Source organism: Pelodiscus sinensis, chromosome 18 (genome assembly GCF_052426305.1).
Source record: "Pelodiscus sinensis isolate ZL-2025 chromosome 18, ASM5242630v1, whole genome shotgun sequence".
Taxonomy (NCBI): domain Eukaryota; kingdom Metazoa; phylum Chordata; order Testudines; family Trionychidae; genus Pelodiscus; species Pelodiscus sinensis.
Genome location: NC_143069.1, coordinates 6366870 through 6435181, shown reverse-complemented (window position 1 = coordinate 6435181; position 68312 = coordinate 6366870). Strand labels below are relative to the sequence as shown.

At 54.9% G+C, this 68312-nt stretch overlaps 3 protein-coding genes and 2 long non-coding RNA genes across 6 annotated transcripts; 1 reads left to right on the top strand and 4 right to left on the bottom strand.

Annotated features, from left to right (window-relative positions):
- Window positions 1-21405: 21405 nt before the first annotated feature.
- Window positions 21406-22381, bottom strand: LOC149523171 (uncharacterized). Its single transcript, XR_016347111.1, has 3 exons — window positions 22286-22381; window positions 21885-22037; window positions 21406-21528 (listed from the first exon to the last, which is right to left on the bottom strand). It is a non-coding gene; the product is annotated as an uncharacterized LOC149523171 (long non-coding RNA).
- Window positions 22382-22384: 3 nt separating this feature from the next.
- On the bottom strand, window positions 22385-24099 carry LOC149523170 (maestro heat-like repeat-containing protein family member 7). Its single transcript, XM_089769949.1, has 5 exons — window positions 23988-24099; window positions 23772-23877; window positions 23409-23504; window positions 23135-23239; window positions 22385-22745 (listed from the first exon to the last, which is right to left on the bottom strand). Exons 3-5 carry the CDS (start codon window positions 23412-23414, stop codon window positions 22401-22403), a joined length of 456 nt encoding a protein of 151 aa, XP_089626075.1. The 5' UTR covers window positions 23415-23504; window positions 23772-23877; window positions 23988-24099; the 3' UTR covers window positions 22385-22400.
- A 491-nt stretch (window positions 24100-24590) lies between these two features.
- On the bottom strand, window positions 24591-25429 carry LOC149523169 (uncharacterized). Its single transcript, XR_016347110.1, has 3 exons — window positions 25415-25429; window positions 25029-25132; window positions 24591-24714 (listed from the first exon to the last, which is right to left on the bottom strand). It is a non-coding gene; the product is annotated as an uncharacterized LOC149523169 (long non-coding RNA).
- Window positions 25430-37252: 11823 nt separating this feature from the next.
- On the bottom strand, window positions 37253-49684 carry PAF1 (PAF1 component of Paf1/RNA polymerase II complex). Its single transcript, XM_075915308.2, has 14 exons — window positions 49378-49684; window positions 45668-45697; window positions 44605-44697; window positions 44358-44479; window positions 43982-44048; window positions 43651-43752; window positions 43163-43268; window positions 42924-42992; window positions 42345-42448; window positions 41763-41879; window positions 41291-41419; window positions 39650-39755; window positions 38435-38516; window positions 37253-37915 (listed from the first exon to the last, which is right to left on the bottom strand). The coding sequence occupies exons 1-14, from the start codon at window positions 49425-49427 to the stop codon at window positions 37515-37517; spliced, it is 1578 nt and encodes a 525-aa protein (XP_075771423.1). The 5' UTR covers window positions 49428-49684; the 3' UTR covers window positions 37253-37514.
- Window positions 49685-49853: 169 nt separating this feature from the next.
- On the top strand, window positions 49854-62598 carry MED29 (mediator complex subunit 29). Of its 2 annotated transcripts, none has more exons than XM_089769946.1 (4): window positions 49854-50536; window positions 57998-58056; window positions 60299-60383; window positions 62247-62598. In XM_089769946.1, the coding sequence occupies exons 1-4, from the start codon at window positions 50051-50053 to the stop codon at window positions 62472-62474; spliced, it is 858 nt and encodes a 285-aa protein (XP_089626072.1). In that variant the 5' UTR covers window positions 49854-50050; the 3' UTR covers window positions 62475-62598. The 2 variants fall into 2 exon arrangements, with proteins under 2 accessions (XP_089626072.1, XP_075771452.1); XM_075915337.2 differs by lacking the exon at window positions 49854-50536 and adding an exon at window positions 50587-50926.
- Window positions 62599-68312: the final 5714 nt, after the last annotated feature.

Below are 68312 nucleotides of genomic sequence, written 5' to 3'. Positions count from 1 at the left end.
CTTGGTACCTGTGCCTGGACCTTTATGCTTGATCTGGCTTATACTATTTCTCTTTCCTGCCTGCGGTTCCACTGAGCCAAAGTCTTGCTTCCTAGATTTCAGGCCTGTTGCTGTTTTTATGTTACCGGCCTTTATTCGGGCCTGCTGATTTTATGTTACCAACCCGCAACTTACTACAGAGGCAACTGAGTCCCAAAAAGGAGGAGCAGCTTGTTCAAAAACACAGCAAGCCAGTGGCAGCGCTAGGAATAGGACCCGTATGTCCCAACTCCCTGTCCCCTGCTGTACTAACCAGACCAAAATACTTTGACCACCAGGGTCTGAAGCCCCACAGACAGGGGCCACGGATGGGGAGGGGGAGAGGCAAAGGGGGCAGTTGTCTCGGGAGCTGATGATTTAAAAGGGTCCAGGCCTCTGGGTCACTGTATCGACTATTATGGCAGCCGCCACTGCCAGAGACCCGGGCAAATGAAATCAATCCTAGAGCTCTGTCTGGTGCAAGGTGGGTGGCGCTAAGGCCTGAATGGCCCTCGCCTTGCCCCTCCTACCTTTAGCTTTGCCCCTTTGAGGGGGTCTAGAGCCTTGCCCCTTTGAGGGGGTCTTGAGCCGACCCCCTCCCATACATTACCCAGGGCCCGACAACGTCTGTCACCAGCCCCGTTGACATGAATGTGCCCCAAATCCCTCAGACCCAGTACAGTCCCCCCCTCCTCCCCCCCACCCCCGGATCCTTAATTCTTCTCTTGTCATCTGATTGCTTCAAGCATTGTTACAGGCTGGGGACCGACTGGCTAAGCAGCAGTTCAGCAGAAAAGGACCTGGGGATTACAGTGGATGAGAAGCCGGAGATGAGTCAACAGGGTGGCCTTGTAGCCAAGAAGGCTAATGGCATATTAGGGGGCATTAGGAGGAGCATTGCCTGCAGATCCAGAGAAGTGATTATTCCCCTTTATTCGGCTCTGGTGAGGCCACATCTGGAGTATTGTGTCCAGTTCTGGGCCCCCAACTACAGGAAGGATGGGGACGCATTGGAGGGGGTCCAGCGGAGCTTGACCAAAATGATTCGGGGTATGGAGCACATGACCTATGAGGAGAAACTGGAGGATTTGGGTTTGTTTAGCCTGCAGAAGCAAAGAGTGAGGGGGGATTTGATAGCAGCCTTCAACTTCCTGAAGGGAGGTTCCAAAGAGGATGGAGAGAGGCTGTTCTCAGTAGTGAGGGATGGCAGAACACGGAACAGTGATCTCAGGTTACAGCGGGGGAGGTCTAGGTTGGATATTAAGAAAAACTATTTCCCTAGGAGGGTGGGGAAGCACTGGGCTGGGTTCCCTAGGGAGGGGGTGGAGTCTCCATCCCTAGAGGTTTTTAAGTCTCCGTTTGACAAAGCCCTGGCTGGGATGATTGAGTTGGGGTTGGTCCTGCCTTGGGCAGGGGGCTGGACTTGATGACTCCTGAGGTCTTTTCCAACTCTAGGATTCTATGATTCATCCGTGCGATGTCACTGGAGACGCAGGGAGGTACATTGTGGGCGAAAGCCCCGATCTTGCTTCTGGTTTTGTACAGGCGGCCGTGAAAGTAACTTTACAGTTTCTCACAGGTACTGTCCTGTTGCTGCCCAGGTCTTTGCAGTTCTTGCTGGAGCTGCGCACCAGGGCACTTTCACCTCTGTGTTCAGGATTCAGAGTTATCTCTTTTCCCAAAGATCTTCCCTGGAGCTGTTCAGAGAGAGCTTGCTCCCTCTCGCCACAGTCTCTCTTAAGGCAACCATGTTCTTCAGAGCCTCTGGCCTGACGTGGAACGGGACGGGGGACACCACAGAAGAGGCCAAATTCACCGGGGGAAACACTCCAAGGAAATGGATGCTAAAGAGGGTCCATTCGCCAAGACTCATGTGCAGGGCCTCTTTGATTTCAGTGTTGTCGCTGTAGACCAGCGCGCGCCCGTTGAGATTATGGTCCCTGAGCCTCTGTTTGTACAGCGGGACGTTTTCCTCCTTCAAGCCGATTGTGTCCATCTGGAAGAGAAGTGGGAGCACCCGTTAGTGCCGTGCATCTACTGAACAGGTCGCCAAACACGTTTTTAGGAAGGGTCCGCTATAGCTCCCGAGAGGAACCTGTCTGGGCTTGCTCAGATTCTAGCAAACAAGGCGGGCCGGCCGGCTGTGGGGCCAGGTATGGTACCCTGCACACCCCACTGCCGTGTGCTTGGATTCTGCTAGGGGCACCGCTGAGCAAGTTGGCACGGCAGGGGAAATAGCATGCTCTCTGCAGGCAAAAGCTAGCAATGCAGGGACCACTGGAGGGGTGTGTTGAAATGAAGAGGGAAGGTTTCCTGACCCTGCTTGTAGGCTGGAGGGAAGCATGCAGTCAGCCTGACGGGGGTGGAGTTGGGCCTCTCGACCTAAGGCTATATCTACACTGCGGGCCTTTGCAGGCAGAGAGTATGCTAATGAAGCACTCATTAGAAACTTCTTGGCACTCATTAGCATGCTCTCTGCAGGCAAAAGCTAGCAGTGTAGACATAGCCTCAGGGTTCTTGTGTGTTATTCTGGATAAGGGGTATTACGCTGCAGGCCTCCAGCAAGAGTATTTATGTTTTTGCCTCTCTTCTCTCTGGAGTGCATAACAGACAGCTACGGGTCTCCCAGTCTTAAAACCGACCCAAGTCACTTCAGAGCGTAAAGGATGAACCCGGGGAGAGCCAGCCAATGGCTTCGGGGTTGGAGGAAAGAGCTCCAAGGAACCGAGTTGTTCCAAGAAGAAATGTTTTGTGCAAACCAAGAGTCAGGAGCAGCAGAAAGTGGGGGAACTAGCAGAACCCGGACTGTGGCCTTGCCCCCTCCATCACCCTTTCCCCCTCATCCTCACTCTGCCCATTCCCCCTCATGTGCCCCCCCTACTCCTGAGGCCTCAAACCCACACTGTGCCTTCCCCGAAAGCCCCCATCCCACACCGCCTGTTCCCCACAACATCCTACCCCCACTAGTTCTCGCTCCTCTCCCTCCAGTTATGCACCAGTTATGTGGGACAGTTTTCTCCCAGCTCTGGGGCCCGTAGTCAGGGCTGTCCCTAGGCCCATGGGAAATATGTAGCTGCATAGGGCACCGGAAAATTTGGGCACCAAATTTTTGAGTTCCCCAATGCAGCAGCCATGTGTTCTTGTATGTCTGAGGATATGCCTCTGCCGGTTCGTCTCTGGGGACGCTCTGTCCTGTCTGCTGCAGGGCTTTTCCCTTCGCCCTCCCCCACGTGCTCCTCTCAGCTGGCAGTGTAATCCACACGCCTAGTGTGTGTGGTTCACTGTCCCTTCGTGTGGCAATTGGACCTCTTACAGCCAGAGATAAGAACAAGGGAGCTCTACATCCTAAGCTGGGAGCCAGCTGCCTTCATGGCTCCAGCTGTCGAGGCCTCTAGGGGTGTGTCTAAACTACATGGCTCCATCGATGGAGCCATGTAGATGAGGCTGATCGGCAGAGGGAAATGAAGCCGCGATTTAAATAATCGCGGCTTCATTTAAATTTAAATGGCTGCCGCGCTCTGCCGACCAGCTGATGATCAGCTGTTTGTCGGCAGATCGGGGCAGTGTGGACGCTCCCGTCGACATGAAAGCCCTTTGTCGACCTCCCCTGATGCCTCGTGGGATGAGGTTTACCGGGGAGGTCGACAAAGGGCTTTCACGTCGACGGGGAAGCGTCCAGACTGCCCCGATCTGCCGACAAACAGCTGATCATCAGCTGGTCGGCAGAGCGCGGCAGCCATTTAAATTTAAATGAAGCCACAATTATTTAAATCGCAGCTTCATTTCCCTCTGCCAATCAGCCTCATCTACATGGCTCCGTCGACGGAGCCATGTAGTTTAGACACACTCCTAGAGGGCCTAGGTTCAAATCTGCTACGGGGTTCAAATCAGCAGCAGCAGCAAGCTAGCAAGCAGAGAGGATCTGCAACTCTGCTCTAGTTCCTGAGCCCTGCTTGGGGTAGGGAGGTAGTAGGAACGACCAGACCTCCAGCAGAAGCTGCATGAGGGGAAAAGGCCCAGGCAATCCTGCAGAAGGGCCCTCAATTATTCAGGGCCCCACGATTTGCAAAGATGGCTCTGCCTGTAGCCATCATCTGTGGGCAGCTGCTGTCACATGAATGACATGCTTCTTGCGATGAAGAGGCATGGACATTCTATCGACAGCTGGCCCTGCTCGAAGGAAGGAAACCCAAGGGTGACCCACCTCTCGGCAGACATCCTCCACCGTCATACCCAGCAGAGTGCAGGTGCTGAGCTTGTCGAATTTCTTTGTCCGTTTCAGTCTGTGGCTGCCACGTTGCAGCTCCATCTGTCTTTTCAGGGATGGGTCCAAATTGACCGTGAAGGGGAGGTAGAAGAGGGCCTCCTCCACCCGAAACCTGCCGCACAGGAAAGTGTGGAACAGCTCGGGATCCTGGTCCAGTTCCAGCAGCTTTTCCATCTGGCCTTTCAGCATGTCCAGCTCTTCCATGTACTTCTCGTAGACCTCCCACAGAGACATGTCGGGGCGGAGCGGGCTTCCATGGCAGCTGCCCATTCGACTCCTGTGCTCCTCATCCTCGATGCACTGCAAGAGCCAGCTCAGACGGTACGGCCACTGGTTGGCAAGGAGCACCCATTCCACCACCTTCTTCGGACACACTTCATCCTTGGGGATGTTACTTGCCAGCAGCCTGATGGTGATGGTGACGGTGTTCACGATGCGCCGCATCTGCACCACGTTGTCTGTCATGAATTCCTTCAAGGCGTCATCCAGGAGGTAGTCGAAAGCATCTTGAATGAGGTCTTTGGCTCGGATACCTTTCCCGCAGCTGCCGGTTCCCAGCGCTGGGGTTCCAACCATGAGAGGTATCTGGCTGTCCTCTGCAACTGGATTCTGGGCATCGTGGTTGGCCGAACGGTAGCGAGAGATGTTGAGGAAGTCAGAGCTGGCTTCCATCTTGCCATCCTGCCGGAAGCCGACTTCTGCCTCTAGCTGCTCCTTGCGCGCGATGATATTCCTGATCAGCCTCCGCTTGGTGTCGCAGTCCATCCGAGGGACAGAGAAGGGCAGGGTGACGATGCGGTTTAAGAACTCGTAGCCGTTGTTGGCCATACCTCTCATATACTTGGAGCTTTCCACGCAGTCGACAATGATGCTGGAGTCAACAGCCAGGATGGAGATGAAAGGGGCGTCATCGTCTGAGAGGAGGATGTTCATGGCATCAAGGACGCCCACCACCTTGTCAGGGCTGCATGTATCCAAGTGGGTGATCTCCAGCACCACCCGCAGCTTCCGCCGCTGGAAGATCTCCATGTACTGCAGGAACCCAGTGATTGTCCTGACTGCGCTTTTCACGCAGCTCATGAAGCCCAGCTGTGCGCTGAGAGCCGTCTGGTTCATCTGTCTCTCCAGCTGGCTCTTCTGGGTGACGATAATGTTTCGTACCACTGTGATAGTGAGCCGTATGGCAGCTGCTGCAGAGACGCTGACAGCCGTCACCGCAATGCCTTCCACGACAGCTATGGCGTCTCCTGAGGCATCCCCGATGGGGATCCCAAACACTAGGAGGAGACCACCCACCCCAATAGCTGGGATGTATAAACAGGAAACGCTTGAGCAGGAGTAAAGAGGTTGTCTCGCTTCTGTGATGGATGGGAGGCCCACTGTTCTTTTCTGAACATCCCAGTATTCAGTGACTAAAGGGTTAAACCTAGCTAGCTAGAAAGTGTTGGCAGGGAGCCAGGAGCACCAGTGAGAAGAAAGAGTTCAGATCTGCATTAAAAGGGAATCTGTCTGCTGTTTTTCTTTGTGAGTTTAATCCTGGAGCTGTGGAAGGGGATGAGGGGGGGGATGAATTGAACTGGGCAGGGACATCATGCCTAAAAAAAAGAATACCTGGGCCTAGAATTGGACTGGACCTTGGAAGTGTGGATACTTGAGTAGATAGAGAATGTTTATTTAGATGCGATCAGGTTATTTTTTTGTTTTGTTGTTTGGTTAAACTCCTCTGTGCTAAATCCATATCCCCTCCTCTCCCCACTATAACTTTAAACTGAATCCCAGGGATGCAATTGTCTGTGTTTTAATCTGTTCTTTTCTCAGTTGCGCTATAACTCCTAGCAGCCAAGTCAGCTTTACAAATGAATACCTTTTTGTTTTCTTAATATAATCACCTATTTTAAGGCTATGATCTGATTTTGTATCCTGGAAAGTAATAGGAGGTCTGTGTATACCTGCCTAAGACTAAGAGGACAGCTATCAGAAATTACAGTTTGTTGACTCATATCCAGCTTCTCATCCACTGTAACCCCCAGGTCCTTTTCTGCAGAACTACTACTTAGCTGGTTGGTCCCAGGCCTGTAACAATGCTTGGGATTCTTCTGTCCCAAGTGCAGGACTCCGCACTTGTCCTTGTTGAACCTCATCAGATTTCTTTTGGCTCTTGTGTAAAAGAGTTTGGGGTACCCTTCTGGAATACGTTCCCAAGTGACTTCTTCCTGCGTTCAAGAAGAAAAAGTTTTTTTCCACTTGGGTAGAGGCAGCAACCCTCCTAAGCTCAGGGAATCTGTGACCTTGGGGAGTTTTGAAGCAGAAGCCCATAGAGACACGGTATTTTAAGGTCTCTTTTGGGCCCACACCTTCTGCACTCCAAGTGCCAGAGTGGGGAACCGACTTAGCCTCTTTATTCGGCACTTGAACTTCTGCTGCTGGAGTTCTGTGCCCAGCTCTGGTGACCAGAATTCCAGATGGATGTTGATAAATTGGAGAGGGGTCATGTCAAGGCTGTTTCCCACTCTGGCACTCCAAGTGCAGAAGGTGGGGGCCCACAAGAGACTTTAAAATACCCTGCCACTGGAGGCTTGCGTTGGTGTTGCTGCCATCATCCAAATGCACAAACCCCTTTGAGAACCAGACAGGCGCATTTCAGAATTCCCTCCTGTGGGGTACCTTCCTTGTCCTTGACACTCCCTCCAGAGAGAGCTTGAAAACCTGTAATTTCTCCTAGAAGTATGGCTTGCTGTCTTAGGCACGTGCATACAGAACCTTCCGCCCTCTAGGATGCAGGAATCAGATCATGGTTTTAAAAATGTGACGTCTATTAACAAAACAAATACACTTGGTGAAACATTACTTAGAATCATAGAACCATAGAGCTGGAAGAGACCTCAGGAGTCATCAAGTCCAGCCCCTGCCCAAGGCAGGACCTATCCCAACTAAATCAACCCATCCAGGGCTTTGTCAAGCCAAGACTTAAAAACCTCTAGGGATGCAGATTCCACCACCTCCTTAGGGAACCCATCTCAGTGTTTCCCTACCCTCCTAGTGAAATAGTTTTTCCTAATATCCAACCTAGACCTTCCCCATTGCAACTTGAGACCATTTCTCCTTGTTCTGCCATCCGTCACTACTGTGAACAGCCTCTCTCCATCCTCTTTGGAACCTCCCTTCAGGAAGTTGAAGGCTGCTATCAAATCCCCCCTCGCTCTTCTCTTCTGCAGACTAAACAAACCCAAATCCTCCAGTTTCTCCTCATAGGTCATGCGCTCCAGCCCCCTAATCATTTTGGTCGCCCTCCGCTGGACCCTCTCCAATGCGTCCACATCCTTTCTATAGTGGGGGCCCCAGAACTGGACACAATACGCCAGATGTGGCCTCACCAGAGCCGAATGAAGGGGAATAATCACTTCTCTGGATCTGCTGGCAATGCTCCTCCTAATGCACCCTAATATGCCATTAGGTTTCTTGGCTACAAGGTCACACTGTTGACTCATATCCAGCTTCTCATCCACTGTAACCCCCAGGTCCTTTTCTGCTGAACTGCTACTTAGCCAGTCGGTCCCCAGCCTGTAACTATGCTCGGGATTCTTCCATCCCAAGTGCAGGACTCTGCACTTGTCCTTGTTGAACCTCATCAGATTTCTTTTGGCCCAATCCTCTAATCTGTCTAGGTCACTCTGGACCCTATCCCTGCCCTCCAGCATATCTACTGCCCTCCAGCGTATCTACTTGGTTGCTAGGTGTTACAAAGAAACTGAAAAAAGAAAGATTAAAACACAGAAAATCGCTTCCCTGGGATTCAGTTTGAAGAGTTCTAGGGTAAAGGGGGATAGTTACATGTGCTTAGCAAAAAGAAGTCCAACAAACTAAAAAAATAAAGAAAATAACCTAGTAGCGTCTGACTAAAAATTCCCTGTTCTACTCACATCTCTCTTGTTCCAAGATTTAGTCTTTCCCTAGCCAAGAAAGTCGCTGGATTCTGCTTGCCCAGGTTCCTGGCTTAATTCACATCTTCCAGGCATGATCACACAACAGGCACATCACTGCTTCCAATTCAAAACCCCAAATTCTGTTTCCATTTTCTTTCCTGGCCTCCTGTCAACTCGCTTCCTGCTTCTCTAGCATTCCTGGAGACTTTCTAGGACCTTTTGTCTATGGTTTCAACCTTTCCAGGCAAGACAGTTAGGGTTAAGTCCCAAGACTTTCAGGCAACCGTCTGCTTTTGACACGACCTGCCTGTTTCTCTTCAGCTAACTCTTGCTTACTTTGGTTCAGGCCTCAGGCCTTACACCAGGCCCATGCTTCAGGTCCATCCTTTTTTATTAACTACTCAAATATCGGTGAGCCTGGCTCGCTAGATGAACCATCCGGTTCCTCTTGGAATCATGTTAAATGCTTGATCCCCATGACCAAAGTCTCAGATACTGGGAGAAGTGACACGGGGGAATAAAAGCTGCTGTCTGAGGTAAACTACCTGGCAGGAATCCCCTGGAATGGGAGCCATCGCTACCAGGAGCCCAGGAATAACAAGACTCCAAAAGTCCAGCTGCCAGGCAGTTTGACCATCTCCTTCAGGCCAGTGGCCCAGAATTCCAGGACATCTTTGGGCCTGGGTTTAAAAAGAGGCAGTACCGTGTGCTCAGCCCCTTTTTATCCATCCCCTTTCCCTCCATTGGCACGCAACCCTCAAATGGCCAAAGGTTTCCCTTTCCCTCCCTCCTCGGTTAAACAAGCTGGTTAAACAGCTCGAGGTGATGGAGTGATAAGCACCCACTGACAGAGTCGCTCGGGTTGCAGGGCCAGCGTAAGTCCGCTTTTAAAACTGCCGGCCATAGCTGCAGCTACGGGAGGGGACTCTAGCAAGGGCCTGGAACAAGGAACAGGGCTCCACTCCTGCATGGGATTCGGGCTTCCCCCAGGCAGATGCTCTGTTGCTGCTTTCCTGTCTCTCCCTTCTCCAGGTGGAAGGGGACGGTTAGCCAGTGTTCCCTGCAAGCTGAGCTCTTGGGCGGCCAGCCAGGAGACATTCAAATGCTGCCCAGTTTGCTAGCCGGTAGCATGTGTTTCTAGTGGTGGTGCATGTGGTGTACTGGGTGTAGACATAGATCTTGTTGTTATAGTAACTGCGTTAGGTCACTGGGGGTCAGCCCAGCTGGTTTGGGTTTTTTCTAGCTAGCTCCGTGCTATGCAATAAAATGGACACTTGCAACTACTCAAGCTCTCTGTATTTCCACTGATTTCTTCCCATGCTGTGAAACTCCACGTGACGTAACAGTGCACATCCGTGCATGCCTTGGTGCACATAACAAAATGTATTCCGCACAGGAGTGGGGGAAAAAGTAGAGGCATTATTGCCGCTAGCTCCTTACTGAAACTCAGTGAAAGGCAGGGGAAATGAGAGATCAAAATCCTGAGACTGACAGTCCCCAGGAACAACGGGGAGAGGCTAAAGTCCCAGTTCAGCCTGACTGGCAGAGCAGGGAGCCAGGAGCGAGCCAGGGTCGGCAGAGTGCGACTGAGCTAAGGAGAGAGCAGGGGCCCGCACTGAGCTGGGGAGCAGGGCTGGCCTCGGGGAGGGAGAAGGGGAGGCCGGGGTCAGGATCGGGGGCAGTGCAACTGGCCTCAGGGAGGAAGGGGGTCAGAGGCAGCATGACTGGCCTCGGAGAGGGAGAAGGAGAGGCCGGGGTCAGGATCGGGGGCAGTGCGACTGGCCTCAGGGAGGAAGGGGGGGTCAGGGGCAGCATGACTGGCCTCGGGGAGGGAGAAGGGGGGGCCAGGGTCAGGATCTGGCCCTTCCCCCCCAGAGCTGCTTCCCATCCCCTCTTCCTTCCAGCCAGTTCCTGCCCCCCCCAGCCAGTCCCTCTTCCTCCCTCCCCCCTGCCCAGGATCAAGTGTGTCCGTTTTTTGGGGGGAGGGTCTACCTGGCAACCCTACGAGTCAGACCCAGCGCAGGCACCAAGTGATGGGGACTGCCGGAACTTTGGGAACCTGAGACTGCGGGGTGGGGGTTTGTGGCCCAAAAGGGGGCTGAGAAACCTAAGACAGACAGAGTAGGGGGAGCACCAGAAGGGTGACACAGTCAGGGCGACCCTAGAACTCTGTTACAGACCAGCTGGCGGCTGCTGGAAGAGGAGGGAAAAATAGGGGGTAAGGGTCAGAGAGGAAAGGGCTTGTGCTGAGGGGAGGGGGGCAGGTCAGGAGATGAAAGGGGAAGGCACCAAGGGTCAGGGTGTAGGAGAGAGACAAATGCCCGGGGGCCAAGTGGAGACAATGAGGAAAAGGGCAGGAGGGGAGGTGTCAGTGAGGGGGGGGGGGACAGGATGATGCTAGGAGAGGAGAGGGGAAGGGCTTTGGGGGCTAGAGGGGAGAAGGGGAGGTGCTGGGAAAAGGCTTGAAAGAAGGGGTGGGCATGAGGAAGGCGGAGATGGAGCAAGGCACGTGTAAAGGCACAGGGGCATGAGGGGAACGGGGGCAGAGGGTGGTGAGGGAGTGGGCAAAGTGGGCAGGGGCAGTGAGGGAAGGGGAAGGCACCAAGAGGGTGCAAGGGTAAGGGAAGGTGCAGGTGCCAGGGGAGTCCGGGGGTGAAGCAGAAGGGCAGACACCTGCAGGGGAGGGACCAGCACCAGAGGAGAGAGGCAGGACAGGTGTGTAGAGGGGGGTGTTAGGAAAAGGGATGAGGAGGGGTAGCTCACATGGTCAGAGTGGGGCTACTGGAGGAGTGGGCACAGGGGGGGAGAGAAAGGCTGCTGGAGGGGGCAGGTCTCGGGAAGGCCGAGGGCCGTGAGAAGGGCAGGAGTCAGGACAGCAGAGGTGGGTGAGGGATTGGGGGGGCAGCAGGCACCAGGGGAGCTGATGGAGGAAGGGAAGGAGACAGGGCAGCAGAGGGGAAAGGTAAGTGGTTCATAAGATATTTATGAATAACTTGGGTGCCACCATGGCACATCCAAACAAGCCACACTCAGTACTGGTGCACAACACAAAATGTATTGTGCTCATGGGAGGAAACTCTTAGAGGGAACACTTCCCCCAGCCTCCCCACCCCCCGAGTTAATGTCTCACACGTTGGGTTAATGCAATTGCAGGATCGTTGCACGGGGGGGGTTTGGTGAGGGCCAAACTAATCCCTATTGGTAAGAGGATGGTGGGAAAAGTCCTTGGGGGGGGGGGGAGGTCACATGACACCTTTTATTTCTGGTCATGTGTCCATATTGCCCTGAAAGTGTTACCTCCAGAGGCGTGGCTAATGGGGGTCAGAGGGCGTGGCTAATGGGGGTCAGGGGGCGTGGCTAATGGGAGTCAGGGGGCGTGGCTAATGGGGGTCAAAGAGTACATTTAAAAACATTCTTTGGGTGCACACCCTAATGAAATGTGCTGCGCACGCCTATGGGCAGAGAGCAGATCCAGTCCTGGGAGCAGGGCTGCAGCCACAGAGTTATAGACGCCGCCCAGAGAGCAGATCCGCATGCTGGGAGCAGGGCTGCAGCCACAGAGTTATAGACGCCGCCCAGAGAGCAGATCCGCATGCTGGGAGCAGGGCTGCAGCCACAGAGTTATAGACGCCGCCCAGAGAGCAGATCCGCATGCTGGGAGCAGGCCTGCAGCTGTAACCCACCCACCTGATGTGGGTCACTATCCTATGGAGTGGCACTGAGACCACTTCCAACAAGCAATTATTACAAGGGAGCTCTTCAGCCTATGCTGAGAGGCAACTGACTTATAACTCAAGCTGTAGCAGCTCCTGCCCTAAGCTCCAAAAGTCCCAGGTTCTAATCCACCTGGTGGTAGTTGCACAGCCATGGAAGCAGAGGGGCCAGGGAACCCTCTGTACAGGACTCCCCCCCCCCCCCCCCATACACACACACCCTTGCTTCCTGGAATCAGCCACCTAGGTGAATAAAGCTGGAAACCCCCATGCCTATAGCTGTGCACCTTTGCTTTCAATTGCTACAGCCATTCTAAAGTGCCCAGATCTCACAACAGAAAGGAGACGTCCCAATGAGCTGCTAAGCTGTGCTGCCTGCCACGGACAAGTTGCTCCAAGAGGAGCAAGTGCTGTTGACTCTGGAGCCTAATGATGGTGGTGTCCTCCAGCCATTTTCAGCTTAGTACAGCTGCCTCCCTGTGAACCAGGTGCCAGCTGGCCATGGGGTCCCATAGACCTGGCTTGTGCAGCCTAACCTGATAACCAAGCAGCCCATCCATTACTAGCCAGCCGATTACCTTGGGCATGGGAGACCATGGCACTCGTAATTCCTGGGGCCTTCACGCACTGACAGGGCTTGACTTGATCGGCCAGCTAGGGAGAAAGAAATAAACAGAAGGCAGAGGAGTCACCAAGAGATCAGAAGACCAGCACGATGCCTTATAGGCCGTTCAGCTGTGAAGAGTCACCAAGACAGGGCAGGTGATGCTAACCTGAGTTAGTCCATTAGCTGCGGCTAGGCTGGGCCACGAGAGGAGAGACAGGCAGTAAATCTGCAGCTGTCAGACCATAAGGAGGACACGGAGGTTTCGAAACCAGCTCAGAGAACAGGGCTGGGTAAGATGCAACCTACCAAACACTGTGATCTGGCCGCTTTCTGTTTAGATCCTGCTGCCCATGCCGCTGAATTCTAAGTGGGGACTCAGGCAGCAGGATCCAATTTTAAATGATTCACGGCTCATGGTTACAGCAGGGGCAGGAGCCACGAGCCCTTTAAAAAGCTGTAGCCACGCTGGACAGCTGCCAGTAGTGGCAAAGCTGTGAGCTCTTTTCTGTGCTTTTAATTGAAAGCCTCAGCCACGGAGAACTCTGAGGGTGGGCTAGTCCACAACACCGCCCCTTCTGCCTCAGGCTCCGCCCCTTCTGTGGGTGGAGCCGGCCTATGACCCCATACCAAAATCCATTAAGTGGCCCCCTTCTGAAAATTATCGCCCAGCCCTGTCACAGAATCATAGAAAAGTCTGAGTGGAAGGGACCATGATAGGTCCAGTGTTTCGCAAACTTTTTTTATAATGTACCCCCTTTAAAAAAAAATGTGTAAGTACCCCCAGTACCTACAGTTTTCAGACACACACAATTTTTTTCTACCGTTGCAACACATTTGTTTAAACAACTGCATCGTAGCCGGGCGAGCGATGGCATTTTTGGGTGTAAAAGGTACAAAAAGAATAAAGCGCTGTCAAACTGAAAACTAAAATTCAGTTTTCTCCAAATTTCAGTTGTGTTGACGTGTCCCCCAGACATCTCTTGAGTACCTTTAAGGGGACTCGTACCACTGGTCGAGAAGCACTGATCTAGTCCACCCCTGCACCGAGACAGGACCAAGCATGTTTGTCTCACCTCTTGGCTCCTAGGACACGGCTTGAACTAACGCACTTGGAAAGACATTATCGTATATACGCCCAAAGTGCTTCGTCTCAGTGTATTACCATAAAATCTAACTGACCAAACTCTGACCTTTCATTTCCCTGTCACTTGGCCAGCCACAGCCTCACAAGCCTTCGGCATCGATCTCAAAGCCTTCGTCACGCTTTTACACACCTGTGCTGACACGCTTGTGAGCCAGGCACACTTGTGCGACACGTCCCAAAGCACTTGCTCCAGGGCATTACATCGCACTTGCCTGCCTTTGATGGACAGGGAAAGGGAGACCTGAAAGGCCTCTCCAAGGTCACCAGCGCGAGAGTGAGCGCAGAATTGAGGAGCAAGGGTCTAACACACAACTCTGTGCCTTAGTCACTAGGTGGCATTAGATTAGAACCCGGGAGTTCTTACACCCAACCCCCTGCCCCCTCCACTAGGCCATGCTGCTGGCCTCCCGCCTCTCCCCCAGGGCTTGGAGACAGACGGGAGGCTGGAGCCAGCCTGCGCAGAAGGGGCTGTAACGCTTACAGCTCGTTCATGACACTGCCCCTGCGCAGCCCCTCTCAGATCCACACTCGGAACCCACAAGAAACACCCCAAGAGCAGAGATGAAACCACCACTCACCTGCAGCCCAGCTTCCAGGAAGGGCAAAGCAAAAGCGGCGCTCGCGGATTCCAGCCCAGCCTGGCACCTGCTTCCTGAACTTTGGCCCCTTTCCTCCAAGATAGCAGGAGGCTGCTCTGGGCCTTTTGTGCCCACGACGGGGCAGAAAAGCAAACTCAGCTGTTGGTTCCATCTTGCGGGCAGAGCCCCGGCAGACAGTGGCAGGCGGGGGTATCGACTGACCCTCCAACCCAGGATATTCCCCCCACACCTGGATTCGCTTCCTAGTCATCCTGTGGGAGAAAAATCAAATAACTCCAATTGTGTCTAAAGGGGGGAACTGTGCAGAAATCATAACTTTCTAAAAGAAAACTGCTGTAAGGGTTAAAAGTTTTCCAGACCTCTCTCCCTGTAACAGAGAGAAATCAAATTAGCTCTAATCAAGACCCTTACAATGCCTCCCATCTCAAGTTCATGGAGACTCCTAGTCTGTCACAATTTGTCATGTAAACCCTTATCTTTGTCACAGTTTGCCTTGTAGACTCCTCCACTCAAGTTCTCATGTGGCTTTGTGTACTGTAAAAACTTACTTCTAGCACTCCTGGGGTGAACAGAAGTCTCAAAGTACTTCTGCTGAGACTTTGATATGTTAAAGAAGAACAATCCTCAACTGAGCTGTCTAAGCATTCTGTATAAAGGATACCTGAATCTGTCTGTCAGGGCTGCTGCTTCACTCTTGGAAGTGACAGCCTGCATGCATGCATCATAAAGTTTTCTCTTTTAGGTTTCTTTCCTGCCTCACTGATTTGACCTCCGGCCTCGAACCCTTCTGGGGGCTCTGTACCCCAGGGGAGCGAGATTTCCCCCTTCAATTTGGTGTCAGAAGTGGGATGGCTTGGAACTCCAGTTGGAAAGGCTGATGACGGGGAATGGGAACGGACTACAGCGCGCATCTGGAGGGTAAGGGATCCATTTAAAATCCCCCAGTCCGCCTCCCTGTTCTCGTCACCAGCTGGACCGGCTGGCGGTAAGAGTCATCTTTTACTTAAAATTTTTTTTGTTAAGAGGCTTGAGGGAAATTTAAAATGAAAACACTGGGTATAGCCAAATAGGGGTTGGATTTTGTTGTTGTTGTTGTTGTTGACTGATTGGTGGCGAGTCCAAGCGCATGGTTTTGAGTGAGTGAAGTCCGGAGTGGGACTGCAGCCGCACCAGCGCTGTCAGTGTCACTGCACAGCTGCTGAAAGCAAGGGCGGTTTCCCCCGGCACATAAGGAGTGTGAGTGAAGCTGACAGTTTGTGTGGACTCCCACACTATCCTTGGAGAGGGTAGTGCTGCTGGACGCCTGTACTATCCTTGGAGAGGGTAGTACTGTTGGGCTCCTGCGCTGTCCTTGGACAAGACAGTGCTAACATGGATAAGATTGCTCCCTCAAGTCTGTCTCCTACTGAGGGGAAAGGTTTCTCACAGCCTGGGACTCCCTTGTCTCAGATGATCAGTCAGCTAGGTATTGCCTGCAGGTTTGAAACTAAGGAGACTTAAGGAATTATTGAGCATTTGGAATGGCTATACTCAGGGGAATTCCCAGAATACATGGCAACTAGAGCTTTGACTTACAAAAGCTTGCTTATCTTAGAGTTTTCCTCGAGGAAAAACATCCTAACCAGATGGAATATTGGTGCCTCTGGGAGGATGTGGCAGTAAAATATAATCAGAGCATTATGGCTAGCAAAAAAGATTCTATTGAAAAGCTGCAGCAAGAATTGGCTTCTCTAAACAGCTTGATTCCCCAGATGTGCCATCTGCACCCCCACCCCGCTTTGGACCCTTGTCAGCTGAACATTCTTTCCTGTTATCTCCCTTTTCTCTTGTAAACCTTATGGGACCTGACTTGTTGTGTAAATTGGGTGCAAACCTTCTCTGTAGAGAGGAAGGGATATTTGTTGACCTTCCCCCTATCAGGCTCCAAATTTGATGGCATTACTACTCTCAGAGGAATCTGATGAGACCTCAGGATATACACCCCTCCTGGACCTCTCAGATGTCCCAGAGACATTGTGGGCAGCCCATGTGAATGAAGTGGGGTTGCTAGCCTCTGCAACACCAGTGCAAACAACATACAGACACAACAAGCCTTTCCCAAGGGTACTCCTGTATCTATTGGCTAGGGAGGCACAAGAGGGCATTAAGCCTGTAATCTCTCCCTCCTTAAACAAGGGATACTTGTTTATACAACTTCACCATGTAATACACCTGTACTACCTGTGAAAAAGCAAATCTATAGATTTGAAGAAAACCTAAGAGCCATTAATAAGTTTGTAATCCCTAGATTTCCAGTAGTACCTAACCTGGTTTTCTGTAATAGATTTATGTTCTGCCTTCTTTTCTATTCCAGTGCATAAGAATTCCCAATTTCTCTTTGCCTTTTCCTTTCAGGGTCATCAATTAACCTGGACATGTTTTTGTAAAGTTATTGTAAAAGCCCTACTTTGTTTTCTCAGTTTTTAAAAAACTGACCTTAATTCTCTCTCTTCCCTGCAGTTCTGTGTTAGTTCAGTATGTTGATGATGTGCTAATTGCTAGTAAAACTGAGGAAAGATGTAAAACTGATACCTCTATGTGTTAAAGTGTCTTGCTAAAAAGGGTCACAAGGCTTCCAAAGCCAAATTGCAATTTGTAAAACAAAGAGTTCAGTACTTGGAACATTTACTTTTAGGAGATGGCCGCCAGTTAACACCTGAGCGAATCTCAAGTTTTTTTCATTCCTCACCCTTTCACCAAAGTCAGGTATACAAATTTCTGGGTACTGCAGGATATTGCAGACAATGGATTCCTAACTTTTCTGGACTCACCAGGCCCCTTACTATTCTACTCTTAATCTTAGCTCCTGACCCAGTGACCTGGTCCCCAGAATGTGAATCTGCTTTCCTTTCCCTTAAAACTCTTCTGCACAGTGGGCTTACCTAAATATAGCAAGCCTTTTACTCTGTTTTGTCATGAACAGGATGGAATTGCAGCTGGAGCTCTCTGTCAACCCCTTGGACCCACACCTCGTCCAGTAGCTTATTTTTCTGCAACACTGGACTCAGTAGCCCGTGGGTTCCCACTTTGTCTGAGGGCAGTTGCAGCTACTGCTGAATTACTTTAAAAAGGCCCAACCTGTCACATTAGGCCACAGCATTATCTTACAGGTCCCTCATGCTGTCTCTGCTCTCTTACAGCGACACCGCACCCAGCACATATCTGTTCAGAGACAAACCCTGTATGAGAATGTTATCCTCTCTTCCCCAAATGTGGTAATTCAAAGATGTAATGTACTTAACCCAGCTACTTTTTCTCCTTTACCCTCTAATGGTAAAGCACATACCCATAACTGTGAAGAATTGCTTGAGCACTGTGTAAAACCTCCCCAAAAAATTGTCTGATCAACCGCTGGAAAATGCAGATCTTGTATTGTATTCTGATGGCTCATGTAAAAGAAATTCAGTTGGTAAACTAAAGGCTGGATATGCAGTGGTCTCAGATAATAATGTTTTAGAGGTTCTTTTCTCTTCCAGGAATCAAAATCAGCTCAGGCTGCTGAGCTCATCGCTTTAATTCGTGCTTGCCTTTTAGCTTCCGGACAGTCTGCTGCCATTTATACTGATTCAAAGTATGCTTTCTCTGTCTGTCATGCCACAGGACAAATTTGGAAACAACAAGGTTTCCTTACCTCTTCTGGCTCTGCTATCTCTCATGGTCCCCTTATCTCCCAACTCTTTGATGCTATTCAGCTACCCACATCCCTTTCTATTACCCATTGCCCGGCCCACACAGGTGCCACTGATCCTGTTTCTCTGGGTAATGGAGTGCTGATGCAGCGGCCAGACATGCAGCAGCACATGGACCTCTGACTCCCTTTCAGATTCTGGTCTCTCTTTATCTCCCTGTTTCTTTGCAGGACCTGATAGAACTACAGCAAGCTGCTCAACCTGAAGAGAGAAACCTTTGGGAGAAAGCAGGCTGCTCCTTATCCCCAGCTGGGATAATGGGTGCACCTGATGGCTGCCCAGTCGCCCCAAAAATCTCTCACATGGCAGCTTGCTCAGGTGTCTCATCAAATGACACACATGAGCAAAAGGGGGGTGGCCTCACAAATCCCAAAACAATGGTACGCCCCAGGCATGCACCTAGAAGCTGTCTCAAGAATATCTAATTCATGTGTGATTTGTAAGCAGTTTAATGTTGCAGGAGGCCCACAGGCTAGCAGCCACACAGAAAGAAGAAATCTAGACATAAAATGACGGTTAGGAGAGCTTGCACCTGCAGGTAAAGGAAGCCCTCCCAGCACCTACTGATGTGCCGTGCCACAACATCCAACCAGGCGACTACGTGTTCGTGAAGGAACATAGCAGAAAGAATTCCCTGACAGCCCGGTGGAAAGGACCGTTCCAAGTGCTGTTCATCACCCACACAGCAGTAAAGGTGAAGGAGGGCCCCTCGTGGATCCACGCAAGTCATGTACGCCGAACTGCAGATCCAACAGAGCTGATTGACCCCGTCACCCAGGACCCCTCCCTGGAAGAATCACCTGAGGACGAGGTTCAGCGGACCGAGGCGGCAGACTCTCAAACCAGACTGTTACCAAACCGGCCTCCACCAGGAGCTTCGAGGTACAACCTGAGAGGTAGGACTGTACCAGCAAAGACCTACAGGTGAGCCTGGAGCCCTGTAGCTCTCACAAAGGGGAATCCATTCCAGTATTGAGTGAACTAAGAGACTACGAAATCTCGAAGAGTGCCAGCAGAGGCAAGACAAACAATACTAACTGATTAAGCTTAGTTAAAGAGACTGCTTTGCTAGGTGCTAGATAATTACTATATTATTATTATCCTTTCTACTTTAGAAATTTAAGATACTATAATAGGATAAGGATTGTTTTCCTTCTTTTAGTAGTCAGAATAGCCTTAGTATATAACTTTCCCCACCCTTATTGGGAAGCCCTGCAAAAGGTTGTGTCCCTCACCAATGCAAGTGATACAAGTGACTGTTGGATATGTGAACAGCTTATAGAAGGCTCTGAAGGCCTTTTACCATTACAGTTTATCCCAACTCCTGCCTCCCTGTGGGCCAGACCCCTAAAATTCAGATCTACTGGTAGTCAGTACTCTACAGGAGAGCGGGAGTGGGTAGATGCCCAGAATGATAACACTGTGCCAGAAGTACATAGTCATGGGGGGGAACAGGCAGATTTGGCATAAAAATCTGATTGCCTCAGGAATTCCCCTTACTCAAGCATTACATCCATCAGGGAATGCTTCCCTTATGTTTCCCTTATGTTTTAAAAGCAATATTGGCACTGGTAAAGATCTGGGGGTGAATGGGCAGTGGATCATTTACCCAACTGATAAAGAAAACCTCCCTCTAAGATAAGAATTCATCCCAGCAAAAAAAAAGAATACCTAAAAATGTCTAGAATAACTTTGAGTAATACTCCAATAGGAGTATTAAAGGGGGGAATTGTGGGAGAAAAATCAAATAACTCCAATTGTGTCTAAAGGGGGGAACTGTGCAGAAATCATAACTTTCTAAAAGAAAACTGCTGTAAGGGTTAAAAGTTTTCCAGACCTCTCTCCCTGTAACAGAGAGAAATCAAATTAGCTCTAATCAAGACCCTTACAATGCCTCCCATCTCAAGTTCATGGAGACTCCTAGTCTGTCACAATTTGTCATGTAAACCCTTATCTTTGTCACAGTTTGCCTTGTAGACTCCTCCACTCAAGTTCTCATGTGGCTTTGTGTACTGTAAAAACTTACTTCTAGCACTCCTGGGGTGAACAGAAGTCTCAAAGTACTTCTGCTGAGACTTTGATATGTTAAAGAAGAACAATCCTCAACTGAGCTGTCTAAGCATTCTGTATAAAGGATACCTGAATCTGTCTGTCAGGGCTGCTGCTTCACTCTTGGAAGTGACAGCCTGCATGCATGCATCATAAAGTTTTCTCTTTTAGGTTTCTTTCCTGCCTCACTGATTTGACCTCCGGCCTCGAACCCTTCTGGGGGCTCTGTACCCCAGGGGAGCGAGATTTCCCCCTTCAATCCCCATCTCCCTGCACGATCCTTGTTTCTCATCCCGCCGGTCCGAGAAATTGTCAGAGCAGGTTGATCCCGACCTTGCCAAGGGCTTAGGTTACATCACAAGGCTTTGCCGCCACAGCTGGCTTGGCTTGGGTGTGTGGCAAAAGCCCCCCCCCCCCCCCCCCCCCCGCTGGCACAGCTATTCTGGCAAAGCCGCCAGGGCAAATGGCAACTCTGCCGAAAAGCATCTGCTGGCTTTAAGCTCCCTGCGAGCTGTTCTCATCGCTCAGCCATCACCACCACTGCCCTGCCTCTGTCCTGCTCCTCATCCCCGCCCCCACTCCTATCCCCTGCTCTCCTCCATCTCCTCCCCCTTCCCTTCTCCTGCCCCTCCCCATTTCCACCTGCCCTGCCCATCCCCGTCCTCTCCCTCCCCCCGTCTGTCCCCCTCTTATGTGAGGGCTTTGCTGGAAACGCCACTCCCCCCAAGCCAGGGAGATCTCCCCTCCGGGAACAATTCAGCCCCCCCCATCTCGCTCCCTCCACTCCACAGTATTTCCTCCATTCCCCACAGTTGAATATTGAGCTCCCCCATCCCCTCAGGTGACAGTCGGGCTCCCCCATACGCAGCTGCCTAGGTAGGCACCTCCGCAGCCAGAGCCTGCCCCTGGCGCCCACGTCCCCTCCCCGACTGCCTGTCCCAGGCGACCACCTGAACCTGCGTCCCCCATTCCCTCAGATCACAGCTCCCTCCCTGACCCTGCACCCCCCCGACACCCCTCCCCCAGGCCAGACTCCTCTCTGGCACCCGCACCCCCTCCCCCAAACCTTCTGCTCCCCCTTCACCCAGGTCACAGCTCCCTCCCTGACCCTGCACCCCTCTAGAGCCCCTCCCCCAGGCCAGAGTCCTCTCCTGCGCCCATACCCCCTCCTGGACCCTGCACCCCTATCCACCGCCCCAGATCATACCCCCCCCCTGCACCCAGGCTCCACCCCTAAGCTCCCTTCTGCACCCAACCACCCCGTCCCAGACCCCAAAGCCCTCGGTAGAAATGTGGCCCTTGATCAGTTGCCAAAATGGCCCCCCCATTACAAATTATTGACCAAGCCTGATCCAAATGTTTTTTGAAACATTGTTTAATGAGAATGTAAATACAATTCAATACAATTGGGAGGGTTGGGGGGAGGGGGACGCAGCTGCTGGCTCCTCAGCTCTTGCTGCTCTCACTGGGTGTCTTCCTGCTGCAAGGGAAGCAGAATCCGTCACATTCATCCCTGGGGACTCAGGGGAACTGGCCCCCCAGCATTTCCACCCTCCTCCCCCTGCTCTCTGGTCACCCCCCGTCAGGCCCGCAGGGTGAGCTCCTGACCCCCCCCCCCCCAGAGCTCCTGACACCTCGGCCCCCTCCCGCCTCCTAGGACAGTTTCTGTGTTCAGAGCCTCCCCCACCCCCAGGGACGCTCGCAGGGGCAGGAGGGATTCTGCCAGCAGGGACGTGGGGTGGGGGCAGCCTGAGGAAAGGGGCGGGGGACTCCCTGAGGGGATGGGAAGGAGACCCTGGCCCTGCCCCACTCTCCTGATCTGCTCCGGCTGCTCACCATGTATTCCAGGAGCTGATGGGCCTGCCCATGCAGGGCGTGGGCCAGGACCAGCCCGGCCTGGCTGGGGCGCCGCAGGGGGGAGCGGGCAGCGAGCAGAGCCTTGTCCAAAAAGCAGTTCTCCTGCTCTGGGGTGAAGAGCTGCCCAAAGACCTGAAATCAAGAGCACAGGAGGTTTCAGCTGACGGCCCAGAGCCCGGCCCCAACTCCTGGGGCTAAAACAGCTTCCTCCTCCCCCAAACTCCCTTCCAGACCCTGCACCCAGACGCTCTCCTCACCCGGCACCCCAACCCCTGCCCCAGGTCACAGCTTCCTCCTGCCCCCAAGACCCTCCTACCCCCACGAGGGCCCCAGCCAGCCCCACCCCCGAGCCCTGCCCTGCCCTGGCAGCGCGTCCTTACCTCTCCCACCCTCACGCTGTTGCTGTGAGCCAGGACCCATCTTTCTTTGTAGTAGTGTCTGCACCACAGGTCCTCTTCCTGGTGGATGTTGAGGCCTGCAAGAGACACAACAGGGTCATTCTGCTGGCAGGTCTGAGCCCTTCCCCTCCCACGGGTCCCTGCAGGCATCCCTGGGCAAATGGAGGGGCACAGGGGGCAGAAGGGGAACACAGAGGGACGCATCCCCCCTTGGGCCAGTCTGGGGGAAAAGGGCTGGGTCCCCTCCCCCCACCGCTGGCACCCTCAGGGTGTCCCTGGGGCCCAGGTCCCGGCTGGGTTCCTTACCCCTGTGGTGCAGGAGGAGTTGATACAGGCTGTGCACCCCCTCCCGGGCCAGCCGGCTGACGTCTTCGGATGGGTCCGAAATAAAAAGGCCCAGCTGGGCCACGTGGTGACCCATCCTCGGCCAGTCGGCGGAGTTCTGAGGGGAGAGAAGAGGGGGGGTCCCTCAGCATCCTGGGGCTGCACGTCCCATGCAAACGGCCGCCGAGGCGGGTCTGAGCTCGGGGGACGGACAGAGACACCTCCCGGGGCGGGGCGGGGCCGGCCTTGCGAGGAGACAACCCTGAGCAATGGCCCCGACTGAAGGGTCACTCCGGGGGTGGAACAAGGGGATCCACTGACGGCCACTCCCCAGTCCCCAGGCCCAGTCCCTCAAGAGCCCCCCTGAAGGGCCCAGGGTCGCCCCTCCCCGGGGAAAGGAGAACGCGGCCCATTCCCGGCCCATTCCCGGCCCTGCCTCTGCCTCCCGGGGACGCTCCCAGCCCCGCGCCCTGCAGCCCCAGACCCCCCGACTCCGAGGTCACTTACGTCAAACCCCGGGAGGGTGGTGGCGACTCCCAGCAGGGCCGTGGTGCTGCCAAGGGCCCTGGCTCGCTCCTGGGGCAGGCGGGACTCCAGCCACGGGCTCAGGTGCTGGGGGGGAAAGAGACAGATCAGGACCCGTAGGGAGGTGCCGGTTCTGGGCAGAGCCTGGGGCTCCTCTCGGACTGTGCCCCCCCCAGCCACTGACACTGCTCCTCTCTCGGCCCCCCCCCCCCCGAGGAAGCAGGGACAATGGCCCCGTCCCCCCCACGGGGCTCACCTCCATTATGAGCTGCAGCCGGGCGGTGTCTGGGGACTCGGCGAGGAGGCTCGCCAGTAGGGCCTGGAGGTCGTAGGGAAGGGCCCGGATGAACTGCTGCAAGACAAGGGGGAGCCCTGGGTCAGAGGGGGGTTGGGGAATCCAGGCCACCCGCTGGCTCCGGGGTGCAGCCTTGAGCAGGGTCTGAGCCGCCTCGCAGAGCAGGGAGGAGCCCAGGCTGGGCATGGAAGGGACGGGCCCCCCGGGAGAGCAACGGGAACCCTGGAGGGAAGGATCCAAACCTGCAGCTTCTTCCCTCCCTCTGCCCCCCCCTCCTCTCTGGAGCTCCAGCCCAGCCCGGGAGCAGGGCCCGGAGGGACGTACCTGAGTGTGGATGGGCTCCTGCTGCCAGTCCCCAGACACTGTCTGTCCCACGGCCGCCGTCAGCAGGGGGCTCAGGAGCTGGGCCCGCAGGGGAGGCTGCAAGGTGCTGGCAGGAGAGAGGGGCAGAGGCTGTTAATTCAGCAGCAGGAGACAGAGACTTTCCCACTCCCTGGCCAGGGGATCAGCTCTGGGGGGAGTCGGCGGGGGGGTCAGTACCTGAGGCTGCAGGCGGCGTTGAGGCAGTCGGCCAAGACCAGCGGGGGGGCGAGTCCTCCATGATCTCCTGGGAGACCCAAGGAGACAAAGGGGCGTGTGAGGCTGGGGCCCCCAAGAGACGCTCACGCGGCCAGCGCCCCCACCCAGCAGGACCCAACCCCACTGCCTCCCGCTGCCCTGTAGCCCCCCTGCCCGACACAGGGCCCCTCCCAGCACCCCCCTCCCAAACCGGGACCAGCTCAATCCTTGTCCCCAGGCCGTCTCCTGCCCCTCCCTGCCCTGGTGACCAGCCTCTGAACCTCCTCATCCCTGCTCCCCAGGCGCATCCCCAGCAGCCCGCTCGGCTCCCTTCCAGCCCCCCATGGCCCGGGCAGACCCCCCCCCATGTCCCGAATCCCCCTTCCTGTCCAGCACCCCAGACCTGCCCCATTTCTGTGTCCCTCCCTCCTCCAGCATCCCCACCCACCCTCCCCATGTCCACCTCCAGCCCTCCTGGCTCCACCCATCCCGTTTCCAGCACCCCCACCCGCCGCCATGGCCCAGGCAGACCCCTGTCCACCCCACGTATCCCCTTCCCTCCTCCGGGCTGCCGCGACTCGCTTACAACGATCCTGGCCATCATGGTGTCCTTGCAGCAGCGCGGCGCCAGGGTGTCCTCGCCCCTTTGGAGGGCGGCGAGGCAGGCGAGGGGGATGGCCAAGAGGAACCGCTGCAGGGCGGCTGGGCTCTGCACCCCAGAGAGAGTCTGTGAGCCTGGGGCCTGCCTGCCCCCCACGGACAGCTGCAGGGCTCAGGTCTCCCAGGAGTGGAGGTGGGAGCTGCCGGTTGTCCAAGCACCCACACTCCCCCCCCAACTGCTGCCTCAGGCTTGTGGGGGCCCAGCTGGTGCATGACAAGAGCCCCCAGCTTGGGGGGTCCAGGTCATGCAGGAGAAGGGGTCCCAGGGGGATCCCCAGGGACAAGCCCCTCCCGGAGGGGGGGACGTGCTGGGAAGGGGCCGGACAATCTCGGGTCCCCCCCCCGTGTGGAGAAGGTTCCTACCGTGTCCCGGGTGTGGAGCTGCTCTTCGATGTCGTAGATGGCCCCTTCCTCCACCCGGGAGTCCATCCGCTCCTGGCAGAGCTCCGCCGAGGCGCAGGGGGGCTCTGTGCGGGAGGGAAGGGACCAGGGTGACTCCAGCGGCCAGCAGGGGTCATGCGCCCCCATGTCAGGGACCCAGGGCAGGTTGGGCCCCACACGCCCCTCGCAGGGACCCATCCCCCTTCCACCCTCACATCTGCCAACGCCCTCAGCAGAGCCCCCACCAGGAACAAGAGAGCCAAGCAGCCCCCCCATCCATTGCCCTGGCTGCGGGGCAGACACTGGGGCTGCCCCTCCCCCCGGGTACTGGGTGAGCCCCTGGGCCCAGCGTGTTCACGGCCCCTCACCTGGGTCTGAGCGGCTGCAGGAGGTGGCCCGGCTGCAGCTGGAGGCCCAGGCGCTGCTGCTGACGGACCTGGACCCACAGCTGCAGGGGCTGGTGCGGGGAGCGACGGGCTGGGGGCTCCCGGAGACTGGCAGGTCCCCGGGGGCCAGGCAGGGCGATGCCCCCTGGTGGTAATGGGGGCTGGGCTCCCGGGGCAGGTGTTTCTCTCCACAGAGGAGGCCCCGGAGCCACCCTACCCGGCTCCCCCGCTGGGCTGGGTCCCGCCTGCCCAGCCGCCTCTGGAGCCAGGTCCGGGGGGGCCTGGCCGGTGGGCGAGTCGCCCCGAGCTGGTGGGATCCAGCTTCCCCGCCCGCGGGGACGGAGAAGCTGCTCCCCACCGGCCCTGGGGCCATCTTCAGGGCTTTCTTGAACCACAGCCGAAAACGTTTGGCCATGCTGCAAATGAGGGGAGCAAAGGGGAGCTTGGGGCGCAGCCTGCAGAGCGAAATCCAGGGGTTCCAGCTCCCCAGAGCGACTGCCCCCAGCCCCCAAATGGCCCCTTGCTTATCGGTTCGGTCTTGCACAGGCACTGCAAGGACCTGAGGGTATGTCTACACTCGTGGAATGAGGAGTAACGGTAGTTTGAACTAGGAAGCCTAGTTCGAACTACCTAGTTCGTGCCCCGTGTCGCCGCGCTGCACGGGGTTCGAACCAGCGGGGTTTTAAAAATGGCGGCTCCCCACTTATGCAAATGAAGCCCAGGAAATTCAAATCCCGGGCTTCATTTGCAAGTGCGGTATGCCTACATTACCCCGCTAGTTCGAACTAGTGGGGTAGTGTAGACGTACCCTGAGTCTCCTGCCCATCAACAGCCCCTGCTCAGCCAATCAGGGGAGAGTCTAAGGAGTGGGGGGTGGAGCGTTCTCCCCAAAGACACCGGCATAGACCTGTTCCAGCCCAGGTCCCCACAATGGGGGCTGCATCCCCCGCCCCATGGCTCCTGCAAACCACCCCCCGTCCTTCAGCTAATCTGTTGGGTCACAAGCTGGGGGGGGGCAGCAGGGGAAGGTCACAGGAGAGGCAAGAACAGAGCAGAAATGTGGGGGGATGGAGGAAAAGGGAAACCAACCAGGAGAAAGCCCCAGTGGCGCTAAGGACGCAGCCCAGGTGAGGAATCACCTTCTGGCCCTTGACCGAGGGCTGGGCCTGCCTGGAACCCAGCCGGCCCCGGGCGGGATCCAACCCCTGGGGGCTCTTACCTTCGTCACAAAGGTGTCGGGATGTGGAACTCACAGAACGCGAACGAACCGTGAGGAGGAGACGCACCAGAGCTAAAGCAACCGGGGGTCTCCAAAGTCCCCTGGGCCCGCCCCCCGCTTTTATCAGCCTGAGATGTGGGTCCCTCTGTGAGGTCATCACCTCCCCACCTGCCCTTTGCCTTATATGCTGAGGGCTGCCCAAAGCCCCTGTGAGGTCACTGCCCCCCCACCTCACCCCTGCCAGGCAAATGTCCTGCCTCTGGCCACCCCCCTGGGAAGTTTGAGCCATTCCTAGGGGTCCCTCCCCTCCCTCACTGGGCACCCTGCAGCCAGCAGCTCCAGTAGCCCCATAGGCTGCTCCCTGCCCTACACTGCAGGCTTCTTGCACGAGAACTGTTTCACGCCGGAGTTCTTGCGCCAAAGGTCTCGTGCAAGAGCGCCTCCACCCTGCCATGGGCTTTTGCACAAGAGCGTCCATGGCAGTGTGAACGCTCTCTTGCACAAGAAAGCTCTGCTGGCCATTTTAGCCAGAAAAGTGTCTTGCTGAAGAAGCCCCTGGTGCCCGTCCACGCTGCCTTCTTGCACAACAGCTCTTGCACAAAGGGGGCTTAGTCATCGTGGGGAGAGGAATAACTCCTGTGCAAGGAGCCCTGTTCTCTGCCAAGGAGCACTGATTCTGTACATTACAAAGTCAGTGCTCTTGCGCAAATTCAAGCGGCCAGTGTAGACAGCTGGCAAGTTTTTGTGCAAAAGCAACTGCTTTTGCATAAAATCTTGCCAGTCTAGACGCACCTTAGGGCTGTGTCTACACTGGGCCGCTTTTCCGAAATAAGCTGCGAGCTGTCTACTCTGGCCCTTTGAATTTCCGGAAAAGCACTGACGATCTACTGTAAGAAATCAGCTGCTTTTCCAGAAAAACTATGCTGCTCCTGCTTAGGCAAAAGTCCTTTTTCCGGAAAACTGTTCTGGAAAAGGGCAAGTGTAGACAGCACAGTAGTCTTTTCCGCAAAAAAGCCCCGATTGCGAAAATGACGATCGGGGCTTTTTTCTGGAAAAGCGCGTCTACATTGGCCATGGATGCTTTTCCGGAAAAAGGGCTTTTCCGGAAAAGCATCCTGCCAATGTAGACGCGCTTTTCCCGGAAATACTTATAACGGAAAACTGTTCCCTTTTAAGCATTTCCAGAAAAAGGTGCCAGTGTAGACGTAGGCTAGATGTTTTCTGGAACACACTGGAAGGAGAAACAAAAGCTGGTGTCCGCTCAGGAAATGCCACTGCGCTGGGTGTCTGCACCAGGGATCCAGGCAAACTGCCCTGCAGTGGCAACAGCTTGCCCCAAACCACACCATGCTTTGCTCCCCACGCCTAGCCCTGGTGCTGTGTCTCCTGCTCTCCAGTATCAAGCCACTTTGCTGCTCTGGCTACTGAGGGGTGGGGTACCAGGTGCCTGGGTTTCAACCATAAAAATCCAGTCGGTGCAGCAGGGCTAAGGCAGGCTCCCTGGCTCAACACAACTCCCAGAAGCGGTGACATGTCCCTGTGACCCCTACGCTCAGGGCTGGCCAGGGAGACTCTACCACCAGCACTGGGTCTGCAGCAAGAACTGCGGCCAATGGGAACAGTTGGGGTGGTGCCTGCAGGCGAGGGCAGGATGCACAGCTCCCCTGGCCACCCCTGTGCCTAAGAGCCAGAGGACACGTTGTTGGTTCCGGGAGCTGCCTCGATTAAGCGCCACTCAGAGCCCGCCCCACTTCCTGAATCCCCTCCCCCAGTCCTGAGCCTTCTCCCACTCTCAGCTTCCTCTTGGAGCCTGTAGACATGTTGGTAGGAATTTCAAACTGGGAAAAAGGGGTTTTGTCTCTCAGAGTAGGGATGTTAAGGACTAGTTGACTATCTGATAAGCAAATGATTGTCGGATAGTAGACAAGATAGTCGACTAATCGCTTCTCCTGCCCCCCTAGCTTCCTCCATCTGATAAAGGCAGCAAAGGGGGGAAAAGTGGAGTACTTTAAAGCGGCAGTGCCACATGGAGCCTGGATCTCCATGTGGTGCTGCCGCTTTGAAACACCGTGGCGGCATTTCAAAGGGGCAGTGCCACACAGCTGATCCCGGGCTCAGTGCAGCACTACCCCCTTGAAACACTGCAGCGGGCTGTATGTGGCGCGGCTCCTTTGAAAGGCCATGGTGGCATTTTAAAGCGGCAGCACCGCCCTCTCAACTAATCGAATAGTCAATGCAAAAATGGAAGAGGCTAGGGAGACGAGACACCAAACAGAAATCGGGGAGGAAGCACATGGCTGAGGTGGGGCATGTGTGTGTGGGCGGGGGAGAGATGGGGCTATCAATGGTTATATGCCAGACTAGCAGGGATGGAGTCCCTCAAACTCGTTTGCTAGCAGCTGGGAATGGGTGACCATTCCCTCCGTTCTGTTCATTCCCTCTGGAGCACCTGGCACTGATCATTGTCAAAGGACAGGACCCTGGGCTACATGAACCTTTGGGCCTTCTTGAGCACTTAGGCTGCATCTAGACTGGCATGATTTTCCAGAAATGTTTTTAACGGAAAAGTTTTCCGTTAAAAGCATTTTCGGAACAGAGCGTCTAGATTGGCACGGACGCTTTTCCGCAAAAGCTTTTCCGCAAAAAGGCCCCAATCACCATTTCTGCGATCGGGGCTTTTTTGCGGAAAACAAATCTGAGCTGTCTACACTGGCACTTTTGCGCTAAAACTTTGCGCAAAAGGGACTTTTGCCTGAACGGGAGCAGAATAGTATTTCCACAAGAAGCACTGATTTCTTACAGTAGGAAGTCAATGCTTTTGCGGAAATTCAAGTGGCCAGTGTAGACAGCTGGCAAGTTTTTCCAGAAAAGCGGCTGATTTTCCGGAAAAACTGGCCAGTCTAGACACAGCCTTAGTGAGGAGGATGGGGGGGGAGCTAAAGGCTTGCGTGGTGACAGGGGGTGCAGAGAGAGGATGGTGGAAGAGAACACACAGCTAGGGTGGGGGTTGAGGGAGGGGGTGAAGATGAGACCACCTCATGGATGGAGCACAAAGTGCAGCTGGTAGGTCCCACACTGTAGCCTGTTCTTCAGCGTAGGATGGGTGGGCGTCTTACAATTTAGCATCCAGGCCTGACTATCAGCAGGTGCCTTTTTTACGGTGCATAAGGATTGTCACACACAAATAATGCCTGGCAGCTGAAACCAGACAGACGCAAAATAAGATCTCAGTGTTTAGCAGGAAGGTTGATTAAGCAAGAGGAAAAGCTAGATTTTCCCCCCCATCCTCTGATGCTTTCAGGGCCAGATTGTAGGCCTCACTAGAAGATGCTTAAAGCAGATGCAAAGTGTTAGGCAGTGGGTGAAATTTGATGGCCCCGCCTATGCAGAAGGTTGGATCATCTCATGGTCCTTTCCACCCTAAACATGTAGCAATGCCTTTAAGCCACACAATTGATAATGGAACCCTTCTGCTAGTTGAAATCAGCCAGGGCCTAGAAATGCCTCTTCATCCATCTAACACTAAACCGGCTTTAGCCACCCCCCGCCAGTTGGGAAATTCACACACCAATCCTGGACACTTTTGAGAGGCCATTCCTCCCCATTCACAAGCACAGAGCCTACGTGTGGAAAAGAAACTTTTATTAAAACAGAAGGAAGTATCTTGGCATTAATGTGTTGAACACTGTAAAGCAGGGTTCATGACCATAATGCACAAGTAACAGTCCCACCCCAAGCAAGGTTGGGCAGTAAATGTTTCTTTCCTTCCCACACTCAGGAAGGTTGGGCAGTAATGTTTCCTTCTCAGGTTCCTGAGGCCAGAAAACTAAATGACCCCTTCTCATGCACAACTCTTTTCTGCAGCCGAGTTCCGAGGTGCATCCTCAGAGTTCACCTTCCATCTTGAAGGTGGCAAAGCAGTATCATACGCCACTGGTCACTCACCATTCGCCTGCTTCCTGCGGTCTTCTGTTGGTTGCTTGCCGTATTCCTCCATTGCCACACTACTGCTAACATCTTTTCTCTTCACTGCCATTCCTTTGGCTGCTATCCACGTCTTGGCTTTGACGCCTGCCCCGTCGGTCTCACGTGATTTCAGTTCCTGTGAGTTTAACTTTTAGCAAGAATGATAGAAAAAGAAAGCTCTCCCAAAAGTAGTAAAAGGCCTTTATTTAGCCCTTTCCTTTGAACAGAGGCTGCAGAAGAGATTAAGCCAGTGTAGCTTTCTATCTAGAATAATCTTCACTCTGCCCGCCTATTCTCTGGAAGTCGAACACCTGTTTACCAAGATTCTTTTGTGAGTCCTTTAACTGGAACAGTTTTAGCGCCAACCTGCATTTCTGTATTCCTAGGATTGGTCAGATCTCCCTGCACTCAACAGAAGCGTAAAGTGTGTTGGGCCACAAATTACGTTGATTACGATGAACAAAATACCGCTCCATCTGCTGGAAAATCTAGCAAATCGGAGGAAAGCAGGAACAAACCGTGTTTATATAGACCCAGGAGCTTGCCCCTGCCCCGCCAGCTAGTTGTAAGAGACATAACCATTCCTACTAACATCAACTACACTTTGCACACAGCCATTTCTTCAAGAGCTGCAATAGGCCACAATGCTCAGACGTTGCTGTGCCCTCAGAAGATGCAGGGCAAATGAGTTACATCGATAACCTATATTCAGTGTGACTGTGTGTATCCCCCTCCACTACACCATTCACTGCTAAGTGCGCTGAGTGTTTAGGCTAAGTGGTGAAACAGTCAGAAATGGAAGAGCTGTACTGACTGTGCTGGCTACAACCTTGGAGGCTCATGCTCTGGATTCCACTGCTGCCTTACAAGGACTTAGGGAGCACATTGGCAAGGTAGACATAAGGTTTCTGGATGGGCTGCTCCCCATGGAGCCTGCTCCCCTCCCCCGAGGCTGAACTGAAAGGTTACGTCTACACTGGCATGATTTTCCAGAAATGCTTTTAACGGAAAAGTTTTCTGTTAAAAGTATTTTCGGAAAAAGCGCATCTAGATTGGCAGGATGCTTTTCCACAAAAGCACTTTTTGCGGAAAAGCGTCCGTGCCAATCTAGATGCGCTTTTCCGCAAAAAAGCCCCGATCATCATTTTCGCGATCGGGGCTTTTTGGCGGAAAAGAAATCTCTGCTGTCTACATTGGCCCTTTTCCGGAACAGTTTTCCGGAAAAAGACTTTTGCCCAAACGGGAGCAGCATAGTTTTTCTGGAAAAGCGCTGATGATTTTACATTAGATCGTCAGTGCTTTTCCTGAAATTCAAGGGGCCAGTGTAGACAGCTGGCAAGTTATTCCGGAAAAGCGGCTGATTTTCCGGAATAAGTGGCCAGTGTAGACACAGCCAAAGAGATTTGAGCTGTAGGCCTGACTCCTGCTACTACCCTTGGAGATGTGAAAGCCAGCAGTGTCAAAAATCATTGTGTTATAAAGTCAAAAAGTTCCAGAGTGTATGAGATTGCTCCATAACCTGACCTTTTCGCATAGGCTAGAGCCCTATCTTGCAATAATTCCTACAGCATAAAACTGTGCAATCTTATTAGAAAAAGTGACAAAATTGTCAGGTGAAAGATTCCAGTCCCCTGCAGTAATGACAAACCATCCGCTAGACCGTCACTGAAAGGTGACTGTCTAATGTGCTCTGAAGAAGTCGGCAATGGTAGCAATTCCACAACTTCCCAAGGCAATCTCGTCTTGTGCTCATCCACCTGAGCCTTGGGAAGTTTCTCTAATGTCCAAACTAAGCCTCCCGTTTTACAGTTTAACCGATTACTTCTTGCCCTATCATCAGAGGTTGAGAATCATTTTTCTCTTCTACTTTTAACACCCTTTTAGGTACTAGAAAGCTGTTATCATGTTCCCCTCTCATCCTTCTCTCTTCAAAATAAACAAGCCCAACAATTTCAATCTTCCCTTGTCAGTTATATTTTCATTTTTTTGCACTCTTCTCTGGACTTTCTCCAATTAGTCTACATCTTTCTTGAAATATGACACCAAGAATTGAACATTATATTCCACACGAGGAATCAGCAACGATTAAAGCGGAAAAATTACTTCTCATAGTCTGCTTGCGACACCTCATGTTATAGAGCGAGATAAAGACATATTTGCTTTTTGCAAGTGTAACATCATTTTCTCATATTTTCAGTCCCCCGATCCCTTTCTGGAGATCACCTTCATAAGACAGTCACTTCCCATTCTGTATGTGTGAAACTGCTGCTACTTCCACCTACATCTTTCACTATTAAAAACTTAAGCTTTAAGTCTGAATTTATCATGTTTCCAGATCCTTTCTTGGACCTTTCACTGCTAGAGGATAGAGCGCATTATCAAACTCCGTGTCTTTCACTAGGAGGCAGGGTTTTCTTTTTCTATTACTGTAATCATTCTCCACGCTTGTCTCGGATCACTTTCAATTTAGCAACCACCTTCTTGAATTGGGATCACCAAGAACTGGGCACTGGAATCCAGTAGTGACTGCACCTGTGCGAAATACACAGGTCAAATAACCTCTCTGCTACTACTTCAGATATTCCCCTCACCCCCCGACCCCCACACGAAATCTCATAAACCCTTTTGGCACCTGTGTGTTCATATCCAGTGGATTCTCCATTGCAAACCTTCCAAATGTTTTCCAGTGTTAAAGCTTAAAAAAAAAAAAACCAAACCCTCAAATGTCTCCGCTTTTATGCTGAATGAGAGAAGCGCCTGAGACACCGTGAACGTGAAGAGATATGTTACAAACAGCCTAATGTGATGTACATTACAAAAAAAATCATGTAGTCATCAAATATTTATGTTTACCTATTTACATAAAGTAACATTTATTCTATTCTCATTATACTGAGACATTTTTCCCACTTTAGCAGTGACAAATGTCATTATTATTCAAATACCCGATTATTTCATTCTCAGTGCTCTAAAGGAAGAAAGCATTTTGTCATGGTGGCTAAGAGGACATTTTTTACCATAGTTAGGGATTATTAGTGATAAATTTAGCTGTAATGCAGTTTCAATACTTGGGAACCATTCTGTCACATTGGATTAAGTGATGACTTAGTACAGGCCAGTGGGGTCATCTTTGCACTTTATCTCGGGACAGAATGATGTGGAACTGGGGGGTATGGTTACAGGTATGGGTGGTAAGGGACGGAATACAGTGCTGGGTACGCCTTTTAAATGAGAGTCCTGCTGTTGGGGTTTGAAATGAGATCACTGGTTTTAAGCTGTGCAATGTTCTGGGAGCGAATGCTACCACTTTAAACCTGACTGCAGCGAGTTACGAAGGGCTCTCACAGAACTCTGACATTGGGCCACGCAAGAGCAGGTATGATTCACTATTGAGATATGCAAAACAATGCACATAGAAAATGATTTACCTCCATTCCGCGTGAAAACATCCTCTTCCTTTTTGACTGTGTGTAAATTTGCACTATTATTGCCGGAGTCTATTTTTTTCATCCACTTGGGCGCATATTGAATACATCTCACATTCTCCAGGGATTTGGAAAGTTTGAATATAAAACAATCAAACCTTTTCAAGCCTAATTAATAACATGAGTATAAGTCCTTGCTTAACTGTGCCATGGGTGAACTAACTTGTTCAAGTTCTCATTCTAACACACAGTTTTACACGACCTCAGACCATTTTTGCGCAGGAACCAAAACTGGATGCAGGATTAAGCAATGGCCCTGCCACAGCAGCATAGCCTACTGCTTACCTACTCCCAAGCCCTGCCATATACGCCCACTCGGCAATACACCTGCTAAAGCAACACTCAGGCTTTGGGCGTTCCTCATCCTTTTCAGAGCGTCTGAAAAAATCGGCTCCTTCTCCGAGCTTCTGGGGTCTCTCTCTTTCTTGCTAGAGAATTTGTCTGCACCATTATTTGCCAGTTTTTGGGTAATCTGGTCTTGATGAGCTCCGGGAGTCCTGCCAGTAGCACGGCTACCGACTGGGGGCCACCTGGCTAAGCAGCAGCTCATCAGAAAAAGACCTGGGGATTACAGTTGCTGAAATGCTGGTGCACCTGATGTACAAGGCTAGACCAAGCAACTTGGGCTTATTTAGTCTACAGAAGAATGAGGGGGGAATTTGAGAGCAACCTTTAACTGCCTGAAAGGGGGGCTTCCAAAGAGGACGGAGCCATTACCAACAGAACAAGCAGCAACGATTCAAGTTGCAGTGGGGGAGGTCTAGGTTGCATATTAGAAAAACTATTTCCCTAGGAGGGTGGGGAAGCCCTGGGATGGGTTCCCTGGGGTGGTGGAATCTCCATCCCTAGAGGTATTTAAATCCTGGCTTGACAAAGCCCACATGGGACGATTAATTGGGATTGGACCTGCCTTTAGGCAGGCGGCTGGACTCTCCGACTGCCCGAGTTCTCTTCCAACCCTATGATGATAGCACTCTAGGAATACCTCAAGGAGGAACCAAGTCCCCCCTCCCCCTGGGCCAGAGGAGCCATTGAGCTTCCCCACAGCTGAGCAGTGATTTTGTGCCGGCGCAATTAGGTTTTTCTCTTTAGGTGGCAGGGGACTGATTGGTTGGGGAGGGCCATGAGCAGGAATAGAGGCATCGGGAGGGAAAAAAGGGGAAGGAGGGACTTTACGGCAGAGAGGAGAGGAGGAGAGGTATCAACACTTGTCAGTGGATTCCACAGGTTCCATTTGCCTGGTGAGAACAGGGCTTGGATCTGGCTGCTCCCCCCCGGGTCTGCCAGTCCAGTTCATTTTGTCTTGGTTATAAGAGCACCCAGCCTGTATTTTACTGGCAGGATACGTCCCTCGCCAATTCTTAGTCCCTGTCTGAGGAACTCATTGCTATTCAAATAATAAATATCCCCTCCAACCGGAGGGGTAGGAGCTTGTGGCAAGGCTGGGGCCATCCTTGGGAGTGGTGGGAGAGGTGTAAGCCCTCCCCTGCCTCTCCCTGTGAGCCTTCCCCCAAGCTGGGCTGCTGAGAACAGGCAAGCCAGGAGTCCACTCCAGGAACATACTGCTGACCCTCCATACAAACATCAGATCTTTTGTTCCAAGCCACATGGGCATCTTAACGCCTCTCTGGCTTAACCCGCACATGGAATCTGTTCAGAGCAAACCAGTTGTTAGTCACTAATTTCCTACTCTAACAAAGCACTTGACCTGCATCTGACGAAGTGGGTCTTTGCCCACGAAAGCTTATGCTCCAACACTTCAGTTAGTCTATAAGGTGCCACAGGACTCCTCGTGGCACTTGTACAGAGACAGTCTGTTGGAGGCGAAAGGAGGTGAGAGGATGAATTTTTACACTTGTGATTTTATAACGTGCAAGACAAACGAAAGAAATTGTTTTAAAATAAATTTTAAACTCGGGACAGTCTGCCACCGGGTTTCGCAAATGCCTTCTTAAACCCGACTGGCTCTGACAGAGGTTCGATGTCTGCTAATGGCTCTAGCAGGCTGTGTCACATCTAAGGCTGTCCACACGAGTTTTTTTCGGAAAAACGGCTCTTTTTCTGAAAGAACTTCACTTACGTCCACACTGCAATTGCGTTCTTTTGAAAAAGAATTGAAAGAACAGATGGGGGGGGTTTTTCGACATTGGTAAACCTCTTTCTACGAGGAAGAAGCCTTTTTCCAAAAGAGCTCTTTCAGAAAAAGACGTGTGTGGACGGGGAAGAGGGAGTTCTTTCGGAAGAAGAGGAAAGAGGAAAAAGCACAGGTGCCCTGGTGGCCACTCCGTCCATAGTACTCAATGCGGGAGAGCATCCATTCAGTGCGAACACTCTCTGTCAAAAAAGCAGATCACTTTTTCGATGCGCTTTGGAAGATCTCTTCCGGAAACGCTGCTTCTGAAAGAAACCTGCAGTCTCGTCGTAGCCCTTAGATCCCCTCCAGAGGCAGCAGAATAAGCGAACAGTTATAAAAATAGGCTTGGGATTTGGCCGTGGGGCAAACTCCTGGGGCCCAGGATCCCTGGGAGGGAGGCTTGGCCCCGACCTTGTCTTGGTCACTTTGAGCAGGGGCTGGGGCATCCCCACTCGGGGGTGCGCCTTCTGGCCGTGGTAGCCCCGCAGTGGTAGGCACCAGGCATGGCCCAGCAGGTGTGAAAGTGGCCTGGAATCCCAGAGGCTGGATTCATTGTAGTGCCAAGGGAGTGAGTGGAGAAAGAACCCCTCCCCCTCACTGTGCTCCCGGCGTGTGCACAAGGCTGCCCCTGCCCACACTCACAGTGAAAGGGCTGGCACCTGGCAGCGCAGAGATGGGGAACCACAAGCTCGTGACCAATCTAGAGCCTGCCTAAGCCCCTCTCCAATTCCAGCTCCAAGCCCAAACCCTGGCAGGGAAAGGGCAGAGTCGGGAGGCTCTAGGAATAAACTCCCTTCCTGCCCCAGAGCCACAGATAAAGGTTCCCACACCCCTTGGGTACCTATCCCCCCCCCCCAGTCCTTCAGCACTGCCACGCACTCCAAGGAGCATGGGGCCTGCTGGCTCAGCCCCCTGGCAGATGCCAGACCTCCCGCTCACAGCCACACGGAGGGAGCGATGCCGGCAGGTTTGGGAGAGCCCGGCTGCCCTGGCAGGGATGGGGGCAGCACCACACGCAGGGGAGACACCCGTTTATTGAGGGCAGAGGAGTTCTGGTACAAACCGGTATGTACAGGGGGCGGGGGGCAGGGCTGAAACAAACAGTCGTAACAAAAAGCCACCCCAGCAGCGAGAGAGGGACCCCCGAGGGGATCCCCGGGTGGGGGGCATTTCCAAGGGGCCGAGCATGGCTCCTGAACGGGGGCGGAGGAATTCCAGCAGGCGGCGCCCCCCCCAGTGTGCACTGGGTGGGGTGAGGTCCCCCAAGGGGAAGGCTGCTCAGTCGCTGTCGCTCGCCTCCTCACTGGAGTCCGAGGCAGCCTCACTGCCGCTCCCACTGGCCTCTTCCTCCTCGGCGTTGGAGCCCTCGCTGCCACTGAGGAAAGGGCTGTGGCCGCCGCGGTGCTGGGTGCCCCCCTCGCTGCCACTCTCCTCGCCGGGGCTGCGCTGCCCGCCCCCCTCGCCGTCGGAGTCCTCGTCGTCGTCGCTGCCGAAGATCTCCTCCTTGTCGCGGGCTGCCCGCTCGTCCTCCTCGCTGGCCTCCGGCGAGCCCTCGCTGGCGCTGCGCCCGCTGGTCGCCCGCTCGCTCTCACTGCCCGAGCGCCCTTCCTCCTCCTCCTCCTCCTCCTCCTCCTCGCTGGCCTCCGGCGAGCCCTCGCTGCCCTTCTCCCGCTCCTCATCTGCAGGGCAAGGCGCAGGCTCAGAGCGGAGCAGGGAAGGGCGGCTGAGGTGGTGTGACAGCGTGGGGAGAGGGCAAGGAAGGGAAGAGACCGTACCCTCTTCCCGGGGGAGCGGTGGGGGAGGGGTGCCGGAGGAGAGGGGATCGTGTCTCCCTGCCGGGGAAGGGGCGAAAGAGGAGGGAAAAACAATGGTCCCTCCACTTCCACCCCCCACCCCTGGGGGACAGGAGCCATCCGTGGGGGTGGGATGTGGGGGGAGAACAGGACCAGCCTGTGGGGGAGGCAGGACCCAGGGCTGTCCCTGTAGGTGAAACAGCAAGCCCCCCCCCCCCCCCTCCAAGCTGAGGTTGTCTGGTGGGAGTGAAGGGGTCACAGAGGGAATGAGGGTGGCATCCGGCAGCAGTTCCAAGGGCGACCGCCAGAGGGTGCTGCGAGCCCTTGTGCAGCCCAAGGGCAGGGAAGGGGACAGCATAGGCTCCTTCTCCCTCAGAGCTACAACTCCCCTTCCCCCGTCCATACCAGAGCCCTGGGCCTCCTTGTCCATCTCCTCCTCCTCTTCTTCCTCCGGCTCGTGATTCTCCAGCTGCGCCTTACGAGCCTCCTGCCAGGGCGGAGAGCCGGATTAGACATGGGCCGGCACGGCACAGCCCTCCAAGGCTGGGGCCCCGCCAGCGCCCCACAGGGCCACTCCTCAGTCAGGGAGAGAGTATCAGGGCTTTCGGGCTGGGAGCCAGGACTCTGGGTTCTCTCCCCAGCACCGGGGGGCGGGGGTCTAGTGGGTTAGAGTGCTGGAGGCTGGGAGCCAGGACTCTGGGTTCTCTCCCCAGCACCGGGGGGCGGGGGTCTAGTGGGTTAGAGTGCTGGAGGCTGGGAGCCAGGACTCTGGGTTCTCTCCCCAGCACCGGGGGGCGGGGGTCTAGTGGGTTAGAGTGCTGGAGGCTGGGAGCCAGGACTCTGGGTTCTCTCCCCAGCACCGGGGGGCGGGGTCTAGTGGGTTAGAGTGCTGGAGGCTGGGAGCCAGGACTCTGGGTTCTCTCCCCAGCACCGGGGGGCGGGGGTCTAGTGGGTTAGAGTGCTGGAGGCTGGGAGCCAGGACTCTGGGTTCTCTCCCCAGCACCGGGGGGCGGGGGTCTAGTGGGTTAGAGTGCTGGAGGCTGGGAGCCAGGACTCTGGGTTCTCTCCCCAGCACCGGGGGGCGGGGTCTAGTGGGTTAGAGTGCTGGAGGCTGGGAGCCAGGACTCTGGGTTCTCTCCCCAGCACCGGGGGGCGGGGTCTAGTGGGTTAGAGTGCTGGAGGCTGGGAGCCAGGACTCTGGGTTCTCTCCCCAGCACCGGGGGGCGGGGGTCTAGTGGGTTAGAGTGCTGGAGGCTGGGAGCCAGGACTCTGGGTTCTCTCCCCAGCACCGGGGGGCGGGGGTCTAGTGGGTTAGAGTGCTGGAGGCTGGGAGCCAGGACTCTGGGTTCTCTCCCCAGCACCGGGGGGCGGGGGTCTAGTGGGTTAGAGTGCTGGAGGCTGGGAGCCAGGACTCTGGGTTCTCTCCCCAGCACCGGCGGGCGGGGGTCTAGTGGGTTAGAGTGCTGGAGGCTGGGAGCCAGGACTCTGGGTCTTACTCCCAGATCCCAGCAAAGAGGATGAACACAGAAGGTACATGGGGGGGGGGCAGATGCATTATCCCTCCCCCCTCCCCAAGGAGAGCCCCCTGCCGCCCCCCCCCAACCTCAGCTCTTGCCAAACCTGAGCCTCCAGCTCCTTCTCATTCATGTCTCGGTGCTTCACCACCAGCACGGCGTTGGTGCCCGGCTGCACGCCCGCCTTGGCCCTGCGCTTGCTGAGCCGCACCCTGGGGGAAAAGGTGTCATGTCAGAAGGGGCACAGAGCCTCCCCAGCAGCCAGGCCCCCTCTGCCCGTGTGGTGTGGAGCCAACGAGGGGGGACAAGGCCCCGGTGAGGGGGGAGGGGTTAACCCCCAGCCCATGCAGCGTGGAGTCAGGAGGGAGTTGTGGGGGGACTCTCGCACCCAGTGGCAGCATCCATTCAGGAGGCACTGAGGGAGCCCGGCGTGCCCCAGGCTTGGAGTCTCATTAGCAGGAAGCGGCGGAGGGCCAACCCACCTCCATCACCCACCCACAGCCGAGGGCACGCGGCAGGACACGGGCACCCCTGCAGGCTTCCAGCTGCTCCAGGCCGTGGCGTGTCTCTGCCCAGGGCCCGATCCCGCCGTGCCGCCCTGGCTCACTGAGAGGGAAGCGGAGGCCTTGCCTCCCGGCTGTGACCTGAGGCGCCCAGGACTGAGTGGAGTCAGGCTGCCCTGGTCCCTGGCTGCTTGCTCCCGCCTCTGCCTGCTCCAAAGTGGCCTGAGGCACCACAGGACACAGAGCACCCTCTGCCCCCTCCCACCCCGGCTGCCCGCAGCCCCACTTTGGGAACAAAACAGGCAAGCCGCATGGCCTCTCCCTGCAGCACTGGGGAGGGGGAAAAGCTGCTCACCGCCCCCCCTCACCCCCCACCCCAGGGCTCACTGAGGCAGGCCCGGTTCTCTCCCTCCAGCTGCCGAGGGATTGGGCCGGGCCAAAGCCACGACAGGCCCGGCTAGAGGCCACACGGCTCCTGCCACCATCATGGGAGAGGCTGCATGAGTGGCAGCTCCTGCTGAGCATGTGGGAGAGGGGAAGCCACGTGGCATATGGCAGAGGGAGGGGCTGCGGGACGCAGGGTGGCGCATGACATCACTCTGGTGTCCTGCAGGAAAAGGTTTTTTTTAAACAGAGAAAGATGTGACTTTGGAATGCTCTGGAAATCGTCCCATGGGAGCGAAGAACGAGTGTGAAAGTCTTCACCAAGGCCCAGATGGTCAAGAAATGGGAACCTTGAAGATAACCAGGAAACACCGAGACTGTGCCCAAGGCTGACTTAAATTGGCAGAATTGACAGAACCCGGGAGACAGGGACCCTCAAGAGCGAGACACAAACAAGAGAGAACAACGGGAAACCTGACAAGAGCCATCAAAGGAGAACTGGGAAACCCGGAGATTAACACCCGGTAAGGGTGAAGGTTTGCAGCATCACACTGCAAAACCCATAGACGCCAACGGGAATTTATACGTATCAAGTGGGGGGCTTTTGCCATTAGACCTTAGACTGGGTTTTGTTTGTCCTGCAAGCCAAGCCTCAGAGGAGCCTCGAATCGCGACCAATAAACCCCAACTCCTCGCTCATGCTCAGTCTTGGCCGATAAGATTGACTTGAGCCACGACAAGCAGGTTGCTGGACGTGCGCGCGCTGCTTTTCAGCCTGTATTTTTAACAAACGGGGCGTGTTGCCTGGCCCCGGAAAAAGATCCCGTGTGCTGCTTCTAAGCAGAACGCGCCCCCCTCACCTGGTCTCCAGTTCGTTGTAGTAGACGCCATCGCCCTCGCGGAAGATGAAGAAGTAGTTCTCCTCATAGCCCTTGCTGGCTTTATTCTTCACGTTCCAATTGTACTCCCGGGCAATCTTGTAGTCATATCTGGGGAGAGGGGTCGTCAGCATCCCACAGCCCTGCTGCTCCCCTCCCAGGCAGAACAATACCCCCCCCCCAACATTCCCCAGTACAGCCCCTCCCCTAGCCCCACCGCTCCCCAGCACAGGATATTCCCCACCCCACCCCATGATCTCCCAACCATCTCTCCTCCCCACTGCCCAGCACAGCCCCTCCCCTAACCCTACCGCTCTCCAGCATAGGACCCTCCCAACTGTCTCCCATGCCCCCCATTCCCCAGTACAGGCCCTGTCCTACTTCCCCTGCACACCTCCACTTCCCCGGCCCTACCCTCCACCTCTCCCCGCCCCCTCCCACACTGGCCACATACATGTCTTCAGGCGCATAGTCCATCTCCTCCTCCTGGTCCCGCTTCCGTTTCCGCAGCGTTTCTTCCACAGGCAGGAAATAGGCCACAAACTGGTTCCCTTCCTCGTCCATCATTCCCCTGGGGGGAGGGAGGAGGGAAGAGTTAATGAGTGACACACGTGTGCCAGTGAAAGTATCCCCTGCTTCCTCTCCCCCCCCCCTGCAGCACAGCACCCCCTAGTGCCACACTGGGGTTGGCACTGACTCTTGGGCCTCCCTTCCAAACCAGGGCCCGACAACAGGAGTTTTGTGAGGGCTGAGCCCAGAGGGCAGGGGTCGGGGGGGAGCAACCCATCCTCCCAGAATGCTTGGCAATGCAATGCTGTGTCTCCGAACACGCTGGAGCGCTGCTCTCTATGATGGGCGGGGGTTCTGGGGGCACCCGAACCCAGCCCCATGCAGGGACGGCAGACGTCCTGCTCTTGGGGCCACGGGAAGGGCCTTGCCTAGTGGAGGGGGAGGAATTCTGGGAGGGAGGGGCAGTCTAGGAAAGGGAAGAGTGAGCCCGCATGTCCCCCCAAGGCTGGGGGGCTCAGTGTTACACCTGATCATCGCCTGAGACATCATCTCGAGCGCTGCGGCCCCACTGGTGTCCTTGGGAGCCGGGTCTGAGTCGAAGATGACCTGGGCGCAGGGATTGATCCACATCTGGGGGGGAAGGAGTCAGTTGGTGGATGCAGACATCAACCACCCTCTCCCCAAACACCTTCCTACTCCCCTGCTATGGCATTACAATCATGGCCCCTCCATCAGGAAGGATCCCTCCTGCCTGGACAGCAGCTCCCCCACTCGATCCCCCCCCCCCCCCCCCCCCCCACGGGGAAATCGAGGCACGGTGGGGTGACAGGACATGTGCTGCAGGTCGGCCCCAGGGCTGGGATTAGAAGCCAGGTCTCCTGCCTTGTGACCTGGCGTGCTAACCACTAGGCAGTGTTGCCTGCCCAAATGCTCACTGAGCCCAGATGGGGCACTCAGGACCAGTTCAGCCACTCAGGGCTGCAAAGGAGCAGACAGTGTCATGGCGAGACGCCTCGGAGGTGCCCGCACAGCACCAGCTGGCTGCCGTGGGCCTCAGAACGCCAATGCCGGCGTCAATCCCAGCCCCACCCAGCTTCTGCCTTACCTTGAAGTCTGGGAACACGGGCATGACCTCCATGGGGGTGACGCGAGGCTTGCTGTAGTGCTGGGCGATCTGGGGAGGGAGGAAGCACAGAGACTGAGAGGCTGGCAGAGGTAACCTGAAACACCCATTCTCCCCATGCCCCCTGGGCCTCCCAGCCACTCGACTGGGGGGCTTTCGGTGGGCCCTTCACAGCACAGTGCGTTGTGGGGCTCGGGGAGATATTTAAAGAGGCAACTCACTGATTTCTGGGCATCTTCGAACGTCTTCTCGATGGCAGAGATCTGGCTGTCCCGGTCCTTGTAGATCTCCTCCTCGGTGAACTGCTGCTTGACAGACACACCAATCCTGATGGACAGGGGAGACGAGCAGAGTGAGGCCTGCTGGGAAGACACTGCCCCACACTGGATGCAACCTGTCCTGCAATTCTCCCCCCTCAGCCAGGCCCACAAGCGCAAGGCCCATGCTCCCCCTGCTGGATGCAACCAGTCTTGTGCCAGGCTGTGTCTCCCTGGAGAGGGTGGTTGCGCCTTATGGCAGGGGGCACGGCACGTTACAAGAGGAAACCCCCAGTGCGGCAGCTGAGGCACCCTCTTGTGCCCCAGTGTGGTAGCTTCGAACCCTTTTGCAGCTCCTGGGGGAAAGGATGTGTTGAAGCAGCAGGGCCCTTGGGGCGTGTTCAGCCAGGAGGCCCCCCAATCCTGGCCAGCTCCCCCCTGCCCCGACTCACTTGACCTCTGGCTTCTCGTTGGACACGCCGTAGCGGTTGAATTCGGTGGAGATGTATTCTGTCTTCCTCATCCATGGCACCACTTTGGCATGCTGCTGGGACCTAGGCAGAGGAGAGCAGGAGTGTCATAGTCTTGGAGGGCAGAACTGACTGCCCCCTCTTGATGGAGGGCGTATGGCTGGGGGTGTGTGTCTCTCCTCGGGTATGTCTGAGCAAAGGGAACCGCAGGCTGCAGAGCAGGGCTAGGCGTACTGGTTAGCCTGGGGACTGGAGGGGGTGGGATCTGCAGCCGGGGGGCACCGTATGGTTTGGGAGCAGAGGGAAGAGTTACCTCTTGGAGCTGGTGGGAGCCTGGATCTCCTCCTCCAGCAGTTTCTCATCTGCTGGATCCAGGAGAACTGAAAGAGGCAGAGCAGAATGGGATGGGACCGGTACCTCCCCCCCCAACCCCAATCACATCACCCCCAAAGCTCTGGGCTCGGAAACCATGGAGACCTTTCTGTGAGCAAGATGCTTTGGAGGGGCACTATGAAACCAGATCCCAGGATTCATGGTACAAGAGGGACCCTTGCAATGCACAAGATGCTCTCCCCCAGCATGGACACGCATGAGACTCAGCCCGCTCCACCCCCCGTCAGCCTGAGACACAGGTGGTGCCCTTGGATCTGTCGGTGACGCCTGCACGGGCGCCCTGCCCTGACGCTCACCATTTGGGTCGATGCGATACGTGTCAGGGTTGATGAGGTCGATGGTCACACCCAGGTCAGGCTCAGTGAGGAGGTCGTGCTTGTGCTGTTTCTCCAGAGAGGTGGCTTTGTATTGCACAAACCTGGGGGAGGGACAGGTGAAAGGCCAGCCCAAGAGAACCTGTCCTCCTTCCCCATGGCAGCACTGGCATGGGTCAGCCAGGCAGGCCCCGATCCCAGCCCCACTCAGCGGCTGCCACCCCCTCACCTGTTCTGGTCGAAGGGGTATGTGATGAATTTGGGGTCGAAGGGAATATCTGGGAGACTGTTGCAGTATTTCACTCGACACACCACACCCGACCTGGAAGCACAGGGAGAGAGACCCACACACACGACTGAATCCCGAACTCCTAGGTACCTGATCTTCTGCCAGCCAGGGTGGTGGAAAGGGTGCAGGCAGGAGGTGCAATGGGCAGAGGGTGGAGGAAGGGGTCCTGTGCCATGGCTGGAGCCCAGCCAGAATCCCCAACGCCCCACATCAGCAGTGCTCTATGATTGTGCCTAGCTGCCATGAACTGAGTTTGCCAGGTCTAGGTATGTAACAGTGAGGTCGATTAACTGGTAAGCTAAAGCTTTCCGGTTAAAGTTATAGACTACGTGCGTTTCCCCCCACACTACATCTTTTAGTAGGCTGGCCAGCAGCCTGGCTCACAGCAGATTCTGGACCTACCCCTGCTGCGGCTCTGCATTTAAAGTGTATTAGGAGCCAGGTGGGCAGGCAGCCCAGCTCAGTTCAGGTACACACCAGGTCTGGGAGCTCAAACCCGCCCCCCCCTTCCGGACAGGGGATACGGCCACCCCATGCTGCTGCCTCAGAATCAGAGGCAGCAGAGCAGGGGGACAGGCAGCCGGTCCATGAGGGGAGCTGGTTTTTAAACTGGATCCCCACATGGACCAGCTCCCGCCTGACACCCTGCACTGCTGCCTCTGACACAGGGGCAGCAGCGTGGAATGGCAGAGGGCTCCTCAAGAGCAGGGTCAGAACGCAATGGCTGCCAAACCCAACCCTGGGTAATACAGAATAGTCAAACAACCGATCAGAATTCATGAGGTTAATTGACTATTCAGTTAACCAATATTCAACATCCCTAGTCAGGTCACCAAGTGGGGCAGGACACAAGCAGCCAAAGTAGTTGTTCGCCCCAGGCCTTTGCCAGCCAATCCAAGGTCTTGGTGAGGAAGCTGAAAAGACTGGCCTGGCCCCTCCCTTCTCCCAGGGCATGGCAGTGGGGGTCGGTAATTGTGAGCTGCAGGACAAGGAGGGGCCATACCTCTCAGGCAGGGTCCGGTGAGCATTGGGCCTGTGAGACAGAAATATATAGCAGTAAATAATCACACCACCACCACACTACTTTCCCTTCTGCCCTTTACCCAGCATCTCGATAGCATTACCGCATTCTGCAGATGGGGAAACTGAGGCAAAGAATAGCAGAATGACGGTCAACGTCAGGAGGCAGGAGCTGCCTATAGGTCTGGTCCTGGGAGCCCACCCCAGCCTCTCCAGAGAAACCCTGTCCAGCCTCTCCAGAGAAACCTGGCTGCTTCTCCCCACAAAGAGTGAAACCCCTGCCCCTATCCCCAGGAGTCAAGTCAGCAGCATCAACTCTACTGGGCACGTGGGGGAACTGAGGCCAAGAACAGCACCAGGGCCAGGCTCTAATGAGTGAAACTGCTGCTGCTGCTGCCTAGGTGCAGCCACTTCTGAGGTGGGCCACGGCTGTGCAGGAGTAAAGTGGGGGTGAGGTCAGGCCTCTCAGGAGATTGGGAGCCAGCCCTACCCACCACACATAGGAGTCCAAGCTCCCTCCTCCCAGCCCCCCCATCATCCCTGGCGGAGGGGACCCAGGAGTCTGGGCTCTCAGCACCCCCCATTAACCCCTGGCGGGGGAGGGGGGACCCAGGAGTCCGGGCTCTCAGCCCCCCCATTAACCCCTGGCGGGGGGGAGGGACCCAGGAGTCCGGGCTCTCAGCCCCCCCATTAACCCCTGGCGGGGGGGGGGGGGAGACCCAGAAGTCCGGGCTCTCAACCCCCCCCATTAACCCCTGGCGGAGGGGGGACCCAGGAGTCCGGGCTCTCAGCCCCCCCCATTAACCCCTGGCGGGGGGGGGGGACCCAGGAGTCCGGGCTCTCAGCCCCCCCCATTAACCCCTGGCGGGGGGGGGACCCAGGAGTCCGGGCTCTCAGCCCCCCCCATTAACCCCTGGCGGGGGGGGGACCCAGGAGTCCGGGCTCTCAGCCCCCCCCATTAACCCCTGGCCGGGGGGGGGGGACACCCAGGAGTCCGGGCTCTCAGCCCCCCCCCCCCATTAACCCCTGGCGGGGGGGGGGGAACCCAGGAGTCCGGGCTCTCAGCCCCCCCCATTAACCCCTGGCGGGGGGGGACCCAGGAGTCCGGGCTCTCCACCCCCCCCATTAACCCCTGGCGGGGGGGACCCAGGAGTCCGGGCTCTCAGCCCCCCCCATTAACCCCTGGCGGGGGGGGACCCAGGAGTCCGGGCTCTCAACCCCCCCCATTAACCCCTGGCGGGGGGGGACCCAGGAGTCCGGGCTCTCAACCCCCCCCCATTAACCCCTGGCGGGGGGGGGACCCAGGAGTCCGGGCTCTCAGCCCCCCCCATTAACCCCTGGCGGGGGGGGACCCAGGAGTCCGGGCTCTCAGCCCCCCCCATTAACCCCTGGCGGGGGGGGGACCCAGGAGTCCGGGCTCTCAGCCCCCCCCCATTAACCCCTGGCGGTGGGGGGGGGACCCAGGAGTCCGGGCTCTCAGCCCCCCCCCATTAACCCCTGGCGGTGGGGGGGGGACCCAGGAGTCCGGGCTCTCAGCCCCCCCCCATTAACCCCTGGCGGGGGGGGGGGACCCAGGAATCCGGGCTCTCAGCCCCCCCCATTAACCTCTGGCGGGGGGGGACCCAGGAGTCCGGGCTCTCAGCCCCCCCCATTAACCCCTGGCGGGGGGGGACCCAGGAGTCTGGGCTCTCAGCCCCCCCCATTAACCCCTGGCGGTGGGGGGGGGGACCCAGGAGTCCGGGCTCTCAGCCCCCCCATTAACCCCTGGCGGGGGGGGGAGACCCAGGAGTCCGGGCTCTCAGCCCCCCCCATTAACCTTGGCGGTGGGGGGGGGGACCCAGGAGTCCGGGCTCTCAGCCCCCCCCATTAACACCTGGCGGGGGGGGACCCAGGAGTCCGGGCTCTCAGCCCCCCCCATTAACACCTGGCGGGGGGGGACCCAGGAGTCCGGGCTCTCAGCCCCCCCCATTAACCCCTGGCGGGGGGGGACCCAGGAGTCTGGGCTCTCAGCCCCCCCCCATTAACCCCTGGCGGGGGGGGGACCCAGGAGTCCGGGCTCTCAGCCCCCCCCATTAACCCCTGGCGGGGGGGGACCCAGGAGTCTGGGCTCTCAGCCCCCCCCCATTAACCCCTGGCGGGGGGGGGACCCAGGAGTCCGGGCTCTCAGCCCCCCCATTAACCCCTGGCGGGGGGGGACCCAGGAGTCTGGGCTCTCAGCCCCCCCCCCATTAACCCCTGGCGGGGGGGGGACCCAGGAGTCCGGGCTCTCAGCCCCCCCCATTAACCCCTGGCGGGGGGGGACCCAGGAGTCCGGGCTCTCAGCCCCCCCCATTAACCCCTGGCGGGGGGGGGACCCAGGAGTCCGGGCTCTCAGCCCCCCCATTAACCCCTGGCGGGGGGGGGGGACCCAGGAGTCCGGGCTCTCAGCCCCCCCATTAACCCCTGGCGGGGGGGGGGGACCCAGGAGTCCGGGCTCTCAGCCCCCCCCCATTAACCCCTGGCGGGGGGGGGGACCCAGGAGTCCGGGCTCTCAGCCCCCCCCCATTAACCCCTGGCGGGGGGGGGGGACCCAGGAGTCCGGGCTCTCAGCCCCCCCCCATTAACCCCTGGCGGGGGGGGGGGACCCAGGAGTCCGGGCTCTCAGCCCCCCCCATTAACCCCTGGCGGGGGGGGACCCAGGAGTCCGGGCTCTCAGCCCCCCCCATTAACCCCTGGCGGGGGGGGACCCAGGAGTCCGGGCTCTCAGCCCCCCCCATTAACCCCTGGCGGGGGGGGACCCAGGAGTCCGGGCTCTCAGCCCCCCCATTAACCCCTGGCGGTGGGGGGGGGACCCAGGAGTCCGGGCTCTCAGCCCCCCCCCATTAACCCCTGGCGGGGGGGGGGGGACCCAGGAGTCCGGGCTCTCAGCCCCCCCCCATTAACCCCTGGCGGGGGGGGGGGGGACCCAGGAGTCCGGGCTCTCAGCCCCCCCCATTAACCCCTGGCGGGGGGGGACCCAGGAGTCCGGGCTCTCAGCCCCCCCCATTAACCCCTGGCGGGGGGGGACCCAGGAGTCCGGGCTCTCAGCCCCCCCATTAACCCCTGGCGGGGGGGGGGACGACCCAGGAGTCCGGGCTCTCAGCCCCCCCCATTAACCCCTGGCGGGGGGGGGGGACCCAGGAGTCCGGGCTCTCAGCCCCCCCCATTAACCCCTGGCGGGGGGGGACCCAGGAGTCCGGGCTCTCAGCCCCCCCCATTAACCCCTGGCGGGGGGGGGACCCAGGAGTCCGGGCTCTCAGCCCCCCCCATTAACCCCTGGCGGGGGGGGGACCCAGGAGTCCGGGCTCTCAGCCCCCCCCATTAACCCCTGGCGGGGGGGGACCCAGGAGTCCGGGCTCTCAGCCCCCCCCATTAACCCCTGGCGGGGGGGGGGGGGACCCAGGAGTCTGGGCTCTCAGCCCCCCCATTAACCCCTGGCGGGGGGGGGACCCAGGAGTCCGGGCTCTCAGCCCCCCCATTAACCCCTGGCGGGGGGGGGACCCAGGAGTCCGGGCTCTCAGCCCCCCCATTAACCCCTGGCGGGGGGGGGACCCAGGAGTCCGGGCTCTCAGCCCCCCCCATTAACCCCTGGCGGGGGGGGACCCCGAAGTGCAGGGCCCCGGGACGTCACGGCGGTATGACGTCACGGCGGTGACGTGGCCGGGGCGGGCCTACCTGTGTCCCGGCTCCTCCCGCTGCGCCTGGGTCTGGATGGTCGGGGCCATGGCGGCGCCGCTGCCCCGTTCGCTGCCCTCGCGCGGGGCCTGCGGGCGGCAAGGGTGGCCGAGCCCCGCCTGGCGGGGAAGGCGCCCGCCTCCTGCCGAAGAGCTGCGGGAGCAGGAGCGCGATGAGGCGGGGAGGCGAGTCTGCGAGAGCCCGGACCAGCAGGAGCGCTGCGCTGGAGACAGGCACTGAGAAAGCCACCTACACAGGGCCTGCTGCCGGGGGGCCTCACAGGAAACACGGCTCGGAGAGGAGCATTTCCGGGGAGAGAGCGGGGCACGCTGGGAGTTGAAGTTCCCAGAACACGAATGCCACCATGTAGGTGCGCATGCTCAGTCACCCTCTTACGGGAGCGGTGCATGACGGGAATTGTAGTCCCTATCTCGTGCAGCGCCTCATTCAGTGGGGGGAGGGAGCAATGCATGCCGGGAACCGTAGTCCTAACAATGGTGAGGGGGCGACGCATGAATCTTAGTCACTGATGGTCTAGGGCGCGTGGTGCACGCTGGGATTCGTAGTTAATGATGGGGGGGAGAGGGAAGAGAGTTGCGCGGTGCATGCCGGGAGCCGCAGTCCCTGTGCAGGGCGCGCTGTATTGCCGGGAGCGGCGCTGAGACGCAGCCGCATGTCGAGAGCCGCTGTCTCTGTGGTGGGCGCGGTGGCTGACGGGAGAAGCTCTGCGGCGCAATGCATGTTGGGAGCCGCCGTCCCTGTGGTGGGCGCGGTGGCTGACGGGAGAAGCTCTGCGGCGCAGTGCATGGTGGGAGCCGCCGTCCCTGTGGTGGGCGCGGTGGCTGACGGGAGAAGCTCTGCGGCGCAATGCATGTTGGGAGCCGCCGTCCCTGTGGTGGGCGCGGTGGCTGACGGGAGAAGCTCTGCGGCGCAATGCATGTTGGGAGCCGCCGTCGCTATGGTGGGCGCGGTGGCTGACGGGAGAAGCTCTGCGGCGCAATGCATGTTGGGAGCCGCCGTCGCTATGGTGGGCGCGGTGGCTGACGGGAGAAGCTCTGCGGCGCAATGCATGTTGGGAGCCGGCGTCCCTGTGGTGGGCGCGGTGGCTGACGGGAGAAGCTCTGCGGCGCAGTGCATGTTGGGAGCCGGCGTCGCTATGGTGGGCGCGGTGGCTGACGGGAGAAGCTCTGCGGCGCAGTGCATGTTGGGAGCCGGCGTCCTTGCGGGTGGGCGCGGTGGCTGACGGGAGACGCTCTGCGGCGCAGTGCATGTTGGGAGCCGGCGTCCCTGCGGTGGGCGCGGTGGCTGACGGGAGGGGTTCCGGAGCGCGGGGTATGCCGGGAAGCAGCGGCCGTTGCTAGGGCCGACCATGGCGACCCCTCAACAGCAGCCGCCGGCCCCGCCTCAGGCCCCGGCGCCCGGGCCGCAGCTCTCGCTCCAGGCGGTCCCGGGGCAGGCGCCCCAGCTGCAGGCCCAGGCCGCTGCGCAGGATTTCGACCCCGTGCAGCGCTACAAGATGTTGATCCCGCAGCTGAAGGAGAGTCTGCAGGTGGGGGAGGGGCCCCTCTGGAGCCGGGCGGGAAGGTCTCAGTGGGGGGGCTGAGGGGCAAGAGGCGGGGTCTGCCTGAGAGCCCCGGGGGGGGGGGGAGAGTTAATGCTGTTGGATGGGAGCGTTCGCGGACTAGCAGCTGTGGCATCCTTTGACCCCCCCCCCCCCGCCTCTGGGGAGCCCCCCTCCCCCCCCCCCGGTAACCGTCACTGGCAAACCTCACCTGTTAAGGGTGCGGCGAACCGATTAGACAGTCGCATCCCTGCTTGAGACCACGTACGTCATGTGACCTGTCCGCTGGATCGCTACCTCCGTATTTTAGTACCTGTATCGTTCTCGAATACGAAGTTAGACATACAAGGTGTCGCTCTGTTTATCATTTTGAATGTGCTAATGACAGCCGTTACTACTGTCCCTGAAGCATAACGCCTTGTAAAACACCCTTGTTTGTCTTGTAAGTCTAAGGCAGTGGTCTCCAACCTTTTTACACCCAAGATCACTTTTTAAATGACAGACCAAGCCGAGATCTACCGCCCCACCCCTTCCTTGAAGCCCCGCCCTCTCTATTCTCCTCCTCTCCATCACTTGCTATCCCTAGTGCTTATACTGCTACTTTAAAAAAAAAATTCCCACCATTCCTTGCAGCTACTCACCTGTGCTCGGAGAGTAGCTGTTCCTCAAATGAGGAAATCTAATGTAAATGTACTGCGCAGGCACGCAGTTCAGAGAGGGCTCAAGAGCTACTCTTAGAGCCTCCAAGATCTACCAGTAGATCGCGATCTACTGGTTGGTGACCACGGGTCTAAGGTTTCCGGACTAGTAAAACGTGACCATACCACCCACTGCTGAGAGCCATCTTGAACCTGGTAAATTTCAATGGAAAAGGGGAGGCTGTAAAAAAATTCCTGCCATGGAGGAGAGTCTATTTAAGCAATGGGAAGCAACTGGCCCTTATCTTCAGCTGTCCCGGGAAATGGTCTAGCATGCGCTAAAAGGATACAGAGAGGGCTGGAGACCTAAGTCGGAGTTCAAGAGTTTGGCTCTGACTTGAAGTTTATGCCTGAAATAAGAGCAGCTCTTTAGGGTAAGAATCTGCATGAAATAAGTTTCTTAGGCCACATCTACATTATGCGATAATGTCAAATGTATTAAGGTTGATTTCCTGCCACCCGATACTTGTGACGGTCAATGCCCCCTCTGTGTGCAAGAATTCAACGTCATTCGAAGTAATACATCCCCCATTAGGGAGACTGCTGTTGACTTTGAGAACAATGCACTCTGCGTAGAAATCCCACAGTGCCTGTGCTGCTTTGCATTCTGGGTTAGGCTCCTGGTGTACGTTGGGACAAAAACTGCAGCAGGTATTTTTGGGTTCATGTCATCAGCGTCCCATAATGTGCTTAACTACTCTTTCCCCACTTCTTGAGATCAACAGAAGACAGTCTTTTCATCCCTTTTTTGGCCCAGTTACCCATGCAGATGCCAGAACAGTGCGAGCATGGACCCTCTTGCTTGTGGATCCCGTTGTCCATCAAAGCATTGTGATGATGTTTAACCTTGGTGCACTTAATGGTGCACCAAGAGAGCATATGCATGGTATTCCAGGAAGAGAACAACTCTTGGGATGTCATGGACATTCAGTTCATCCAAGCCCTTAAGTTGAGTGAATTGGAAATGCTGTAGGCATTCAGTTTTCTGGAAATAGTAGAATGTTGGTTCTGGTGCAGTCAGACAAGTATAGACTGGATGGACCATGTAGTGCTGGAGGCATGGGATGATTAGCAGTGCCTGCAAATTTCCAAATATGCAATGCCTCTTTCATGGAACTTTGTGAATTGTTTTCACAAACAATCCTGCTCTGAAGCACAGGAACACCAAAATGAGACCCACTCTGAGGCTACAGCTACACTGTAGCCTTCTTCTGGAAAAGCTTATTTAAATGAAGTGCAACGTGGAATATCGCCACTCTTCATTTTCACAATTAATTAGCAGCTGCTTTTGTGCAGAAGATTTTTGCACAACCCCCCCCTTGTGTAAGAGCAGTTCTTCCGTATAAGCTTTTCCAGAAGAAGGCTGTAGCTTGACAGTGGAGAAGTATGTGGCAATTGCCTTGTGGAAGCTTGCAGTGCCAGACAGCTACCGGTCAGTTGGGAATCAATTCAGAGTGGGGAAATCTACCATGGGGGCTGCTGTTATACAGATAGCCAAAGCAATCACTACCATTCTGTTACAGAGGGTAATGACTCTAGGAAACATGGATGCCACAGTGGAGGGCTTTGCCATTATGGGATTCCCTAGCTGCTGTGGGGCGATAGATGGAACACACGTCCTCATCTTGGCACTTGACCACATTACCAAGGAGTATATAAACCGCAAGGGGTACTACTTGATGGTCATATATGCATTTGTGGATCACAAGAGTCATTTCACTGACATCAACATGGGATGGTTGGGAAAGGTGCATGATGCATGCATCTTGAGGAACTCCTGCCGCTTCAGAAAGCTGCAAGTTGGAACTTATTTCCCAGACCAGAAAATTAGAATTGGAGAGTTTGAAATAGTGATCCTTGGCAACCCAGCTTACCCCTTGTTCTAATGGCTCATGAAGCTATTCGTGGGCAACCTGAACTCCAGAAAAGAGCAGTTCAACTACAAACTGAGCAAGTGCAGAATGGTGGTTGAATGTGATTTGGGGCAGTTAACAGCAAGTTTAGGAGTTTACTGACTAGGTTAGACCTCAACAAATGCAACATTCCTTTTGTGGTGGCAGCCTGCTGTGTCCTCCATAATATTTGTGAGAGCAATAGGCAGAACAGCCAGCTGCCAGGACAATAAGGATAGGAAAGTGCAGGGCAGCACAAATCAGAGAGGCTTTGAAAGAAAGTTTTATGATTGGCCAGTTTTGAGAGTCATGCCCATTGCTCTCAATGAGGTGCCCCTGCATTCGGTGTTTGCCTGTACTCCCCCTCCCTCACTCTTGCAATGCACACAGTAAAGAGACTGTTGTTCAGAAATCATGTGGTGTTTTTTGTTTGTTTGTTTTTTGGGAACACAGAAGGGACAGAAAAAGAGTCCATGGTGTGACCCGTGGGGAGGGGGGGGGGTATTAGAAATGCGAGGACAACCTTTTACTTTGTGACACCCTGGATTTTGAGTGTGAGGCTGCCCTTGAGGGTCTTCCCCCCCTCCCCCATCTCCTAGGGCCCCTTGGGATATGTCCACACAGCAGCATTATTTCAGAATAACTAATGTTATTCCGAAATAACGAAGAGTGCGTCTACACAGCAAGCCATTATTTCGAAATAATGGCTTGCTGTGGAGGACTTACTCCAACTCCTGTAACCCTCATTTCATAAGGAGTAAGGGAAGTTGGAGGAAGAGTGTTCTTCCTTGGATTTCCTGCTGTGCAGACAGCACCAAAAGCCGAATTAAGCTATTTCAACTTCAGCTACACAATTGACATTGCCAAAGTTGCGCAGCTTAATTCGTCTTTTGCTCTGCTGTGTAGATGCACCCTGGTAGAGGAGGCCACGGAACTGGGTGAGGAGGGAAAGTTGTTCCCCGAGGGGTGGGTGGGAGCCTATCTAGGTATGTGTCTTGGAAAGCATCCATCACAGATGTCAAAGATGAAACATGATCCTTGTGCTTCACTTGCAGTTCTCTGCATGCTTTCCTTTCCTCACATGCCACTCTCGTCTCCTCCAGTAGTGTCTTCCCGCACTCATCTACATATTGCAAGTGGGCGGACTGCGTTTGCTCCTTGAACGTGTCTTCCCTTGTCCATTTTTGCTTTCGGATTTGTACAAGCTGGACAGCTGATGGGACCATGGGGGAGGCAGAAGGGAGGGGGGAGGTGCCAGAGGCTGAAGCCATGCTTAACTGGGGATGGGCACATGGAGGTGAGCAGCAGAGGTAGCAGCTAATAGTTTCCCTTCCTTCACCCAGGTTGCTATGCCAGATATCAGTCTTCTCCATATCACACAGGGTATGTCTACATTACATTCCTCCTTCGAGAGAGGAATGCAAACGCAGACAAATGAAATTGCAAATGAAGTGCGGACTTGAATTTCCCGAGCTTCATTTGCATAATCGCATCTGGCCGCTATTTCGAAATACCCTATTTTGAGATAAAAAATGCCATGTAGATGCGGTTATTTTGAAAGAAACCCCTTTTTCGAAATAACCCTTACTCCTTAAAAAATGATGTTTAATGGTTATTTCGAAAGAAGGGGTTTCTTTCAAAATAACCGTGTCTATATGGCGTCTTTTATCTCGAAATAGGGTATTTCGAAATAGCGGCCGGACGCGATTATGCAAATAAAGGCTGCATTTGCATTTCTCTCTTGAAAGAGGAATGCACTGTAGACACCCACAGTGACAGGAAGCTGATGCTGACTGAATGTGGCCAGAAACCTGGGCCTTATGCTGCATTGATGCCAGACCGCTTACTGGTAGCTTGGCGTGGGAAGGTGTCCTCCTGTGGAGGACGGAATAAGACAGCAGGCCTTCCCAGCAACCTTGTGAGAAGGGTCAGAGAGTTCCTCTATGAGAGCTTCATGGAGATGTGTCCTGCTCCATATCTACACACCTTAACAAGCTGTTCTGGACCCCCTGCACTGTGTAGACATAGGTTCATCACACCCGATTACCTTAACCTGCATGTAGCAAGAAAAAAAAGTGTGCTCCCCAGTAAGGATGTTAAAGAGCAGTTTGGCTAATCATGTAGTCAATATAATTTGTATCAACTACACAATTAGTTGATAAGGGGGCTGCTCTGCAGAGCTGTAGCAAGGGTAGCTCCCGGAGCCTGTGCAAACCAGGACTGAGCAGTCCCAGCTCACGCCGGTTCTGGACCACTGTGGCTCTGCATTTTAAATATAGCAAGAGCTGGCTGTTTGGGCCAACTCTCTCAATGTAGAGGGGCTCTAAACATACCAGCAGAACATGCACAAACACTTTCTTGGGCACAGACAACAAAGCGATTGACCTCTTGCTCTTACATTAACTGCACAAGCCCTTGCCCTCATAAAGTGAGATCACAATACCATGGGTCCAGGCAGTTGGCAAGGTTCCAGGCCAGCCTGCCTCTCCTAAATATTGACACTGAAAACAGCCTGATTCTTACTGCATTGTTTCCCAGGGAGCTGGGTGGGCCCCTCTGGAGGAGTATGAAGGACTAGCTCAGGTTGGGCCTCTGAAATCTCTCTCAGATTTTTTTCCAGCTCCTCAGTTTAATTGAGCAAAGCAAAGCTGTTATGGTTGTTGAGAAAACCTTCAGAAAAGGAAGCAAATGCAGCCAGTATAGTGATGTCTGCCTCAGTCAACTGCTGCGGGGTGGGGGTGGTTTGAGCGAATGAATGGTGTAAAGAAAGTGCTAGGACAGGGTTATTTGTCCCCTCTTGCAACACAACAACTAGGAGTCACCCAGTGAAAGTAATAGGCAGCAGGTTTTAAACAAACAAAAGCAAATACTTCCCCCCCAACACACAAGAACCATACATGGAACTTGTTGCCATGGGATCCTGGGAAGGCTGTAAATGTAACTGGTGTGAAAAAGAAATTAGACAAGTTCCTGGAGGATCAGTCCATCAATGGCCGTTAGCTGAAATGGTCAGGGACACAACCCCATACTCAGGGCGTTCCTAATGGCCAGAAGATGGGATTGAATGACGGGACAGATAACTCGATGATTGCCCTGTTCTGTTCATTGAGCACCTGGCGTTGGCCACTGTCAGTAGATTGGACACTGGGCTAGCTGGACCATTTGTCTGGCCATTCTTATGTGGGTGATCTGCCCTGTTTATATCAGTGGCTACCATCTCTGGTGCTAGTGGATGTACCTTAAAATGGCCTATGGCAATTTCTCATGCTTTGAGCAAGAAATGGAAGTTCATTTTCTAAAGCTGTAACTTGTGTATTGACATTGAACAGCGAGATTAAAAGGGGAAGGTTGAGGCAGCTTTTATTTGCCTGAGCAGAGCCTTTGCATGGGAGAACGCTGTATGTCACGTTTCAGTTCCAGGCTTACATTCTGAGAGTGGCTTAAAAAAAAAAAACAACCTACCGGGAGATTTCACATCTATTTCTCAGCCCCAGTCTGAGTCAAGGAATTTATTGGCCAGAGTCACGGGACTTTTTAAAATGGGTTCAATTAAAAACAATTTAAAACAAAATATTTACTTCTGAAACAAGTGAGTCATCATTCTCCTGTGTCTATTTGTGGAGAATGAAACCACTCCAGAATCTGTGTGTCATGTCATAAGCAATGTGTGACTGAGATTCTGGTAAATGACTCATTGCTGGGTTAGATTGTAATGTCAACATGCCAGAAATTGCAATGTTCAAATAAAACGGAACAGAACTTTGGCCCGGATTCTTGTCAATACCTCACTGACCTGATTTAACTCCGCAAATTCCAGGATTAAGTTTGGGTCCGGTTCCCATTCTTGACATGACTGAAAGGGTTTGTAGATGTAAATGGCATTAACAAATCCACCAGAATAGCATTGTAAGTGTATTCCCTTCTTAACTGTATCTTGCTTTTTCAAACAAGGAAACTGATACTAACCACCTGGATGGGGAGGAGAGGTTTTTACTTGTAAAATGCTTTGATTGGCATTTAGTGGTTAGAACACACAACTAGGGATCAGGAGTCTTTTATTTCTGGCTTTGGATGGGGGAGTGATGGTTAGTGGTAAAAGCAGAGGACTTTGGTAGTTCAGTCTTTTTCACAGCTGTGACATGGATGACCTTTTGAATGGTGTCATGAATCTGTGTCTCAGTTTCCCCATCTGTATGACTGGAAGCTTAGCGCCAGCCCACTGTTGTAATTTGCTTTGAAATCCTAGAGGATTGCAGTGCAGTGTTGTGTGTAATATTAATGGCAGTTTCCTGCCAAAGCCAGGGTTCTTGTGACAGCTGCATGAGTCCCAAATGCGGCTTCTCCAGGTGCAGCAGAGGTGGCAGCAAGTCCAAACTCCATTCTCAAACTAGCTAGCAAGCAGAGGAGGGAATGTCAAAGTCTGTTGTTTACCTTGCACTATCTGACACTTGCTTTCTCCCACACTCCAGAACCTGATGAAAATCGCTGCTCAGAATCTCGTCCAGAATACAAACATCGATAACGGGCAGTGAGTAGTCTTTCCCTCCTGCCTTGGGTGGGGCTATTTTCTAACTCAGGAGCCAGAAGGACCATGTCTTTAAACTTCTCAATTTCAAAGGACACTGTGGCTTCCTTGTACAAAGCAGGAGTTCATGGGGCCATCTTGAGAGCTAATCATTCACCCCAGCTCTGTTGTATCAGTGAGAGCAGAGTCAGGCCTGCATTGGGTGCGTTTCTGGAGCCCATGTTGTTCTGGTGTCTAGCAGCTGAATTTCCCTTCATGGCCTTGGATGGCAGGCATCCACCATGGGTACAAGATGACTCCCACTGACATTGTTTTGAAAGAACAAAGCCCTGGGTGGCTTGAACAAGTCACCTTAAATCAGTGTTGATTTGCGCCCAGTGCAGCTTAGTAACCACCAAGCAGCACCCCTGCCTGACAGCTGCTTGTGAAAGGGGCTGGCTGGGTCTAATTGGGCTGGCACACATTGGACAAAGCCCACTCTACCCACTGGGCACTCCAGCCCCATTGAGGGCAGGAGAGCAGACTGGGCTGAATGGGAATCATTCCCCTGAACTTCCGCTACTAAAGGTTAGGGTAGGAGACAGGGTGTGGAAAAGGGGAAAGTTTGCCCTGCAACTGTCTCTTTGTAGCAGAGCCGTCCTTTCCATAGGATGGTTCAAGGCAGCTGCTTTAAGCCCCGTGCTTTGGGGGCACCCCGACCGTCCTATGGACGAGATGGTCCCCTATATTGATGGGAGTCCGCGGGGCCCGGAATGGCTGGGGGGCCTGGCAGCAGGGGTCACCCTCCCCCCACATACATATCGTAGTGGCAGGAGACTGGGAAGTGGAGTGACCTAGCAGCCTGTGCAGCTCGACCACCATTTCCCAGCCTGGTCGTTCCGTGTTGCCAGGGTGGCAGGAAGCGGAGTGGCCTGGCCCTGGCTCACTCTGCTCTGCTCCCCAGAGTGACAGAGTCTCAGGGAGCACAGAGACCTGGTTGGGAGATGGAGGTAGAGCTGTGCAGGCTGCTGCATGGATTGCTCTGGGCTCCCTCTTCCTCAGTGAGTGCAGAACCTGACTCCTGCTTTCACCTAGCACCAAGCCCCCTGGTTATGCCCCCAGATCATGTAACTGGGGGCTTCAGGGAAAGGGGTTCGGGGGGAGTATGGATGGGGGAACTTGGAGGAAGGGATGGTTCAGGGGTGGAGCAGGAACATGGAGAGATGAGGCAGGGGGTCTCCCAGTGTTCTTGCCCCCCCCAAGAAAGACCCTTTGTAGGGTTCACCCCAAGCCTCATTAGCATGCCCCCTTTAAAGAAGATATGGGTTACGCATGCTTTTCCCAGCCTGCTGGCCCATTGCTCTCCCTGCCACTTGGAGACTGCCACTTCCATGTCCACTTGTGGAATCTGGAGGCCTTTCCCCATCTCAGTTGTGATCCCCATCATCTTTCTGTGCTTTAGGTGACCCTCCATTGGGATATGTAGGGGTGAGGCACATCAGCACCACCCGTCCTTAGCACAAAGCAGCCTGTCTGGCCCTGTTGTGATTCAGCTCCCTGAGTCCACCAGCCTCTGGCAGCACAAGCCCTGCCCTGCCCTTCAGGCCTCACAAGTTCTTAGTGCGTCCCCTGGAGTCCCCTGTTCCGCTGAACACTTGCAGAATTCCAGACCTGCTGTCCCTGCAGGCAACGTGCACAGCAGCTTGTAAGGTGCAGCTCCGACCCGACATTTGGCTCACCACCACCACTCCAATATAAGAAGTTTATGAACAAAGATCAGAGGTTCTAGTGATGGGAGTAACAAATGGAATCAAGCAAAATCTCCAAGCACTTCATAGAGTTTAAACTTCAGAGGTTAAACCTTCTGTCTGCAGAAGTTTTATCTCCTCTGAAGTTCCCTGCAGCATTCTCAATCAAGCCACCAGGAAAGGCCCCTTTTGTGGAGTGCTGTGCTTTTACCTCCTTCGTGAAGGTCTCTGTGCCCCCAGAGATAGTCGAGCAATCCCTTTCTGTGAATCCACGATATATGTTCCTTCCCCCGATGTCTTTCTCTTCCTGTTGGATGCTTTTTGCAGTTCCCCACAAGCCACTGAGGGGAGGCCTATCAGAGGATTAGCCCAGTCCTTTGCCCTCCCTTGTGGGGCTAGATCCCTGACCGGGGTAGTGCTGGGGTTTGGATCTGGCTGCCTTTCCTGGAGCAGATGACTCGGAGCACAGCCATGACTGCATTACCATGGCCATACTGTTAGAGTGCCTGTCATTTCAGGAAGAGCAACGACGGGGTGGTGCAGCGCTTCGACAAGAGCCTGGAGGAGTTCTACGCCCTGTGCGACCAGCTGGAGTTGTGCCTGGTGAGCTAGCCCCTTGTCAGCAGAGCTTCATGGGAGTTGTAGTTTGGTTGCTTCATGTCCCCATTCTCCTCCACAGGCCAGGATCTCCAGCGGGACTCTGTCCCATGATGCACCCAAGAGGTGCATCACTGCTGTTGCTGGTTGTGGAGCATCATGGGAAATGGAGTCTGTTCAGCTTATAAAGAACAAGGCTATGAAGCATCAAAACCATCTCCCATGTTACCAGCCACTGCAGCCGCCTCGCACCATGAGACATGGTGGCTCAGGAGAGATGTAGTCTCATCCCTCTGAAATGTTTCAATTGATTTTATTCAAAATGGTGGCGTGAAAATTCCCTTTAACTTTGATTGGTTTTAGTAAAATTCAGTATTCAAAACTGCTGTGTTCAACCCCAAACTAACTTTTTTTAGTTCTTGATTTGACGAAATTTAAAAAGGAAAAGTTGTTTCCTGTTTGACATAAAAAAGCTATTTTTGACTTCTTGGAATTGCATTATTTGCCCTACTCTGGCTTTGTTGCCCTCCGAGGCTTGGTCAGCCATAGCTGGTAGCCTGGAGACAATAGCTCAAACAGGCCTTTTAGTTTCAGCAGGGGAGTTTTCCACTGTTGGATCTCAGCATCATACGGTTGGTCCGTACGTGGCACCCAGCCATGGGTGTTGCTGCACATTCCTTCCACCCCCCCACCCCCACCCCCACCCCCTGGAAGCCGACACTGGCTCCAGTCTTGTGCAGGGTGTGATGCTGGATGCTGGGGTCCGGATGGTTCGGGGGGTGGGAAGGTCAGGGAAATGGTCAAGGCAGGTAGGTGACCCCGGGGTGCCCTGCCCTGCTGGAGGCGGGGTTTCATGAGGGTCCAGTCCATGGTATGCCATGCCTTCCTGCCATGGACCTAGATGCCCAGGGACCAATGCAGCTTTGGGTCAGGGGGACCCCCTCCATGTGTTTTCCTGTCCCCACAGCTGCCCCCACCACCACCCGGAGCCGGAGCCCAGGCAGCACTCACCCTCTGGTGATGGTGCTGGTGGTCGGGCATGGCTTCAGCGCTATCTTTAGCCTGCCTGACGGGGGCACTGCAAGGCAGAAAGGGAGGCAAGCAGAGCGGGGAGCACCGAGGCTGCAGGACTGGGGCTGCAAAAGAGGGCGGAGAGTGGTGGGCTGGAGGAGGTGGGAGCGGGACTCTCAGGTGAAGGTGGTAGACGGCTAGGAAGGCAGTTCCGCACTTCCCACCCCCAGCAGAAAAACAGCGCTACAGAATGAACCCCCCTTCCTCCCCATGGCCCCTGCCCCCAGCTTGGCTCCAGCCGGCAGCTGGCTTGGGGGCGCCCCGCCTGCCTCTGGAGTAGCCCAGCTCCTCCCGGCGGGCTGGCTGCCCCCAGAGCAGCCCCGGCCCCCGAAGCAGCTGCCCACCATGCAGCCCTGCCAGTCAGTGAGGCTGGGTGGGCGGAGAAGGGGGAGATCACTGGCTGCTTGTGCGCAACCCCATCTGCAGCCTCCCTGCCTGCCCCCTGGAGCTGGTGCTGTGCCCTGAGGCTCCTGAGGCAGCACGGGCTCCCTGCTGTGTGGGAGGTGGGCTGAGCTCCTGCCGTTCATGCCACTTATGGCCGCCCCTGTGCTATGCAAAGGGAGTGGGGTGATGAGAGGGCAGAAGGGAGGGGTGGGAGCAGTGGGGCTTGAACAAATGAGCACAGATGTACAGTGCGGGCAGGCAAGAGAGTGAATTGAAAGAGGGGAGAGGGCCTGAGACCTTGACCTGGCCAGGGACAATTAGAGGCTAGAACAAAGATTGCCCTGATAAAGGCCAGAGGCCAAGGGAGGGCCAAGAACTGTACTCCATGTGTTAATGGGTTCTCTCCCCCTCCAGCGGCTTGCCTATGAGTGCCTGTCCCAGAGCTTCGACAGCACCAAGCATTCTCCCAACCTCGTGCCAACGGCCACCAAACCCGATGCGGTACAGACCGAGAGCCTGCCTTACACCCAGTACCTGAGCATGATCAAATCCCAGATCTCCTGCGCCAAGGACATCCACAATGCCCTGCTGGAGTGCTCAAACAAGATCACCGGCAAGGTCCCTGCCCAGGGCGGGCCGTAGGCTGCGGTGTGGAACAGTTGGTGCTCCTGCTCTGCAGCCAGCATGGTCTGAAGGAGATTTGAATTGTTTCTGGACTGTGCTGTGTCAGCTGGCGAAACCTTTACAGACTCGCATTTGGTCCACAGCCTGTCTCGTGGCCTCTGCATTCCCTGGGTGGGTGGATGGTCTCTCCTCCATCTTCATTCTCATCTGACTCCTCTGGTCTTACTCCTTTCCCCTTCACCTATCCTAGATCGGCCCCTTGAGACCATGGCTGAACTCACTGTTGCTACACTAACCTATACCGCCTGGCGGCTTGGCCCGCACACGTTCAGAACACATTAGCCCATTGAAACTTTCTCACCCAGCTCAGGATCTGCTTGCTGAAGTCTCCCATGCCAGGGCCTAAGCCGCCTCCACTCCCCTTTGATATCCGGAGGGGTCAGGGAGGCCTGAGATTGTTACACTAATGAAGCTGAGGAGCCTCAGAATCTTCCTCTGTTTCTCAAATTAAAACTCCCCCCAACACAGGTGAATGAGCAGGATTGGAGGGTGTATTGTTTATTTTTCTGAAACCGTAACCGTTTCAGAGACATGCTATCCGATTCAAACAAGCCCGGGTGGGAATGTTCTCCTACCATCACACTGACTTTGCCTCTGTCTTCTTTCTTGGAAACATCTCTCCCCAGCACCATGAAGCGAGAGAGAAGTTGCCCTCCGGCTCACTAATGCCTGTGACTAGCAGAATTCTCTCTGGCACTGAAATCAAATCCAAAGGAGAATCCGGTCCAAGAACTGAATTGGTTTGTTTCCCTCTCTTTGTAACTGGCCTGCTCAGTTTCGCTTTCCATTCCTAATTGGCTTTGTCTCCTCTCTTTCCCCATTCTCTATTTGCTCCAGGAAGCTTTTACTCCAGGGGGATTCTGCACCACTGAGCATGATTCCTGTTCTCCACGGATTTGTATTTATTTATTTATTTCCCTGCAGAAGAATCAATTCTGAAATGGAAGCGGCAGGAGGGGTTGTAACACTGTGCCCGTGTTACTCACTATTGTGATGTACCCAGTGCGGGAGGGCAGACCACTGGGGTATTTATGGGGCAGGCTTGGCCCTTGCATTGTGTCAGGGTTTGGGGGGAAGGCTGCAGGGTGATCCTCCCCACCTCTGTTCAGTCCCCATGTGCATCTCTTGTCCCTACTGCAGAGATGTGGGGCTAATACAAGCAGCTCTGCTGGGGCACCCATCTCCCTGAATTTTACACCAGAGATGTGCTTGCAGCACACCCCCAGCCCCAGGAAGAGCTCTTCCCTGGTGTGCCACACAGGCAGGAGTCCTCCAGGAGCCGGAGTCCACCGGCTCTGGTTCCTGCAGTCAGTTTCCTCTGCTGCACTAGGCCTTTGAGGCTGGGGCAGGGTGGGAGGGGGAGACACGGGGTGCGCTGGGCTACCAGTGCAGAGTGGGGTGTTGGAGCCGGGGCCAGTGGCATGGGAAAGGAGTTAATCCCTAGGGGGAAGGGAATGTGGGAGGAGAGCTGAGGGGGCACAGTCTCTGGCAAGGATGGGGAGTGGAAGAGAGCTGAAGAGGGGGCTAAAAGCAGCTAAGTGGGTCCTGAGGTCCATTTGCCCTCAAAGAAGCAGGGAGCCCCCTCACCTCTCTCTGGGGAGGGACTGGGGACAGATGCCACTCAGCTAATGCACTCTCTGCTGACTAAACTCCGCCTTCCTCCCCATCACTCCTGCCACCGTGTGTCTTAGACCTGACCCTGCAAGGAGTGTCCATGGGTGTGGTGGAGTGTTGAATATTCAACTCCTAAGGGAATTATTTTTGTGTGTCCTTACACACATTTGCTGAAAGGGATTTTGAAATAACATTTCCAAAGTAATCGAAACTGGCCTGATTATATTGTTGTGTTAACAAATAAAGCATGCAGAATTGTATAGAATTTTAAAATACTGTGTGCGTCATTTTGAATTATTTTAGGGCAGAATTCCCCCAGAGGAGAATTTGGGGTTTCCAGATTACAAGTGTGGCTTAAATGCAGAAGGACAATGAATTTCTTAGACATTGGGCTGATTTTTTTTTTTTTTTTTAATAATAAACTTTTCATATTTGGGGTTTTCTAAAATATTTTGTATTAAACCCTGAAGTGTGTTTGGCAGCAGCCTACCTCCTAACTCCACCGTGGATTTATTCTGGCACTTAACAGATCAGAACCGAGCCTGCAGGTTTCTTAACATTCTTCTAATAAAAGCTCTGACCCCTTGCTTTTCACTGGTATAATTTTTAGTTGCACAAAGCTGTTTCTCATTCTGTTCTGCTGCTGCAGGGAGTAGAGCCCTGGCCTGGTACCTTCGGCCTGGTCAGATGCGGGACTGTCGTCTAGCCGCCCTCGGCCTTGAAAAACCAGGGGTGAACTTTCCCATCCATGCTCCCCTACAGTTCCACCCTAGCGTGCTTTGGTTCCCGGTGACCCCTTGGGCGATGTCTGCACAGCAGCGTTATTTCAGAATAACTGACATTGTTCCGAAATGACAGTGCATGTCTCCACTGCCAGCCTTTATTTTAAAAGAATGTCGAGCTGGAGGACTTCTCACTCCGACTCCTGTAACCCTCATTTCATGAGGAGTAAGGGAAGTCAAAGGAAGAGTTTTCTTCCTTCGACTTCCTGCTGTGTAGACCGTGCCAAAAGCCGACTTAAGCTAGTGCCAGCCTGCAGAGGGCAGGCGCCTGCAGAGGCTTAGAAGCCACAAGCAGAGAGACAAGCATAGAGCTAGAGCAGCGGTCACCAACCAGTCGATCGCAAAGGCACTGCCAGTTGATCTTGTTGCAGTGTCGTCCCCCCCGCGCACCCTTTGCTCCCTTCCACCCGCAACAAGGAGCCTGCACGGACACTTCTGCCACTCGCAAAATTGGAGCCAAAGACAGCTTCCTCCGGTGGGGGAGGAGGGAAGGACACGCTGCCAGACAGAGAATCTTGCAGCATAAGCACAAAGTATGTATTTATAACTCCACATACAGATATCATACATGTACATGAATAGCATATGCAGAATCAGTAGAACATAAACTTTCATTTGACACCTCACATGCCCCCCTTTGTACATACTTTGGGGCAAACTCCCCCGGCCCCCATGGGTGCAGCAGTGATCTGGCTTCTCCCTTTAAAATCCATTAACGTGACAGTCCCTGAAGACCCTCCAGGTACTGGTCGAACTATCCCTGCCTCCTCTCCCCTGGCCAGGAACTCACCAGCACCCTGTTCCTGTCCCCTCCCTCCTGGCCAGACACCTAGCCCAAGCTTGCTCCTGTACCCTACTCTCCACCCAAATTCCTCACCCCCATACCTATCCCACTCACTGGCAGCTCTGTGCCACACACTGGGCTCCTCGTATTTTGCCCTACCCCAGAGCCTGGGGGGGGGGGGGGCACAAAATCCACTAACCCTGCAACTCCAGAAGAATTAATCTGGCCTGAGGCCTTGAACTTCAGTCCTACCTATCCTCCCCCGCCACCATGGGGCTGGAGTGCCAGGGAGGGAGGTGTACTCAGTTGGGGCCACATCAGTGAGGGTTGGGGGGATTTTGGAGGGATTCTTTTTTGTTTCTCACTTGTGAGGTCCCCGACTGATTTTTCTGTGGGTCAGTGGCCCCTGACCCAAAAAATGTTCCTCACCCCTCCCATAAATAAAGACAACGCTGAAACATTTTGGGTTGGCCATAATATTTTATTTAAAAATGAAGCCTGGCCAACAAGCCCCCAATTGGGGCCAAGCCCCCATCTGGCCACAGCATCAGAACACTCCTGCACCCCCCACAGACCCCAACCCTGAGCCCGTCATACACCTGAACCCTCTGCCCAAACTCCCGCACCTCCCACATTCCCAGTCTTGAGCCACAAACGCCTGCACCACCCACATACCACAAACCTGTGCCCTGAGCCCATTATACACCCCCTGCCCTGAGCCCCTCATGCACCCCAACCCAAACTCCTGCAGCCCCACATCCACAAGCCTGCAGCTTGTTCCAGCACCTCAACCCTCCACCTAACCCAACACTCTTCAGCCTGGATCCCCCTCCCTGAGCCAGCATCTCCTTCTCCACCTCCTTCTGCACCCATATTCCCTCCCAGAGCTTGCGCCTCTCACCCCTTCCCACACCCAAATCATAGATCCTAGAGCTGGAAGAGACCTCAGGAGTCATCAAGTCCTGCCCAAGGCAGGATCAATCCCAACTAAATCAAGGGTACAGAGAAGAGCGACAAGAATGATTAAAGGTCTAGAGAACATGACCTATGAAGCCAGGCTTCATGAACTGGGCTTGTTTAGTTTGGAAAAAAGAAGATTAAGGGGGGACATGATAGCGGTTTTCAAATATCTAAAAGGGTGTCACAAGGAGGAAGGAGAAAATTTGTTCCTCTTGGTTTCTGAGGACAGGACAAGGAGTAATGGGCTTAAAGTGCAGCAGGGGAGGTTTAGATTGGACATTAGGGAAAAATTCCTAACTGTCAGGGTGGTCAAATATTGGAATAAATTGCCAAGGGAGGTGGTGGAATCTCCCTCTCTGGAGATATTTAAGAACAGGTTAGATAGACATCTGTCAGGGATGGTGTAGACGGAGCTTGGTCCTGCCTTGAGGGCGGGGGGCTGGACTCGATGACCTCTCGAGGTCCCTTCCAGTCCTAGTATTCTATGATTCTATAACCCAGCCAGGGCTTTGTCAAGCCAAGATTTAAACACCTCCGGGGATGGAGATTCCACCCCCTCCCTAGGGAACCTATCCCAGTGCTTCACCCCCTTCCTAGTGAAATAGTTTTTCCTAATATCCAACCTGGATCTCTCCCACCGCAACTTGAGCCCATTGCTCCTTGTTCTGCATCTGTCACTACTGAGAACAGCCTCTCTCCATCCTCTTTGGAACCTCCCTTCAGGAAGTTGAAGGCTGCTATCAAATCCCCCCTCACTCTTCTGCAGTCGAAATAAGCCCAGATCTCTCAGCCTCTCCTCGTAGGTCAAGTGCTCCAGCCCCTGAATCATTTTGGTTGCCCATATGCTTTGCGTCCACGTCCTTTCTATAGTAGGGGGGCCCAGAACTGGACGCAATACTCCAGACGTGGCCTCACCAGAGCTGACTAAAAGGGAATAATCACTTCTCTAGAGCTGCTTCAATCCTTCATTCCTACCCCAGAGCCCACACATCGGCTGTGTCTACACTGGCAAGTTATTCCGGAAAATCAGCCGCTTTTCCAGAAAAACTTGCCAGCTGTCTACACTGGCCTCTTGAATTTCCGGAAAAGCACTGACGATCTAATGTAAAATCATCAGCGCTTTTCTGGAAAAACTATGCTGCTCCCGTTTGGGCAAAAGTCTTTTTCCTGAAATCTGTGCCGGAAAAGGGCCAGTGTAGACAGCACAGTACTGTTTTCCACAAAAAAGCCCCGATCGCGAAAATGACAATCGGGGCTTTTTTGCGGAAAACTGCGTCTAGATTGGCCACGGACGCTTTTCGGCAAAAATCTAGACGTACTTTTCCGAAAATGCTGTTAACGGAAAACTTTTCCGTTAAAAGCATTTCCAGAAAATCATGCCAGTGTAGACGTAGCCGATATCCTGTCTCAACCCAGTGAGCGTGAGTAAGGTCTGGGGAATGCAAATGATGGAGAGGAGGGGACTGGAGAGGGTAGGATCTCAGGGAAGGGGTGGGGTAGATCTTGGCTTGCCCTGACATTTGGGTTGGAGTAAAAAGGTTGGAGGCCACCGAGCTAGAGGGAGAGAAGGATCACTAGAAGGATCAACGGTTGCTGTGTTCAGCGGGAGTTGGGTGCTGAAATACCTGTGGAGGGTTTCACCCATGCTCCTTGCTT

Excerpts from the sequence above, each read along its gene's own strand:
- LOC149523170 (XM_089769949.1), bottom strand. Across the intron at positions 22,746-23,134 it reads CCACCCTCCCGGGGTTTGAC|AACTCCGCCGACTGGCCGAG; the intron begins GTAAGTGACCTC and ends CTCTCCCCTCAG.
- PAF1 (XM_075915308.2), bottom strand. The coding sequence starts at position 49,427 with ATGGCCCCGACCATCCAGACCCAGGCGCAGCGGGAGGAGCCGGGACAC. Across the intron at positions 41,420-41,762 it reads GACTATGCGCCTGAAGACAT|ATATGACTACAAGATTGCCC; the intron begins GTATGTGGCCAG and ends CCCTCTCCCCAG. Across the intron at positions 37,916-38,434 it reads CAAGGAGGCCCAGGGCTCTG|ATGAGGAGCGGGAGAAGGGC; the intron begins GTATGGACGGGG and ends CTTGCCCTGCAG.
- MED29 (XM_089769946.1), top strand. The coding sequence starts at position 50,051 with ATGTCGAGAGCCGCTGTCTCTGTGGTGGGCGCGGTGGCTGACGGGAGA. Across the intron at positions 50,537-57,997 it reads TGGGAGCCGGCGTCGCTATG|AACCTGATGAAAATCGCTGC; the intron begins GTGGGCGCGGTG and ends CCCACACTCCAG. Across the intron at positions 60,384-62,246 it reads ACCAGCTGGAGTTGTGCCTG|CGGCTTGCCTATGAGTGCCT; the intron begins GTGAGCTAGCCC and ends CTCCCCCTCCAG.